The sequence below is a fragment of the Nicotiana tomentosiformis genome, chromosome 3 (assembly GCF_000390325.3).
Source record: "Nicotiana tomentosiformis chromosome 3, ASM39032v3, whole genome shotgun sequence".
Classification (NCBI taxonomy): domain Eukaryota; kingdom Viridiplantae; phylum Streptophyta; class Magnoliopsida; order Solanales; family Solanaceae; genus Nicotiana; species Nicotiana tomentosiformis.
In genome coordinates, this window is record NC_090814.1 from 21,996,398 (window position 1) to 22,068,486 (window position 72,089).

The 72,089-nt window shown below is 40.1% G+C and overlaps 1 pseudogene; it reads right to left on the reverse strand.

Annotated features, from left to right (window-relative positions):
* Nucleotides 1–1,631: 1,631 nt before the first annotated feature.
* LOC108948682 (uncharacterized) lies at nt 1,632–15,338 on the reverse strand (annotated as a pseudogene).
* Between the last annotated feature and the right edge of the window lie 56,751 nt (nt 15,339–72,089).

Sequence of the window (72,089 nt, forward strand, 5' to 3'; positions counted from 1 at the left end):
CTCCTAAATCCATATTAAGAAACATATCTATGTCGAATATTTCAGATCTATCTCATATATACCATGAAAGTTCCTAGGCTCTGATACCATTTTAACAGGATCAAGTGTAGGCGGGAGGTAATCCGCACGGGCTTCTCAATCTCGCTAAAATAGAGATCACCGATTTATCGGAAACTGGAATTGTTTCACACCTCTGCTGACCATTATATGTCCACCGAGGTTTCCACCAGTTAAAGATCTCTAATTTAACATGATTGAGAGTACCCAATCTAGCTAATTCAGTATCCTTATGTTTAAAGACTGGCGGTAATCCGCACAATCAGTAAGGATATAAGAATCGAAATATACAAGAATATTTTATATAGTTTAATGACTGTATGGAAGGTCTAACCTTTTACTCAAGCAAGGGGTATGTCATAATATAATACATACTCTTATTGAGCTCATGTATCTAGCAGTTCTAACCGTGAAAGAAGATACCCTTTTCAACTCATTTAACGGGCTAAGGTTGACCATTATATGTCCACCGAGGTTTCCACCAGTTAAAGATCTCTAATTTAACACGATTGAGAGTACCCAATCTAGCTAATTCAGTATCCTTATGTTTAAAGACTAGCGGTAATCCGCACAATCAGTAAGGATATAAGAATCGAAATATACAAGAATATTTTATATAGTTTAATGACAGTATGGAAGGTTTAACCTTTTACTCAAGCAAGGAGTCTGTCCTAATATAATACATACTCTTATTCAGCCCATGTATCTAGCAGTTCTAACCATGAAAGAAGATGTCATTTCAACTCATTTAATGGGCTAAGGTTCACGGCTGGCTAGACGGAGCCACTAAGGCAAAGCCAATAAGAGTAGTGCTATATTAGACTGTACCACCATCTCGAAACCAAGTCAAAATACTATATATAAAACTCATTTATATTTAGATAGAGGCCAGATCTTTTATGGTTTATATAGGAAAGTTAGATATTCAACATAGATATGAAGTCTCTTAGTCGGACATAGTCACGGCCAGAGAGGAGAGACTAGAAGAAATACTATAAGTAAGAAAATAAATACCTTATGAGGCCGGGATGCAAGGCCTGTATACGAAGAAATTGAGATTTTATTTACTTGATCTTCCATTACAGAGTAGTACTTACAATTGAGAGAAGAGAGATTTAAGAGGGAGAGAGTTTTTGGCTTCCACCCTTCCTCTCTGAAAGAATGAACGTATAAATAGAAAAATAAAAAGAATCTTTAAACAGTAAAAAGGGTCCCACATACTGGGTCCATGTACAGTGTTTCTACTGTACAAAACAGTGTTTCTACTGTTGATGAACAGTGTTTCTACTGTTGAAACAGTCTATCTACTGTTGAGTGGGGTCTATCGACTTCACTGTGCTGTGGGGTCCGGCGGATTCACTGTGCTGGTCGTTTCGCTAATTCTTTCATTTTGTGGAGGAATTCTTCCGCATCTTGTAAGGCTTCATCAAATAATATCTTCTCTGATTCAATAGGTTGAGAGTCATCTGCGATATCATCGTTGCTGGTCTCACTTTGCATTGAAGTGTCTGATTTCTCATATTGATTGATAGAACGAAGCAAATTTCTTTTTACTTCTTCCAAATAGTCATTAATCATTTCTTCTTTATCCCCTTCTTGAAAGGAGATCTTTCTGGCAATGTGCCGAACTGAGCTATGTCAATTTTCTCTTTCTGAGGGTTGCTGGAATATTCTTGGAATTTTGTTTTAATGGAATCCAAGAGTTCTTGACCGTATAACGTCTTTGTTTTGAGATCATTTTTCATCAGTTTATCCCAGAAATTATTAGAAAAAGTTCTGTATAAACAAGGAATCTGTTCCTCAGTGAATCCTACCTCTGGAGTCCATTTATGAATCCAAGGAATAGAGAATTCTAAAAAGAAATATATCTGGTCAATCTTTTCTAAGTAACAGATATGATCTGTGTGGTATAACTCGTTTATCATTGGTGAAACTTTTGTCTATTCTTTGTATAACATAAGAAATGGATCAGGTAATATCTTCACTGTCAGACCGTGGTATGACCACCAGTTTAGAAACCAATTAGGAATAAGTTCTGCAAATATCTTTGCACATACTTTTATAAACCAAGTGTGCTTATGTCTATCATTATTGTAGTAGAGCACTTTATCAAAGGCCTGGATATAATCCCAATAGGTAAAATTCATACGGGATTTATTAAGGCTTATCTGCCTTTCTTTCATTGTATATATACCCCAATCTTCAACAGATATAATCTGTTTGATAATGATTTTCGAGAAGTTAAAAACATTCTCGTCTGTGCTATAACCAGAAAAGTGCTGAAATTCAGCACTGCCTGTACTGGTGAGAATGTTCTCATAATAAGAACGGGTTTTGTATGACTCACCCGGATAATATAATCCATTTATCAAATACCTTTGGAATATCTTCCATGGTTCTTCTTTCCTCGGAATATCCGTATTTTCTAAAAGAAATATCAGTTCTTTTTTAAGCAATTTCTCATAGGACTTGATATCATCATTGTCCTCTTTTGTAATTGAAGCAAAAGTATCACTTTGCTTTTGAGCAGTCAAATATGCCTGCAAGTATGCGTATAATGGACTATCTTATGGAATATCTTCCAGGTGAACAGATGGTCCAATTGAGGATTCTCCTCTGAGATATATATTCTCATTAATCAAGCTCCTTCTTCCCATTTGTATAACTGGAGAGTTTGATGTGGATCCGTATGACGATCCTGAAGGGGATGTTTTCCCTTGGGAATGTGGGGATGATCTTCCCCTTCCCCTACCTCTACCTCTGCCCCATGGGGTTTCCATCCTACTGTCACGACCCAAACTAACCCTTGTCGTGATGGCGCCTATCGTGGAACTAGGCAAGCCGACTCATTTCCAAAACAAACCGATATTTTTTATTTTAAAGATAATTTCAAGGTTATTTAACATAAAACTTCCATTTAAAGAGTTCATATCAAAGAAAAAAAGAAGTGCGGAAAAGAAAAGCCCGACATCGGGGTGTCACTAGTCATGAGCATATACTACAATCTGTCTAACAATATCAAGGCTAACTCAGACCGGAAAATAGCTAAATGCAACTAGAGAAAGATAAGAGGGAGAAGAGCAGGGCTCCGATCGCCAAACAACTACCTTGCTATCTCTAAGAAAATCGGCAACCAGAACACTCAGTAACCGCTACCGTGTCCAGCTATACCTGAATCTGCACACAAGGTGCAGGGAGTAATGTGAGTACGCCAACTCAGTAAGTAACAACAATAAATAAAGACTGAGCAGTAGTGATGAGCAATAAAGCATATAACGTTCATCAGGAAATCTCAGTAAAATACTACATGCTTTTAAAATTAGGATTTGAATCAAACATCTCGTTTAAACCCACTTCCCTAAAAAAAATCATTTAAAGATATTTTTCCAACAGTTTTTCCAACAAAGGCTCAATGCAAAGGTGAGCAAAAATGATGAAATCATAAACAACCCCTCGGGCAAAACATCACTCATATACAGCCCCTCGGGCAAACCTCACAGTCACTCGTGCCACTCGGGCATACCTCACAATCACTCTTGCCACTCGGGCATACCTCACAATCACTCATGCCACTCGGGCATACCTCACAATCACTCATGCCTCTGAGTCACTTAGCACTCATCACTCGTCACTCGGTACTCGCACTTAGTAGGTACCTGCGCTCACTGGGGGTGTGTACTGACTCCGGAGGGGCTCCTTCAGCCCAAGCCCTATAATCTACACGGACAACTCACGTGCGATAATAATAAAGTATGCTGCAGGCGGGCAGCCCCGATCCACACTCATCCTCACAAATCAGGCCCTCAGCCTCATCAGTCATAAAGTATGCTGCAGGCTGGCAGCCCCGATCCACACTCATCCTCACAAATCAGGCCACTCGGGCATTTCAGTAAAACAGGGCATTCGGCCCAAAACATTTATATGCATCAAAATAGAGTCATAAAACTGAGTTATGCGGTAAACAAGTATAAACATGACTGAGTATAGATTTTCAATCAAAAACAGTGAAAGGATGGTAAGAAACATCCCCTAAGGGTCCAAACAGCATTGGCGCAAGGCCCAAACATGGCATTCAGCTCAATTTACAAAAAATCTTTCTAAAACATATAAGTATCAATGGTTTCAACAAAGTATGCAACTTTACAGTTACTACGGGACGAACCAAGTCACAAATCCCCAACAGTGCACACCCACACGCCCGTCACCTAGCATGTGCGTCACTTCAAAATACTAGAATGATACGAAATCCGGGGTTTCATACCCTCAGGACTAGATTTATAATCGTTACTTACCTCAAACCGGTCAAATCTCTATCCCGCAATGATCTTGCCTCTGGACTCGGCCTCCAAATGCTCCAAATCTATTCACAATCAGTATAATACCATCAATATACGCTAATGGAATGAATTGCACAAGAAAGCTTCAAAATTAGACCAAAACCCAAAATTGGCTCAAACCCGACCCCCGGGCCCACGTCTCAAAATTTGCCAAAATTTACAACACTAGAAAGCTCATTCACTCACGAGTCTAACCATACCAAATTCATCAAAATCCGACATCGTTTGGTCCTTCAAATCCTTAAATTACTCTCCAAAAATTCCAAGCCCTAACTCCTCATTTCCATAAATTACCATGATTAAAACAACGGGAAATCACCATATATACAAGTATTAGGTCTCAAGTAACTTACCTCAACGAAATTCCCTTGATTCCCTCTTCAAACCTCTCCCAAAAGCTCCAAAAACCGAGTTGAAATTGTGAAGAATGACCAAAATTCGCGAAGGGTTCTATTTATGGTTTCTGCCTAGGTTTTTCGCACCTGCGGCCATTTTCTCGTACCTGCGCTTCCGCATCTACGGACACCGGTGCGCACCTGCGCAAGTCACTTAATCACACAGATTCGGCATCTGCGGACCACTTCCACGCACCAGCTGAGTGGCATCTACGGTCCTAGGTGCGCATCTACGAAACCAGTCCAAATGCCTCATCTCCGCATCTGCGCTCAAGGCCTCGCACCTGCGGGCTCGCAGATGCGGCCAATTCTTCGCACCTATGTTGCCAATCTTGGCCCAGCGTCTCCCGTACCTGCGCACTCCCCACACGCACCAGCAGCCTCGCACCTGTGACCCTTTCTTCCGCAGGTGCGGAAATAGCAGAAGCAGCAGCAGCAGCTCCAACTGCAAATTTCCAACTTCAACAAATCCGTTAACCACCCGGAATTACCCCGAGGCCCTTGGGACCTCAACCAAAAATACCAACAAATCATATATCGACATACCAACTTAGTCGAACCATCGAATCACTCAAAACAACATCAAATCATTAAATTACCGTCGTATTCAAGCCTAAGAACTTCTAAATTTTCAAATTCGGCAACCGATGCCAAAACCAACCAAATCACGTCCGAATGACCTCAAATTTTGCACACATATCACAAATGACACTACGAACCTACTCCAACTTCCGGAATTCCATTCCGACCCCGATATCAAATTTTCCACTGCCGACTGAAATCGTCAAATTTCCAATTTCGCCAATTCCAGCCTAATTCTACCACGGACCTCCAAATCACATTCCGAATGCACTCCTAAGTCCAACATCACCTAATGGAGCTAATGGAACCATCAAAATTCAAATCCGAGATTGTTTACACATAGGTCAATATCCGGTTGACTTTTCCAACTTAAGTTTCTACTTAAGAGACTAAGTATCTCAATTCACTCTGAAACCACTCCAGTTCCGAACCAACTAACCCGATATAACATAATACAGCTGAATAACACAAAAGAAGTAGAAATGGGGAAAAGGGGCTATAACTCTCGAAAACAACCGATCGGGTCGTTACACCTGCAAATATTCACGAGATAAGAAATCTGGGAGAGAGTTATCAATTCCCTTTTTGTATTGAATTTTGAAATCAAAGGGGGCTAACTGAGCTTGCCATCTTGCAAATATCAATTTTGAGGCATCGTGTTTAAATTCTTTGTTAAACATATATTTAACAGATTGAGCGTCAGTTTTTATCAAAAACTTTTGATTATATAAATCATCTTGAAATTTTAAAACACATTTAACTATAGTTAACATTTCATGAGCCACAGTAGCGTATTTTCTCTAGGCTTCAGACCATTTACCAGAGTGAAATCTAATCAAGTATTCATGATTATTATTTGGATTTATTTGTTTCAAAATTTCTCCATAACCAATATTAGACGCATCTGTCTCGACAATCTTTGGCCATGCAGGATTAGCAAGGGTTAAACAAGGTAAATATTTAACACGTTGCTTAATATTTTTAACTAAAATAGTATGACTATCAGTCCAAGGGTTTTTATAATCCTTTTTAGCCTATCATATAAGGGAGCTAAATCACGAGACAAGTCTTTATAAAAAGGTGATATATAATTTAAACTTCCCAAAAACCTTTGTAACTGAGTTCTATCAGTAATAATATCAGGAAATTTTGAAGCAAAATCAATAGATCTTTGAATCGGAGTTATTTTTTCTTGACAAATATAATGTCATAAAAATCGAATATTAGTTTGGAATAACCTCATTTTTTGTTTTGAAATAACCAAACCATTTTGTTTAACAATTCTTTTAAAAATATCTAAATGCTTAATATGCATTTCAAATGTTTTGGAGAATATAAAAATGTCATCAATATAAACAATGATAAAATCCAGATATGGATTAAATATATCATTCATGATTTTTTGAAATTCAGAAGGGGCATTCTTTAAACCAAAAGGCATAACATTCCATTCATATTGCCCAAATAGAACATTAAAAGCAGTTCTATAATTATGCCCTTTAAATATTTAAATCTGCCAATATCCAGATTTTAAATCAAAATTTGAAAATATATTGGCATCATATAATCTTGACAATAAATCTTTTTTATTGGGAATTAGATATCTTATCCACTTTAAATACTTATTTAAAGGTTTATAATTAATAACCAATCTAGGAATACCACGTTCCTTTTCAGCAGCATTATTAACATAATAAGTTGTGCAAGACCAAGCAGATTTTGAGGGTTTTATCAAACCCTTTTGTAACAAATTATCAATCTCTTTTTTGCAGAATTCTACCAATTCAACGTTCATCTGACAAGGTCAAGATTTAATAGGAATATCATCCTTAGAGAAATTATCTTTATATGGCAGAGTGACAATATACTTTTTTCTATTCCAAAAAGTACTGGGATGCTCAGCACAAATATCAATAGCAATATTTTCGGAAATCAATTTAATCTTTTCCTGCACTTTAGTGAAATTTAAAGTATCAAATATATTCATACTAAACAATTTCAATTGTAACGAATCAATATGTCTTTGCTTCATATCAATTAAAGCATTTATATCTCTAGTTACGGGATATGTAACAAACATGTAAATTATCTTTTTATCCTTATAAGTAGCTGTAAAAGCTTTTGAGTCTATGCTAGTAAAAGGATAAATAGCGTTAATAAAAGGTGTTCCAAGTATAATTGGAGGGTATAACTGATTTTTAACCAAGAAAAAGAAGTGAGGAATGCAGACTTTATTCTGACAAATACCAGTATTAGGTAATTTATACTCTATGTCTAAAGCATGTCCTGAAGCAGACTTTACCATATGAGTAGTTTTCTGAAAATATTTAGTAGGTACTAAACTTTCTTGTATGCAGCTAACATCAGCTCCACTATCAATCATAGCAATATTTGTAATAGAAAAACTATTATCAATTAAAATAGTACATTTAATATACCATCTATGAGCAGTAACAATTTGCATCTTTCCCAAAAACATATCATGTTGAGAATCAATCTTAATAGGGTTTTCTTCAATATCATTTTTAGAAATACCTTTGTTTTTATTATCAGATTTCTCAACTGGAGAATTGATTTTCTCAATCTGGGTAATCATATGATCACAAATCATTTGATTTTGTTTAAGAGATTTGATCTCCCTTTTCAAGTTTTCAACTTCAACTTTTAAATCATCAAAAGAAGAATTTCTTGCTAGAGTTGTACTTTTATTTAAAAGACGGTTATTAACCTCAAACAAAGAATAAGGCGTAGAATATTCAAATTCCTTTTTTGAGTTTTCAAAAGGTTTTGAAGAACTTGAACTAGTATTTGCAGCCAAATTTATAATTTTTTTACGAAGTTTATCATCAGTAACTTCTTTTAAAAGTTCTATTACATTATCAGATGTAATAGTTTTCATGTTCAAATCTTGGTACTGAGATTGCAATTTATAAAATTCATCATCATCACAGGTACATGTATTATCTCTGCAAGCTGTACAAGTATTATCAATATTTTTATCACTATCAAATAAATCAAGTAAATCTACTTCAACCTCAGATTCTGACTTAGAATAATAATAATCAGATTTTGATCCAGAAGTGTATAACAAACCATAAACTTTATCACGTAACTCATCGTCTAGTCCTAAGATTTTTAGCTTTTGAAGCTTACAATTTGGAGCTATATGGCCAAATATTCCACATTTATAACACTTAATATCAGCAAGATCTCGCTTAGATCTATTCTTCGTAAATCTAGTAGACTTGCAATGGGCTTTCTTAGCATCACGCTCTTCTTTGGATCTATATCTTGATCTCTTTTTCTTATAAGGACTGTCTGGGTTAGGGTATCTATGATACTTGTGTTTCTTCTTCTTATGAGTAGAAGTATCGGGTAATCCGAACTGGGTGCAAAAGTTTCCTAATTGAGATTTCTCTTTAAGCTTATCCATCTTAAGCTGTCTGGACAATTTTAACTCATTGCACAGGTTTAACCCTTCCTCTGTGTATATTCCTATTAATTTACCATAGGTATAATCCTTGTACGGAATTTCACCGTAGCTACCTCTTAGAGTTTTCTAACTCTTTCAGCAAATAAGGAGGGAAGGCCATCTATAAACTTAGCTTTCCAATGGTCGAACTTATTCTCGGGTAATTCCATAACTCTACTCATAAAGGTATCTTTATACCAACTGAATTCACCTAAGGTCCTACATCTAAGACCATTAAGTAGAGTACGAATTGTCTCATGTTGATTGGTAAATCTACTATTGAAATGCTCTAAAATAGTAAGAACAAGGGTATAAACAGCATCCTCTCTATTTTTCACAAGAGCCATGCCTAAGTTATCAACTCCTTTGTTACTGGCTATTGCATTAATAACCATTCCCTTTTCTTCAACAGTCAAATAATTATCCCACCAGCCACGGAGTTGGCCAGTAAAACCTGCAATAATCATTTTGCAAATAGTTCTATTTGTATTTTTCACACTTTTACAGATAGTTGCATACATAAGCATTCTATGTACAAGAATAGTCAATTGTCTATCAGTCAAACTATCAAGATTCCATTCATAAATCTCGAAACTACTGTAAGACCTATTAGTCTGATTCCAATCTCGTTCTTCTATTAAGACATCTTGAGGAGTAGGACGATCGTAATAATAAGTTTGCATTCTGGGTTTATCAGCATGCTAACTATTCTTTTTGGGATAACCTCTGCGTTTATTAAACTCTGACCAGACTTCATTTTTATAATCAAAAGTAGTATCTATTTTATCAGCAAAATATTTTGATAAATCAATAGGTTTGATATTCAAACCGGATAACTTTTTATCAAGAAGTTCTTCTAAATCATTTAAAGATTTGAATTTAAAATCCTGAATCTCAGGGGGTCTTTGAACATGAGTAAGAACAATTTGGGGTTCTGATTTGCTTCCAGACGTAGAGGCAATATCAGTTATCTTATTGCTAGTACTCATTTCTTTTATCAAAACTGTCAATTCATCAAGTTTTTTATCAAGAAAACTGATGTGTTCACCCAAAACTTTAACATATAAACTCAAATAATTATTTTGAGAAATCAAATTATTAATTTCTGCGATGCTGACTGCAGCAACATTGTCACGACCCAAAACTAACCCCTGTCGTGATGGCGCCAATCGTGGAACTAGGTAAGCAGACTCATTTCCAAAACAACTGATATTTCATTTTTAAAGATAATTTCAAGGTTATTTGACATAAAACCTCTATTAAAATAGTTCAAATCAAAGAAAAATAGAAGTGCGGAAAAGAAAAGCCCGACATCGGGGTGTCACTAGTCATGAACATCTGCTACAATCTGTCTAACAATATCAACGCTAACTCAGCCTGAAAAATAGCTAAATACAACTAGAGGAAGATAAGAGGGAGAAGAGTAGGGGCTGCGATTGCCAAACAGCTACCTTGATATCTCCAAGAAAATCTGCAGCTAGAACACTCAATAACCGCTATCGTGTCCAACTATACCTGAATCTGCACACAAGGTGCAGGGAGTAACGTGAGTACGCCAACTCATTAAGTAACAAAAATAAATAAAGACTGAGCAGTAGTGATGAGCAATAAAGCATATAACGTTCATATCAAGAAATCTCAGTAAAATACCACATGCTTTTAAAATCAGTATTTGAATCAAACATCTCGTTTAAACCCTGTTCGAGTAAAAAAAAAATCATTTAAAGACATTTTTCCAACAATTTTTCAAACAAGGGCTCAATGCAAAGGTGAGCAAAAATGATGAAATCATAAACAGCCCCTCGGGCAAAACATCACTCATATACAGCCCCTCGGGCAAACCTCACAGTCACTCGTGCCACTCGGGCATACCTCACAATCACTCTTGACATTCGGGCATACCTCACAATCACTCTTGCCTCCCAGTCACTCAACACTCGGCACTCGCACTCAGTAGGTACCTGCGCTTACTGGGGGTGTGTACAGACTCCGGAGGGACTCCTTCAGCCCAAGCGCTATAATCTGCATGGACAACTCACGTGCGATAATAATAATAAAGTATGTTACAGGCGGGCAACCCCGATCCACACTCATCCTCACAAATCAGTCCCTAGACCTCACTCAGTCATAAAGTATGCTGTCGGCGAGCAGCCCCGATCCACACTCATCCTCACAAATCAAGCCACTCGGGCATTTCAGTAAAACGGCATTCGGCCCAAAACATTTATATCATCAAAATAGAGTCATAAAACTGAGTTATGCGGTAAACAAGTATAAACATGACTGAGTATAGAATTTTTAATCAAAAACAGTGAGAGGATGGTAAGAAACAGCCCCTAAGGGTCCAAACAGCATTGGCGCAAGGCCCAGACATATAAGTATCAAATGGTTTCAATAAATTATGCACTTTACAGTTGCTACGGGATGGACCAAGTCACAAATCCCCAACAGTGCACGCTCACAGGCCCGTCACCTAGCATGTGTGTCACTTCCAAATAGTAGAATGATACGAAATCCGGGGTTTCATACCCTTAGGACCAGATTTACAATCGTTACTTACCTCAAACTGATCAAATCTCTACCCCGCAATGCTCTTGCCTCTGGACTCGGCCTCCAAATGCTCCAAATCTATTTACAATCAGTATAATACCATCAATATACACTAATGGAATGAATTCCACAAGAAAACCTTCAAATTTAGACCAAAACCCGAAATTTGCACAAATTCGGTCCCCAGGCCCACGTCTCAAAATCCAACAAAATTGACAAAACTAGAAAGCTCATTCACTCACGAGTCTAACCATACCAAATTCATCAAAATCCGACACCGTTTGGTCCTTCAAATCCTTAAATTACTTTTCCATAATTTCCAAGCCCTAACCCCTCATTTTCACTAATTACCATGATTAAACAACGGAAAATCACCATATATACAAGTATTAGGGCTCAAGTAACTTACCTCAACGAAATCCCCTTGATTCCCTCTTCAAACCCCTCCAAAAGCTCCAAAAACCGAGTTGAAATTGTTAAGAATGACCAAAATTTGCGAAGGGTTCTATTTAAGGATTCTGCCCAGGTTTTTCGCACTTGCGGCCATTTTCTCGCACCTGCGCTTCCACATCTGCGGAAAACGGTGTGCACCTGCGCAACTCACTTAATCCCACAGATTCCGCATCTGCGGACCCCTTCCTCGCACCTGCGGACTCGCATCTACGGTCCCAGTTGCGCATCTGCGAAACCAACCCAAACTCTTCATCTCCGCATCTGCGCTCAAGGCCTCGCACCTGCAGGCTCGCAGATGCGGCCAATTCTTCACAACTGCGTTCCCAGCTTTGGCCCAGCGTCGCCCGCACCTGCGCACTTCCCACGCGCATGTGCGGCCTCGCATCTGCGACCCTTTCTTCCGCATGTGCGGAAATAGCAGAAGCAGCAGCTCCGGCTGCAAAGTCTAACTTCTACAAATCCGTTAACCACCCGGAATCACCCCGAGGCCCTCGGGACCTCAACCAAAAATACCAATAAATCATATATCAGCATAGAAACTTAGTCGAACCTTCGAATCACTCCAAAAACAACATCCAAACACCAAATTACCCTCGGATTCAAGCATAAGAACTTCTAAATTTCCAAATTCGGCAACCGATGCCGAAACCAACCAAACCACGTCCGAATAACCTCACATTTTGCACACACGTCACAAATGACACTATGAACCTACTCCAACTTCCGTAATTCCATTCCGACCCCGATATCAAATTTTCCACTGCCGACTGAAATCGTCAAATTTCCAATTCCGCCAATTCAAGCCTAACTCTATCACGGACCTCCAAATCACATTTCGGACGCACTCCTAAGTCCAAAATCACCTAACGGAGCTAACGGAACCATAAGAATTCAAATTCGAGATCGTTTACACATAGTTCAACATCCGGTTGACTTTTCCAACTTAAGTTTCTACTTAAGAGACTAAGTGTCTCAATTCACTCTGAAACCACTCCGATCCCGAACCAACTAACCCGATATAACATAATATAGCTGAATAACACAAAAGAAGTAGAAATAGGGAAAACGGGGCTATAACTCTCAAAATGACCGGCCGGGTCGTTACATCCTCCCCCTCTTAAATATCCGTTCGTCCTCGAACTGGTCTAGAAACATACCTGGAGTCTCGAATAGGAGTGGATATCTGCTCCGCATCTCCCGCTCGGTCTCCCAGGTGGCCTCCTCCACAAGGTGACCTCTCCATTGCACCTTCACTGAAGCTATATCCTTTGACCTCAACCTTCGAACCTGCCGATCCAAAATAGCCACCGGCTCCACCTCATAAGTCATATTACCCTCCAACTGAACCGTGCTGAAATCCAAAACATGGGACGGATCTCCAATATACTTCCGGTGCATGGAAACATGAAACACTGGATGCACACTCGACAAGTTGGGTGGCAAGGCAAGCTTATAAGCCAGCTCCCATATTCTCTGAAGCACCTCAAAAGGCCCAATGAACCGGGGGCTCAACTTGCCCCTCTTCCCAAACCTCATAACACCCATCACGGGTGATACCTTCAGCAAAACCTTCTCCCCAACCATAAAAGACACATCATGGACCTTCCTATCCGCGTAGCTCTTCTGCAGGACTGCGCCGTGCGAAGCCGCTCCTGAATCACTTTCACCTTATCTAATGCGTCCTGGACCAAGTCTGTACCTAAGATCCTAGCCTCACCCGGCTCAAACTATCCAACTGGAGATCTACACCTCCTCCCATATAAGGCCTTGTACAAAGCCATCTGAATACTCGACTGATACACTCCGGCTGAATTGAGACTAAGTGTCTCAATTCACTCTGAAACCACTCCGGTCCCGAACCAACTAACCCGATATAACATAATATAGCTGAATAACACAAAAGAAGTAGAAATAGGGAAAACGGGGCTATAACTCTCAAAATGACCGGCCGGGTCGTTACATCCTCCCCCTCTTAAATATCCGTTCGTCCTCGAACTGGTCTAGAAACATACCTGGAGTCTCGAATAGGAGTGGATATCTGCTCCGCATCTCCCGCTCGGTCTCCCAGGTGGCCTCCTCCACAGGCTGACCTCTCCATTGCACCTTCACTGAAGCTATATCCTTTGACCTCAACCTTCGAACCTGCCGATCCAAAATAGCCACCGGCTCCACCTCATAAGTCATATTACCCTCCAACTGAACCGTGCTGAAATCCAAAACATGGGACGGATCTCCAATATACTTCCGGTGCATGGAAACATGAAACACTGGATGCACACTCAACAAGTTGGGTGGCAAGGCAAGCTTATAAGCCAGCTCCCATATTCTCTGAAGCACCTCAAAAGGCCCAATGAACCGGGGGCTCAACTTGCCCCTCTTCCCAAACCTCATAACACCCATCACGGGTGATACCTTCAGCAAAACCTTCTCCCCAACCATAAAAGACACATCATGGACCTTCCTATCCGCGTAGCTCTTCTGCTGGACTGCGCCGTGCGAAGCCGCTCCTGAATCACTTTCACCTTATCTAATGCGTCCTGGACCAAGTCCGTACCTAAGATCCTAGCCTCACCCGGCTCAAACTATCCAACTGGAGATCTACACCTCCTCCCATATAAGGCCTTGTACAAAGCCATCTGAATACTCGACTGATACACTCCGGCTGAATTGAGACTAAGTGTCTCAATTCACTCTGAAACCACTCCGGTCCCGAACCAACTAACCCGATATAACATAATACAGTTGTATAACACAAAAGAAGTAGAAATGGGGAAAACGGGGCTATAACTTTCGAAATGACCGGTCGAGTCATTACATCCTCCCCTTCTTAAACATCCGTTCGTCCTCGAACGGGTCTAGAAACATACCTGGAGTCTCGAATAGGCGTGGATATCTACTCCGCATCTCCCACTCGGTCTCCCAGGTGGCCTCTTCCATAGGCTGACCTCTCCATTGCACCTTCACTGAAGCTATATCCTTTTACCTCAACCTTCGAACGTGCCGATCCAAAATAGCCACCAGCTCCACATCATAAGTCATATCACCCTCCAACTTAACCGTGCTGAAATCCAAAACATGGGACGGATCTCCAATATACTTCCGGAGCACGGAAACATGAAATACTGGATGCACAATCGACAAGCTGGGTGGTAAGGCAAGCTTATAAGCCAAATCTCCTATCCTCTGAAGCACCTCAAAAGGCCTAATGAACCGGGGGCTCAACTTGCCCCTCTTCCCAAACCTCATAACACCCTTCACGAGTGATACCTTAAGCAAAACCTTCTCCCCAACCATAAAAGACACATCACGAACCTTCCTATCTGCGTAGCTCTTCTGCCTGGACAGCGCCGTGCGAATCCGCTCCAGAATTAATTTCACCTTATCTAATGCGTCCTGAACCAAGTCTGTACCTAAGAGCCTAGCCTCACCCTGCTCAAACCATCCAATCAAAGATCTACACCTTCTCCCATACAAAGCCTCGTATGGAGCCATCTGAATACTCCACTGATAACTGTTGTTATATGCAAACTCCGCGAGTGGCAGAAACTGGTCCCATGAACCCCCAAAGTCAATGACACAAGCACGCAACATGTCCTCCAATATCTAAATAGTGCACTTGGACTGCCCGTCCATCTGAGGGTGAAAATTTATGCTTAACTCAACCTGAGTACCCAACTCTCGCTGCACAGTTCTCCAAAACTGCGATGTGAACTGAGTACCCCTATCTGAAATGATGGAAACTGGGACACCATGCAGGCGAACGACCTTTCGGATGTAAATCTCAGCCAACCGCTCTGAAGAGTAAGTAGTAACAACTGGAATGAAGTGCGCGGACTTGGTCAGCCGATCCACAATAACCCAAATAGCGTCAAACTTCCTCGAAGTCTGTGGAAGCCCAACTACAAAGTCCATAGTGATCCGCTCCCACTTCCACTCTGGGATCTCTATCCTCTGAAGCAAGCCACCCGATCTCTGATGCTCATACTTAACCTGCTGACAGTTTAGACACCGAGCCACAAACCCAACTATATCCTTCTTCATCCGCCTCCACCAATAGTGCTGCCTCAAATCCTGGTACATCTTCGCGGCACCCGGATGGATGGAATACTGCGAGTTATGGGCCTCTTCAAGAATCAGCTCTCGAAGCCTATCTATATTAGGCACACATATCCGGCCCTGCATTCTCAGCACACCATCATCACCAATAGTCACATCCCTAGCATCACCTCTCTGAACCCTCTCCTGAAGAACGAGCAAGTGGGGGTCATCATACTGACGCTCCCTGATACGGTCATAAAGAGAAGACCTGGAGACCACACAAGCCAATACCCGGCTAGGCTCCGAAATATCTAATCTGACAAGATGGCCCGCTAAGGTCTGAACATCCAATGCCAAAGGTCTCTCTGTTGCTGGTAGATATGCTAAACTCCCCAAACTCTCTGCCCGGCGACTCAAAGCATCGGCCACCACATTGGCCTTCCCCGGATGGTACAAAATAGTGATATCATAGTACTTAAGAAGCTCCAACCATCTCCACTGATGCAAATTAAGATCCTTCTGCTTTAACAGATACTGCAGACTTCGGTGATCAGTATAGATCTCACAATGAACCCCATACAAATAATGATGCCAAATCTTCAAGGCATGAACAATGGCAGCTAACTTAAGATCATTGATAGGATAGTTCTTCTCATGGGTCTTCAACTGGCGCGAGGCATAGGTAATCACCCTACCCTCCTGCATCAAAACACAACCAATGCCTATCCTTGGGGCATCACAATACACGGTGTAAGAACCTGAAGCTGATGGCATAACTAACACTGGAGTTGTGGTCAAAGCAGTCTTAAGCTTCTGAAAGCTCTCCTCACATTCATCCGACCACCTGAATAGAGCACCCTTTTGGGTCAATTTGGTAAAGGGCGATGCAATAGATGAAAATCCCTCCACAAAACGACGGTAATAACCCGCCAAACCAAGAAAACTCCTAATCTCCGTGGCTGAGGATGGTCTAGGCCAACTCTGCACCGCCTCTATCTTCTTTAGATCCACCTGAATACCTTCACTGGATACCACGTGCCCCAAGAATGCTACTGAACTGAGCCAAAACTCACATTTAGAGAACTTTGCATAAAGCTTCTCCTCCCTCAATCTCTGCAATACAACCCTCAAATGCAGAGCGTGCTCTTCCTGGCTACGGGAGTACACCAGGATGTTGTCAATGAATACAATGATGAATGGGTCCAAATAGGGCTGGAATACATTGTTCATCAAATGCATGAACGTTGTTGGGGCATTGGTCAGCCCAAAAGACATCACCAAGAACTCATAATGGCCATATCGGTGCTTGAAAGTGGTCTTGAGAATATCTGAATCCCGAATCTTCAGTTGATGATAGCCAGACCTCAAATCAATCTTGGAGAACACCCTCGTTCCCTGAAGCTGGTCGAATAAATCATCAATACGAGGCAAAGGATACTTGTTCTTGACTGTGACCTTGTTCAACTGCCTGTAATCAATACACATTCTCATGGAACCATCCTTCTTTTTCACAAATAGAATGGGTGCACCCCAAGGTGACACACTAGGCCGAATAAACCCCTTATCTAGGAGTTCCTGAAGTTGTTCTTTCAATTCCTTCAACTCCACCGGTGCCATACGATACGGTGGAATAGAAATGGGCTGAGTGCCTGGCACCAAATCAATACCAAAGTCAATATCCCTGTCAGGAGGCATGCCCGGTAGGTCTGCAGGAAACACATCCAAAAAATCCCGTACCACCGAAACATAATCAATGACGGGGGTCTCTGCACTAACATCCCTCACAAAAGCCAAATAAGATAGGCAACCCTTCTCAACCATGCGCTAAGCCTTCAAATATGAAATCACCCTACTTGGTACATAATCTATAGAACCGCTCCACTCAACCCTCGAAATTCCCGGCATAGCCAACGTCACCGTCTTAGCGTGAAAATCTAGAACAGCATGACATGGAGATAACCAATCCATACCCAATATCACATCAAAGTCAACCATACTGAGCAACAATAGATCTACTCGGGTCTCCAGACCCCCAATAGTCACCAGACATGACCGATATACGAGGTTCACAATAATAGTTTCGCCCACAGGAGTAGATACATGTACAGATGAAACTAAGGACTCACGGGGCATATCCAGAAAATGGGCGAAATACGTGGAACCAGGGTCAAATAATACTAAGGCATCTATGTGGCAAACTGAGACAATACCTGTAATCACAACATCTAAAGCAATAGCATCTGGTCTGGTAGGGAGAGCAAAGAAACGGGCCTAACCACCCCCTGATCTGCCTCCCCCTCTAGGGCGACCCCTAGCTGACTGACCTTCACCCCGAGCTGACTGGGTGGGTGGTGAGGTAGCTGGTGCTGTAGTCGGAGGCTGACTCCTCTGCTGAGATAGACCTCCATGATGACGAGGACACTATCTCCATATATGCCCAAGCTCCCCACACTCAAAACAACTCCCTGGTGCTAGCGGTGGAAACTAAAGGGAACCCCTAGCACCGGGATGACTGGTAGAAGAACCTGGCATGGAAGAGCCCTGAACAAGTGGAGCACGGGACGAACTCTGAACTGGAAGGGAACTAAGTAATGAGTGGCCCTGATGAGAACTGTGAGAACCATGGCCAGATGATGCACCCCAATGAAATGGCCGAGCTGACTGAGCATGTTTGACATGACGACCTCTACCGTGCTGGAACTGACCCCCAAAAGGAGCACCGCTAAATCCACCCTGACCACGAGGCCTTTTGGCCTCCCGCTCAACCCTCTCCTATCCACAAACCATCTCAATCTGCCGAGCAATGTCGACAACCTCATCAAAGGTAGCACTCGAATCCCGTTCCCTGGTCATGAGCAACTGTAGCTGATAAGTGAGGCCATCAATAAACCTCATGATCCTCTCTCTGTCTGTGGGAACCAACCAGATAGCATGACGGGCCAACTCGGAGAACCGCATCTCATACTGCATCACAGACATATCACCCTGGCGGAGCCACTCAAACTGTCTACGCAGCTCCTCTCTGCGGAATCGAGGCATGAACTTCTCCAAAAAGACCACGGAGAACTGCTGTCAAGTAAGGGGTGCTGCGCCAACAGGCCTACGCCTCTCGTAAGTCTCCCACCATCTGAGTGCAGCCCCAGAAAACTGAAAGGTAGTGAATGAGACCCCACAAGTCTCCAAAATACCAGCAGTACGGAGTATCCTCTGATGCTTGTCCAAAAAGTCCTGAGCATCCTCTCTCTCTCTGTGCCACTGAAAGGTGGTGGCTGAAGTCTCCCAAACCTGTCCAACCTGCACTGATCATCCTCAGGAATAGCAGGAACCACATAATCCTGAGCAACAGCAACCGGCTGAGCTGGTGGTGCCTCTGGTGTCTGAAGTCACTGAATAACCTGCTCGAGTGTGCAAGCGACGGGAGTCTGAGTGCCTCCCCTGGCCTGAGAAGTGGTTGCGGCCGTCGAAATAGAGACCGCCTGAGCAAGGCAGTATACGTTGTCAGAATCTGAGCTAGGGCCTCCTGAAGGCCTGGAATCACAATAGGCACATGTGGTGCCTGAGCTGGTGCATCAACAACTGGAACTTGGTCCTGATCTGGGACAACCGGTGGATCTGTAGGTACTACCCCAACTGTTGTATGGGCTACACCTTTGCCCCTACCACGGCCTCTACCGCGGCCTCGGCCTCTCGCGGCCTTGGCTGGTGGTACTTGTGGCTGGCCCTCCTGATCGGTAGTACGAGTCCTCACCATCTATGAGAGAATGAAACAACAGATGTTTAGTTACTAGAATCAACAGATTCGCACGATAAGAATTCAAGAATGCGGAGTTTCCTAAAGGTTTTGCAGCCTCCTGAAGATAAGTACAGACGTCTCCGTACCGATCCGCAAGACTCTACTAAACCCGCTCATGACTCATGAGACCTATGTAACCTAGGCTCTGATACCAATCTGTCACGACCCAAAACTAACCCCTGTCGTGATGGCGCCTGTTGTGGAACTAGGCAAGCCGACTCATTTCCAAAACAACCGATATTTCATTTTTAAATATAATTTCAAGGTTATTTGACATAAAACCTCTATTAAAATAGTTCAAATCGAAGAAAAATAGAAGTGCGGAAAAGAAAAGCCCGACATCGGGGTGTCACTAGTCATGAGCATCTGCTATAATCTGTCTAACAATATCAAGGCTAACTCAGCCTAGAAAATAGCTAAATACAACTAGAGGAAGATAAGAGGGAGAAGAGCAGGGGCTGCGATTGCCAAACAGCTACCTTGCTATCTCCAAGAAAATCTGCAACTAGAACACTCAATAACTGCTACCGTGTCCAGCTATACCTGAATCTACACACAAGGTGCAGGGAGTAACGTGAGTACGCCAACTCAGTAAGTAACAACAATAAATAAAGACTGAGCAGTAGTGACGAGCAATAAAGCATATAACGTTCATATCAAGAAATCTCAGTAAAATACCACATGCTTTTAAAATCAGTATTTGAATCAAACATCTCGTTTAAACCCTGTTCGAGTAAAAAAAATTCATTTAAAGACATTTTTCCAATAATTTTTCAAACAAGGGCTCAATGCAAAGGTGAGCAAAAATGATGAAATCATAAACAGCCCCTCGGGCAAAACATCACTCATATACAGCCCCTCGGGCAAACCTCACAGTCACTCGTGCCACTCGGGCATACCTCACAATCACTCTTGCCATTCGGGCATACCTCACAATCACTCTTGCCTCCCAGTCACTCAACACTCGGCACTCGCACTCAGTAGGTACCTGCACTTACTGGGGGTGTGTACAGACTCCGGAGGGACTCCTTCAGCCCAAGCGCTATAATCTGCACGGACAACTCACGTGCGATAATAATAAAGTATGCTGCAGGCGGGCAGCCCCGATCCACACTCATCCTCACAAATCAGGCCCTCGGCCTCACTCAGTCATAAAGTATGCTGCAGGCGGGCAGCCCCGATCCACACTCATCCTCACAAATCAAGCCACTCGGGCATTTCAGTAAAACAGGGCATTCGGCCCAAAACATTTATATGCTTCAAAATAGAGTCATAAAACTGAGTTATGTGGTAAACAAGTATAAACATGACTGAGTATAGAATTTTCAATCAAAAACAGTGAGAGGATGGTAAAAAACATCCCCTAAGGGTCCAAACAGCATTGGCGCAAGGCCCAAACATGGCATTCAGCCCAATTTACAGAAATTCTTTCTAAAACATATAAGTATCAAATGGTTTCAACAAAGTATGCACTTTACAGTTGCTACGGGATGGACCAAGTGAGAAATCCCCAACAGTGCACGCTCACACGCCCATCACCTAGCATGTGCGTCACTTTAAAATAGTAGAATGATACGAAATCCAGGATTTCATACCCTCAGGACTAGATTTACAATCGTTACTTACCTCAAACCGGTCAAATCTTTACCCCGCAATGCTTTTGCCTCTGGACTCGGCCTCCAAATTCTCCAAATCTATTCACAATCAGTATAATACCATCAATATACACTAATGGAATGAATTCCACAAGAAAACTTCAAATTTAGACCAAAACCCGAAATTGGCTCAAAACCAGCCCCCGGGCCCATGTCTCGAAATCTGACAAAATTCACAAAACTAGAAATCTCATTCACTCACGAGTGTAACCATACCAAATTTATCAAAATCCGACATCGTTTGGTCCTTCAAATCCTTAAATTACTTTTCCAAAATTTCCAAGCCCTAACCCCTCATTTTCACTAATTACCATGATTAACCAACGAAAAATCACCATATATACAAGTATTAGGCTCAAGTAACTTAACTCAATGAAATCCCCTTGATTCCCTCTTCAAACCCCTCCAAAAGCTCCAAAAACCGAGTTGAAATTGTGAAGAATGACCAAAATTCGCGAAGGGTTCTATTTGAGGATTCTGCCCAGGTTTTTCGCACATGCGGCCATTTTCTCGCACCGGCGCTTCCGCATCTGCGGACAACGGTGCGTACCTGCGCAACTCACTTAATCCCACAGATTCCGCATCTGCGGACCCCTTCCTCGCACCTGCGGACTCACATCTGTGGTCCCAGGTGCGCATCTGCGAAACCAGCCCAAACTCCTCATCTGCGCTCAAGGCCTCGCACCTGCGGGCTCGCAGATGCGGCCAATTCTTCGCACCTGCATTCCCAGCCTTGGCCCAGCGTCTCCCACACATGCGCACTCCCCACGCGCACCTGCGGCCTTGCATCTGTGACCCTTTCTTCCGCAGGTGCGGAAATAGCAGAAGCAGCAGTTCCAGCTGCAAAGTCCAACTTCGACAAATCCGTTAACCACCCGGAATCACCCCGAGGCCCTCTGGACCTCAACCAAAAATACCAACAAATCATATATCAGCATACAAACTTAGTCGAACCTTTGAATCACTCAAAACAACATCCAAACACAAAATTACCCTCGGATTCAAGCCTAAAAACTTCTAAATTTCCAAATTCGGCAACCGATGCCGAAACCAACCAAACCACGTTCGACTAACCTCAAATTTTGCACACACATCAAAAATGACACTACAAACCTACTCCAACTTCCGGAATTCCATTCCAACCCCGATATCAAATTTTCCACGGCCGACTGAAATCGTCAAATTTCCAATTCCGTCAATTCAAGCCTAATTCTATCAAGGACCTCCAAATCATATTCTGGACGCACTCCTAAGTCCAAAATCACCTAACGGAGCTAACGGAACCATCAGAATTCAAATCCGAGATAGTTTACATATAGGTCAACATCCGGTTGACTTTTCCAACTTAAGTTTCTACTTAAGAGACTAAGTGTCTCAATTCACTCTGAGTTCCTTCCGGGCCCGAACCAACTAACCCGATATAACATAATATAGATGAATAACACAAAAAAAGTAGAAATGGGGAAAACGGGGCTATAACTCTCGAAATGACCGGCCGGGTCGTTACAAACATCTTCATCAATAAATTTTTGAAATGCAGTAAACGTAATACCTGTATTATTAGGTAAAACAAAAGGTGCTTGAGGAGGGTATATGGCTTTAGTAATATTGCCACTCCCATATTTATAAGATCTTTCTAAAACTTTTATATAAAGTGGTAAATAGGTGGTTATAAACCAAGAAACAAAATACATAATTTGATTATGTAAAGCACAAGCTTCATAAAACTCTTGAGAAATATTATTTAAATCATCTTTACTATAATTATCAAAAAACCAAGTTTTAAACCGGTTCCATTTATTATTAAAAAATTCTTTTTGAATATAACTTCTTGCTTGTGACCTTGGACTAAAATCTATTTGGTGTGGGATCATTAAACATCACTGGGGTTGAAATCCATTTCGGATGCAGAAGAAATATCCTTATCAGAAATATTATCATTATCCTGAACAATATTTGTTTGGGGGTTAATTTTGACCCTTTCAACATGCTTATCACCTACGTTAGTAGAAATTGTATGTAAAGATGCAGCACGATTTCTAGCTAGTCCATAGACTGGTTCAACAGGAGAAATATGTTGAATATCAGGCAACAGTCTACGATTGGTGAAAGAATGTCTATTATAATTAATAGCAGGCAAAAGTCTATTATTAGAAAATGACTGTCTATTATAAGTGAAACTATTATCATCAAATTGAATGCAAATCCTATCATCCGGATTTTGAGTAATATGAGAATATTCAGTATTACTAATAGCATTAGTTATCTAACTAGGGGATATAACCGAATCCAAAGTCCAAGTAGTTGGGAAATTAATTTCTTCCCACTTAATAGGTCTCTCCTCGTGGTGACAATAGACTTTGCAAAATTGGTTTACACTAATATAGTCTGATCGGATGTATCATATAGTTTACATCTAGGGTTTAACGTAGATAGTAATTTAAAATAAATTCTATATGATAAACATATAAGTTCAGAACCAGGCGCATAATTATAACCATGCGTTTTCACATTTAATGTCAAGGCATCAAGTATATTAACATCAGATAGAGATAATTGAAGATTGGGTTGAGTATTAAAATATACTGGACCGTAGGCCATAGTAGATTCAATAGAAACCATCAGAGACTGTCTAAAATTCAGCTTTCTAGCATCTCTGAGAGAAGCCAAAAACGTCTCTGGTAACCCTTTAAGGGTTAATGGTTTAAAAGCAATTTGAACCATACCGACATGCAAATAATTATACTGATTTTTATATAAATCTACATCATGCTTGTTTAACAAACGAATAGTCTGTTCAGACGAATTTAAAGCTAGAGATTGCTCAGTAGTTTTAACAAGTTCTTTAGAAGAAAGTTTATCAAACCATCCATAATCATAGATTGTTCTAATAGGGACTTTAGGAATCGTCCATTTGTTCAACAAATCAAGGTTTTGAGGTATATCTACCTCTTCTAGTCTAGTATTTTTCATACTAGTTTCTCCTAAATCCATAATAAGAAATATATCTATGTCGAATATTTCAGATCTATCTCATATATACCATGAAAGTTCCTAGGCTCTAATACTAATTTAACAGGATCAAGTGTAGGCGGGAGGTAATCCGCACGAGCTTCTCAATCTCGCTAAAACAGAGATCACCGATTTATCGGGAACTGGAATTGTTTCACACCTCTGCTGACCATTATATGTCCACCGAGATTTTCACTAGTTAAAGATCTCTAATTTAACACGATTGAGAGTACCCAATCTAGCTAATTCAGTATCCTTATGTTTAAAGACTAGCGGTAATCTGCACAATCAGTAAGGATATAAGAATCAAAATATACAAGAATATTTTATATAGTTTAATGACTGTATGGAAGGTCTAACCTTTTACTCAAGCAAGGGGTTTGTCATAATATAATACATACTCTTATTGAGCCCATGTATCTAGCAGTTCTAACCGTGAAAGAAGATGCCCTTTTCAACTCATTTAACGGGCTAAGGTTGACCATTATATGTCCACCGAGGTTTCCACCAGTTAAAGATCTCTAATTTAACACGATTGAGAGTACCCAATCTAGCTAATTCAGTATCCTTATGTTTAAAGACTGGCGGTAATCCGCACAATCAGTAAGGATATAAGAATCGAAATATACAAGAATATTTTATATAGTTTAATGACTGTATGGAAGGTCTAACCTTTTACTCAAGCAAGGGGTCTATCCTAATATAATACATACTCTTATTGAGCCCATGTATCTAGCAGTTCTAACCGTGAAAGAAGATGCCCTTTTCAACTCATTTAACGGGCTAAGCTTCACGGCTGGCTAGACGGAGCCACTAAGGTAAAGCCAATAAGAGTAGTGCTATATTAGACTGTACCACCATCTTGAAACCAAGTCAAAATACTATATATAAAACTTATTTATATTTAGATAGAGGCCAAATCTTTCATGGTTTATATAGGAGAGAAGTTAGATATTCAACATAGATATGAAGTCTCTTAGCCGGACATAGTCACGGCCAGAGAGGAGAGACTAGAAGAAATACTATAAGTAAGAAAATAAATACCTTATAAGGCCGGGATGCAAGGCATGTATATGAAGAACTTGAGATTTTATTTACTTGATCTTCCATTACAGAGTAGTACTTACAATTGAGAGAAGAGAGATTTAAGAGAGAGAGAGTTTTTGGCTTCCGCCCTTCCTCTCTGAAAGAATGAACGTATAAATAGAAAAAGAAAAAGAATCTTTAAACAGTAAAAAGGGTCCCACATACTGGGTCCCTGTACAGTGTTTCTACTGTACAAAACAGTATTTCTACTGTTGAGTGAGGTCCAGCGGCTGGGTCCGGCAACTTCACTGTGCTGTGGGGTCCGGCGGCTTCACTGTGCTGGCCGTTTCTCTAATTCTTTCATATAGCGGAGGAATTCTTCCGCATCTTGTAAGGCTTCATCAGATAATATCTTCTCTGATTCAATAGGTTGAGAGTCATCTGTGATATCATCGTTACTGGTCTCACTTTGCATTGAAGTGTCTGATTTCTCATATTGATTGATAGAACGAAGCAAATTTCTTTTTACTTCTTCCAAATAGTCATTAATCATTTTTTCTTTATCCCCTTCTTGAAAGGAGATCTTTCTGGCAATGTGACGAACTGAGCTATCGTCAATTTTCTCTTTCTGAGGATTGCTGGAATATTCTTGGATTTTTGTTTTAATGGAATCCAAGAGTTCTTGATCGTATAACGTCTTTGTTTTGGGATACTTTTTCATCAGTTTATCCCAGAAATTATTATAAAAGGTTCTGTATAAACAAGGAATCTGTTCCTCAGTGAATCCTACCTCTGGAGTCCATTTATGAATCCAAGGAATAGAGAATTCTAAAAAGAAATATATCTGGTCAATCTTTTCTAAGTAACAGATATGATCTGTGTGGTATAACTCGTTTATCATTGGTGAAACTTTTGTCCATTCTTTGTATAACATAAGAAATGGATAAGGTAATATCTTGACTGTCGGACCGTGGTATGACCACAAGTTTAGAAACCAATTAGGAATGGGTTCTGCAAATATCTTTGTACATACTTTTATAAACTAAGTGTGCTTATGTCTATCATTATTTTAGTAGAGAACTTTATCAAAGGCCTGGATATAATCCCAATAGGTAAAATTCATATGGGATTTATTAAGGCTTATCTGCCTTTCTTTCATTGTAGATATACCCCAATCTTCAACAAATATAATATGTTTGATAATGGTTTTTGAGAAGTTATAAATATTCTCGTCTGTGCTATAACCAGAAAAGTGCTGAAATTTTGCACTGCCTGTACTGGTGAGAATGGTCTCATAATAAGAACGGGTTTTGTATGACTCACCCGGATAATATAATCCATTTATCAAATACCTTTGGAATATCCTCCATGGTTCTTCTTTCCTCAGAATATCCGTATTTTCTAAAAGAAATATCATTTCTTTTTTAAGCAATTTCTCATAGGACTTGATATCATCATTGTCCTCTTTTGTAATTGAAGCAAAAGTATCACTTTGCTTTTGAGCAGTCAAATATACCTGCAAGTGTGCGTATAACGGACTATCTTCTGGAATATCTTCCAAGTGAACAGATGCTCCAATTGAGGATTCTCCTCTGAGAGATATCTTCTCATTAGTCAAGCTCCTTCTTCCCATTTGTATAACTGGGGAGTTTGATGTGCATCCGTATGACGATCCTGAAGGGGATGTTCTCCATTGGGAATATGGGGATGATCTTCCCATTCCCCTACCTCTACCTCTGCCCCATGGGGTTTCCATCCTGCAAATATTCACGAGATAAGAAATCTGGCAGAGAGTTATTAATTCCCTTTTTGTATTGAATTTCGAAATCAAAGGGGGCTAATTGAGCCTGCCATCTTGCAAATATCAATTTTGAGGCATCGTGTTTAAAATCTTTGTTAAACATATATTTAACAGATTGAGCGTCAGTTTTTATCAAAAACTTTTGATTATATAAATCATCTTGGAATTTTAAAACACATTTAACTATAGTTAACATTTCATGAGCCACAATAGCGTATATTCTCTGGGCATCAGACCTTTTACCAGAGTGAAATCTAATCAAGTATTCATGATTATTATTTGGATTTATTTGTTTCAAAATTCCTCCACAACCAATATTAGACGCATCTGTCTCGACAATCTTTGGCCATGCAGGATTAGCAAGGGTTAAACAAGGTAAAGATTTAACATGTTATTAAATATTTTTAACTAAAATAGTATGACTATCAGTCCAAGGGTTTTTATAATCCTTTTTAGCCTATCATATAAGGGAGCTAAATCACGAGACAAGTCTTTATAAAAAGGTGATATATAATTTAAACTTCCCAAAAACCTTTGTAACTGAGTTATATCAGTAATAATATCAGAAAATTTTGAAGCAAAATCAATAGATCTTTGAATCGGAGTTATTTTTCCTTGACAAATATAATGTCATAAAAATCGAATATTAGTTTGGAATAAGCTCATTTTTTGTTTTGAAATAACCAAACCATTTTGTATAACAATTCTTTTTAAAATATCTAAATGCTTAATATGCATTTCAAATGTTTTGGAGAATATCAAAATGTCATCAATATAAACAATGATAAAATTCAGATATGGATTAAATATATCATTCATGATTTTTTGAAATTCAGAAGGGGCATTCTTTAAACCAAAAGGCATAACATTCCATTCATATTGCCCAAATGGAACATTAAAAGCAGTTCTATAAGTATGCTCTTTAAATATTTGAATCTGCCAATATCCAGATTTTAAATCAAATTTTAAAAATATATTGGCATCATATAATCTTGACAATAAATCCTTTTTATTGGGAATTGGATATATTATCCACTTTAAATACTTATTTAAAGGTTTATAATTAATAACCAATCTAGGAATACCACGTTCCTTTTCAGCAGCATTATTAACATAAAAAGTTGTGCAAGACCAAGCAGATTTTAAGGGTTTTATCAAACCCTTTTGTAACAAATTATCATTCTCTTTTTTGCAGAATTTTACCAATTCAGCGCTCATCTGACAAGGTCAAGATTTAGTAGGAATATCATCCTCAGAGAAATTATCTTCATATGGAAGAGTGACAATATGCTTTTTTCTATTCCAAAAAGCACTGGGATGCTCAGCACAAATATCAATAGCGATATTTTCGGAAATCAATTTAATCTTTTCCTGCACTTTAGTAGAATTTAAAGTATCAAATTTATTCATACTAAACAATTCCAATTGTAACGAATCAATATGTCTTTGCTTCATATCAATTAAAGCATTTATATCTCTAGTTACGAGATATGTAACAAACGTGTAACTTATTTTTTTATCCTTATAAGTAGCTGTAAAACCTTTTGAGTCTATGCTAGTAAAAGGATAAATAGCGTTAATAAAAGGTGTTCCAAGTATAATTGGAGGGTATAACTAATTTTTAACCAAGAAAAAGAAGTGAGGAATGCAGACTTTATTCTGACAAATACCAGTATTAGGTAATTTATACTCTATGTCTAAAGCATGTCCTGAAGCAGACTTGTCACGACCCCAAATTCCCTCCATAGGATGTCGTGATGGCACCTAGTCTCTAAGACTAGGTTAGCCTAACAATGCAGAATAATAATAATATCTGAAATAGATAAACTACAATTCAAATAATTTCAACTCCCAAAACCCGGTAGAAATAAATCACAAGCTTCTAAGAATTTATTCTCAATGTCTCTAGAAGTCAAGGTCTAAATAAAATATAAGGAAGCAACATAAAATGATAGAAGGGGACTCCGGAATCTACGGACGCTGGCAGATAAATCTCGAAGTCTCTGTGCGCAAGTAACTCACTGATGTCTAGGCTGGTAAAATGTACCTGGATCTGCACAAAAAGATGTGCAGAAGTATAGTATGAGTACACCACAGCGGTGCCCAGTAAGTGCCAAGCCTAACCTCAGTAGAGTAGTGACGAGGTCAGGTGAGGCCCTACTGGAATATAATAATGGCATGGTAAAATGTTTATCAACATAGTAAAATAAAATGACATTGGAAATGAATCAAATAGTATGTCACATTTAATGACACCAAATAATTGCAAATAATATCTCGTGGAATCAAAACAGAATTTTCTTCAACTTTATGAAAATCACAATAATTAATCGAAAGCAACTATGGCCATAAATCAATAACAACAAGGGCACTATCGAGGTACCGCCTTGTAGTTCCAAATTATAAATAATTTCACAATATCTCATTTCCTTATACCACCGCGGGAACCTTCACAATTTATTTAAAGAAAGTAATTTTTTTCCCGAAATAGCATCCCGCGTTTTAGCCACCCTTAGCAAACCGCATGACTTCTAGTAGTCACCCATACTAGCCACGCGTATCAAGCCACCCTTATCTCACCGCAAGCGTTTCAACACCCAGACCTTATACCACCGCATGCGTATCAATATCACAATATATCACAATTTGCACCTCAAGTGCCCAATATTTCAATTTTCCACAAAAAAAATCAACAACAATATTTTTCAATAATAAAGAGCTCACGGCTCATGCCAGAATAATCCAAAAAAAATCTTACAAAAATATTCAAGAATAAATAATTCAGGAAAATAATATTTCAAATTTTTAATACGTTGCTTCAATATCAAATTTAAAAAATGTCAAATACTTCATATTTATAATATTTAATTTAAATAAAATCAACCTTCAATAATGCACAGTATAAAAGAAACCAAGTTTCAATTAAACAGGTAAAATAATTAGCAGGAAAAGACAAACAAATTTAAAATATATATATATATATATCACAGATCAATGATGAAGAATATAACAAGATAAAATAATTTAATAAATGCGCAACAATGATCTACACAATTTAAAAATATATCCTTTCACATTTAGCCCGTGTACACACTCGTCACCTCGTGTACACGACTTTCAATACATTTTAATAATCACATTGATATCAATTCTAGGGGAAATTTCCCCCACACAAGGTTAGACAAGTCACTTACCTCGACTTGCTCCAATTTAATCAAGTATTATGCTTTTTCCTCGATTTTTCGACTTCGATCGAGTCGTATCTAGTCATAATTAATTCGATATAGTCAACAAAAATTATAGTAATCAATTTCATAAGAAAATATTACATTTTTCAATAAAATCCGAAATTAACTCAAAATTTGTCCGTGAGGCCCACATCTCGGAATCCGGCGAAAGTTACGAAATATGAACGCCCATTCAACCACGAGTCTAACCATACCAAAATGACTAAATTCTGATAAAAATTCGACCCTCAAATCCTCAAATCTATCCAAGAGGGTTTCCAAATGTTTCCCAACTTATCACCAATTAAATGTTAAAAACAGTGATGGATTCGGGTAATCTAACCAAGATTGAGTTAAGAACACTTACCCCAATATTTTTCCTTGAAGATATAACAAAAATCGCCTCCGATCAAAATCCAACTTGTTAAAAATGGCGAATGGGACGAAGCCCCCCTGATTTTATATCTTACAGATCTGTCGAGGGTGACCTCGATCATGGGAGTCCGATCATGGGGAGTCTGATTATGGGGAGTCCGATTAAGGGGAGTCCGATCATGGGGTCCGATCATGGTCCTCGATCATGGACCTCGGTCTTGGCCTTCGATCATAGCTTCGATCTTGGCCCTCGACCCTGGGGCTCGATCACAGCCATCAATCCTGGCTATCGATCACGGCTTCGATCTTTATGGCCTTCGATCACTGGCCTTGGTCATAGCTCTCGACCCTGGGCCTTCGATCAGTGGCCTTCAATCATGGCCCTCGAGCCTGCCATCGATCATGGTACTCGAGTCTGCCATCGATCATGGATCTCGAGCCTTCCTTCGATCCTAAGGAAGTTCGATTTTTGACAGCATTTCCAACAGAAATTTGCAGCAGCTGTTTAAGTCCCGTTTTTGATCCGTTAACCATCCGAAACTCACCCGAGGCCCTTGGGACCTCAACCCAATACACCAACAAGTCCTAAAATATCATACGAACTTATTGGAAATCTCAAATCACATCAAACAACGCTAAAACCACAAATCACACATAGATTCAAACCTAATGAACTTTGAAACTTTCAATTTCTACAAACAACACCGGAATCTATCAAATCAAGTCCGATTGACCTCAAATTTTGCACTCAAGTCATAAATGACATAACGGAACTATGAAAATTTTCAGAATCGGATTTTGCCCCGATATCAAAAAGTCAACCCCTCGGTCAAACTTCCCAAAAATTCAACTTTCGGCATTTCAAGCTTAATTCCACTACGAACTTCCAAATAAAATTCTGATCATGCTCCTAAGTCCAAAATCACCATACAGAGCTTTTGGAATCATCAAAATTCTATTCCGGGGTCATTTGCACATAATTCGATATCCGGTCACTATTTGAACTTAAACTTTAAATTTTTCGTCAAAATTCCATATCTCGGGCTAGGGACCTCGGAATTTGATTTCGGGCATACGCCCAAGTCCCAATTCACAATACGGACCTAACGGAACTGTCAAAATACCGATCCGAGTCCGTTTGCTCAAAATATTGACCAAAGTCAACTCAGTTGTGTTTTAAACATCTAATTCACATTTTAATCCATTTTTCACCTGAAAACTTTTCGGAAAAATTTTTACGGACTGCACACGCAAGTCGAGTAATGGTAAATAGTGCTTAGATCACATAATTAATCATTAAATTTAAAAATGACATTTTGGGTCATCACATTCTCTAGCTCTAAAACAAACGTTCGTCCTCGAACGGAGTTAGAAAAAGTACCTGAGCTAGTGAATAAGTGTGGATAACAGTTGCGTATATCATGCTCGGCCTCCCAAGTCGCCTCCTCGACCGAATGACCCCTCCATTGAACCTTCACGGAAGCAATGTTCTTTGACCTCAGCTTTCGGACCTGCCAATCTAAAATAGCCACTGGTTCCTCAACATAAGATAAATCCTTGTCCAACTGAACCGAACTGAAGTCTAACACATAAGACAGATTACCGTGATATTTCCGAAGCATAGAAACATGGAATACCGGATGAACCGCAGAAAGACTAGGTGGTAGTGCAAGTCTGTAAGCCACCTCTCCAACTCTCTCAAGAATCTCAAAAGGCCCAATATACCTAGGGCTCAACTTGCCCTTCTTCCCGAACCTCATCACACCCTTCATAAGCGAAACCCAGAGCAATACCCTCTCACCAACCATGAATGCAACATCGCAAACCTTCCGATCCGCATAACTCTTCTGTCTAGATTGGGCTGTACGAAGTCGATCCTGAATCATCTTAACCTTTTCCAGGGCATCCTGAACCAAGTCTGTACCCAATAGTCTAGCCTCGCCCAATTTGAACCAACCCACAGGAGACCGGCACCGCCTACCATACAAGGCCTCATACGGAGCCATCTGAATGCTTGACTGGTAACTGTTGTTGTAAGCAAACTCCGCAAGTGGTAAGAACTGATCTCAAGCACCCCCAAAATCTATCGCACATGCACGAAGCATATCCTCCAGTATCTGAATAGTGCGTTCGGACTGCCCATCCGTCTGAGGGTGAAATGTTGTACTCAACTCTACCCGAGTACCCAACTCACATTGTACTGCCCTCCAAAACCGTGAGGTAAACTGTGTACCCCAGTCAGAGATGATAGATACTGGTACACCGTGAAGTCTGACAATCTCACGAACATATACCTGAGCCAGCTACTCTGAAGAGTAAGTAGTAATCACAGGAATGAAATGAGCTGATTTGGTCAGCCTATCCACAATCACCCAAACTGCATCAAACTTCCGCTGAGTCCATGGGAGCCCAACAACAAAATCCATAGTGATCTGCTCCCATTTCCATTCTGGAATCTCTAACTTCTGAAGTAATCCACCCGGTCGCTGATGCTCATATTTTACCTGTTGACAATTTAGACACCGCGATACATACCCCCACTATGTCTTTCTTCATCCGCCTCCACCAATAGTGTTGTCTCAAGTCCTGATACATCTTTGCAGCACCCGGATGAATGGAGTACCACGAACTGTGAGCCTCCTACAGAATCAACTCACGCAAGCCATCCACATTAGGCACACATAGCCTGCCCCGTATCCGTAATACATCGTCATCTCCAATAGTGACTTCCTTGGCATCACCGTGCTGAACTGTATCCTTAAGGACAAGCAGATGGGGGTCATCATATTGGCGTTCCCTGATACGATCATAAAGAGAAGCCTGAGAAACCACGCAAACTAAAACTCGACTCGGCTCGGAAACATCCAATCTAACAAACTGGTTGGCCAAAGCCTGAACATCCAAGGCCAAAGGCCTTTCTGCTACCGGTAAATATGCTAAGCTGCCCAAACTCTCCGCCTTACGACTCAAGGCATCGGCCACCACATTGGCCTTCCCAGGATGATAGAGAATGGTGATATCATAATCCTTAAGCAACTCCAACCACCTCCGCTGCCGCAAGTTAAGATCCATTTATTTAAACATATGTTGTAGACTCCGGTGATCAGTGTAGATCTCACAATGGACACCGTACAAATAATGCCACCAAATTTTGAAGGCATGAACAATAGCTGCTAACTCCAGGTCATGTACAGGATAATTCTTCTCATACACCTTTAACTGTATGGACGCGTAGGCAATCACCCTACCATCTTGCATCAACACTGTACCGAGACCAATACGTGACGCGTCACAATACACAGTATAAGATCCTGTACCCGTAGGTAATACCAATACTGGGGCTGTAGTCAAAGCTGTCTTGAGCTTTTGGAAGCTCTCCTAACATTCCTCGGTCCACCTGAACGGAGCACCCTTCTGGGTCAATTTGGTCATAGATGCAGCAATAGAAAAGAAACCCTTTACAAATCGGCGATAATACCCAGCCAAACCAAGGAAACTCCGAATTTCCGTATCTGAGGACGGTCTGGACCAACTCTGCACTGCTTCAATATTCTTTGGATCTACCTTGTTCCCCTCGCACAAAACTATATAACCCAAAAATCCCACTGAATCAAGCCAGAATTCACACTTTGAAAATTTTGCATATAACTTCCTTTGTCTCAAAATCTGAAGCACAGTCCTCAGGTGTTGTTCATGATCTTCCCTACTCCGGGAATACACCAGAATGTCGTTAATAAATACAATGACGAATGAAATCAAGATAGGGTTGAAATACACTATTCATTAAGTGCATAAATGTTGCTGGGGCGTTGCTCAGCCCAAAAGACATCACAAGGAACTCGTAATGACCGTACCGAGTCCTGAAAGCAGTCTTCAGAATATCTGGCTCCCGAATCTTCAACTGATGATATCCTGAACGTAAGTCAATTTTTGAGAATACCCTGGCACCCTGAAGCTGATCAAATAAGTCATCAATACATGGCAACGGATACCTGTTCTTCACTGTAACCTTGTTCAACTAGCGATAATCAATACACATCCGCATAGAACCATCCTTCTTCTTTACAAATAAGACAGGAGCACCCCACGGCGATACACTAGGCCAAATGAAACCCTTATCAAGCAATTCCTGTAACTGTTCTTTTAATTCTTTCAACTCTGCTGGGGCCATATGGTATGGTGGAATAGAAATAGGCTGAGTACCCGGTAGTATATCAATACCAAAATCAATATCCCTATCGGGTGGCATACCCGGAAGATCTGCTGGAAATACATCAGAAAAATCCCTTACTACAGGAACTGACTCTACAGTAGGAGTATCAATACTAACATCTCTCACATAGGTCAGATACGCATCACACTCCTTCTCAACCATTCGTTGAGCTTTAAGAAATGAAATAACCCTGCTAGGAACATGATCCGAGGTACCTCTCCACTCTAGCTGCGGTAGACCCGGCATAGCCAATGTCACCATCTTGGCGTAACAATCAAGAATAGCATGATAGGGCCACAACCAGTCCATGCCCAAAATAATATCAAAATCCACCATACTAAGCAATAATAAATCAGCTCTGGTCTCAAAACCACTGATAATAATTAAATACGACCGATACATACGGTCCACAATAATGGATTCACCCACGGGTGTAGATACATAAATAGAAGAACTCAAGTAATCACATGATATGCCCAAATAGGGGGCAAAATAAGATGACACATAAAAATAAGCGGAGCCTGGATCAAATAAAACTGATGCATCTCTATGACAGATCGGAATAATACATGTGATAACAAAATCGGATGCAACGGTATCTGTCCTAGCAGGAAGGGCATAATATCTGGCCTGGCCTCCCCCTCTAGGGCGACCTCTACCTGCCCGACCTCCACCTCTAGCTGGTTGTGCAGGTGGAGTGGCAACTGGTGCAGTAATCATGGCCTGAGAAGTCTGAGATCCCTGTGGAATAGGTGGGGCCTGAGAAATTTGTGGAGGTGCACCCCTCCTAAATCTGGGGCAATCTCTCATAATATGACGAGTGTCACCACACTCAAAATAAGCCCTCGGAGGACGTGGCTGTTGGGACTGGCTCGGGCCTGATCTACTAGACTGTCTACTGAAAGCACCCCGTATAGGAGGTACAGAAGACACTGGTGGTGCGTAATATGGAACCTGAGGTCTGGGAGTAGTCGGAATACCACTGGAAGCTGGAAGTGCTGAATTAATAGGATGGCTCACATAACCTCTACCATGACGGGCTGCAACTGGGGCATGAGAATTATTATATGTTCCAGAATCTCGGGGTCTCTTAGCTTCCCTCTCTTCCCTCTCCCGAGTCCGCATACCTTCCAATATTCTAGCAATTGACACCACCTATTGGTATGTGATGTCTATCTCTAGCTATCGGGCCATACTGTATCTGATACTAGGGTGAAGACCCTCAATAAATCTACGAACCCGTTCTCGAACAGTAGCAACTAAGGCTGGTGCATGCCTAGCCAAATTACTGAATCGGACCGCATACTCTGACACAGTCATAGAACCCTAGCGCAACTGCTCAAACTCTGCACGCCATGCATCCCTAAGACTCTGAGGAACATACTCTCTTAAGAACATATCCGAAAATTGAGTCCAAGTGAGTGAAGATGCCTCAGCGGGACTATCCAACTCATATGCCCGCCACCACTGGTAGGCTGCTCCTCTAAACTGGAATGTCGTGAAAGAAACCCCACTGGAATCCACAATACCCATAGTACGAAGGATACGGTGACATTCCTCCAGAAAACCCTGAGCATCCTCTGAAGCTAAACCACTGAAAGTGGGAGGGTGGTACTTCTTATACCTCTCGAGCCTGAGTTGCTCCCCCTCTGAAACTGTTGTCCTAATATCATGCCGAACTGGGACAACTGGTTGTACTAGTATAACCTCTGGGGCATGGTCAACTTGGTTACGTGGCTCTGGAGTATGGGTGGCGGGATTCTACGCTCCTCCCCCAGCCTGAGATATGGCAGGAGCAAGTGGAATTAATCCTGCCTGAGCTAAAGTGCCAAACATGCTCAAAAACTTGGCAAGAGTCTCCTGAAGTGCGGGAGTAGTAACAGGCGTCTTAGGTGCCTGCTCTCCAACGGGAGTTACTGGTGGCTCTGGTGCAGCAGTTTGTGCAGGTGCTCTGGCTGCACCACGTGGTGTTCCTCGGCCTCTGCCCCGACCCCGGCCTCTTGCGGCTCCAATAGGGGGCGCGGGTGTTTGATCATCAGATCCAGTCGTGCGTGTCCTCACCATCTGTGAGAGAATAGAAAGACAATTGTTTAAAATTTTGAAGTCAACAAATACGCACGATAAGGAATCAAAGAAGTGAATATTTCCTAACAGTTCCATAGCCTCTCGAAGATAAGTGCAGACGTCTCCGTACCGATCCTCAAGACTCTACTAAACCTGCTTGTGACTCATAACACCTATGAACCTAGTGCTCTGATACCAACTTGTCACGATCCCAAATTTCCTCTGTAGGATGTCGTGATGACACCTAGTCTCTAAGACTAGGTAAGCCTATCAATGCGGAATAATAATAATATTTGAAATAGATAAACTACAATTCAAACAATTTCAACTCCCAAAACCCGATAGAAATAAATCACAAGCTTCTAAGAATTTATTCTCAATGTCTCTATAAGTCAAGGTCTAAATAAAATATAAGGAAGCAACATAAAATGATAGAAGGGGATTCCGGAGTCTGCGGACGCTGGCAGATATACCTCGAAAACTCTGTGCGCAGGTAACTCACTAACGTCTAGGCTGGTAAAATGTACCTGGATATGAACAAAAAGATGTGCAGAAGTATAGCATGAGTACACCACAGCGGTGCCCAGTAAGTGTCAAGCCTAACCTCGGTAGAGTAGTGACGAGGTCAGGTGAGGCCCTACTAGAATATAATAATGGCATGGTAAAATATTTATCAATATAGTAAAATAAAATGACATTAGAAATGAATCAAATAGTATGTCACATTTAATGACATCAAATAATTGTAAATAATATCTCGTGGAATCAAAACAGAATTTTCTTCAACTTTATGAAAATCACAACAATTAATCGAAAGCAACTATGGCCATAAATCAATAACAACAAGGGCACTACCGAGGTACCGCCCCGTAGTTCTAAATTATAAATAATTTCACAATATCTCATTTTCTTATACCACCGCGGGAACCTTCACAATTTATTTAAAGAAAGCAATTTTTTTTCCTAAATAGTATCCCGCGTTTTAGCCACCCTTAGCACACCGCATGACTTCTAGTAGTCACCCCTACTAGCCACGCGTATCAAGCCATCCTTATCTCACCGCATGCGTTTCAACACCCAGACCTTATATCACCGCATGCGTATCAATATCACAATATATCACAATTTGTACCTCAAGTGCCCAATATTTCAATTTTCCACAAATAATATCAACAACAATATTTTTCAATAATAAAGAGCTCACGGCTCATGCCAGAATAATCCAAAAAAAATCTTACGAAAATATTCAAGAATAAATAATTCAGGAAAATAATATTTTAAATTTTTAATACATTGCTTCAATATCAAATTTAAAAAATGTCAAATACTTCATATTAATAATATTTAATTTAAATAAAATTAACCTTCAATAATGCACAGTATAAAAGAAACCAAGTTTTAATTAAACAGGTAAAACAATTAGCAGAAAAAGGCAAACAAATTTAAAATATATATATATATCACAGATCAATGATGAAGAATATAACAAGATAAAATAATTTAATAAATGTGCAACAATGATCTACATAATTTTAAAATATAATCTTTCACATTTAGCCCGTGTACACACTCGTCACCTCGTGTACACAACTTTCAACACATTTCAATAATCACATTAATATCAATTCTAGGGGAAATTTCCCCCACAAGGTTAGACAAGTCACTTACCTCAATTTGCTCCAATTTAATCAAGTATTATGCTTTTTCCTTGATTTTTCGACTCCGATCGACTCGTATCTAGTCATAATTAATTCAATACAGTCAACAAAAATTATAGTAATCAATTTCATAAGAAAATATTATATTTTTTAATAAAATCTGAAATTAACTCAAAATTACATCTCGGAATCCGGTGAAAGTTACGAAATATGAACGCCCATTCAACCACGAGTCTAACCATACCAAAATGACTAAATTCCGATAACGATTCGACCCTCAAATCCTCAAATCTATCCAAGAGGGTTTTCAAATTTTTCCCAATTTAAATCACCAATTAAATGTTAAAAACAGTGATGGATTCGGGTAATCTAACCAAGATTGAGTTAAGAACACTTACCCCAATGTTTTTCCTTGAAGATATAACAAAAATCGCCTCTGCTCAAGCTCCAAGTTGTTAAAAATGGCGAATGGGATGAAGCCCCCCTGATTTTATATCTTACAGATCTGTCTAGGGTGACCTCGATCATGGGAGTCCCATTATGGGGAGTCCGATTAAGGGGAGTCCGATCATGGGGTTCGATCATGGTCCTCGATCATGGACCTCGGTCATGGACTTTGATCGTAGCTTCGATCTTGGACCTCGACCCTGGGGCTCGATCACAGCCATCAATCCTGGCTATCGATCATGGCTTCGATCTTTATGGCCTTCGATCACTGGCCTTGTTCATAACTCTCGACCCTGGGCCTTCGATCATGGCTCTCGAGCCTGCCATCGTTCATGGATCTCGAGCCTTCCATCGATCATTGATCTCGAGCCTGCCATCGATCATGGATCTCGAGCCTACCTTCGATCCTCAGGAAGTTCGATTTTTGACAGCATTTCCAACAGAAAATTGTAGCAGCTTTTGCAGCAGTTGTTTAAGTCCGGTTTTTGATCCGTTAACCATCCGAAACTCACCCGAGGCCCTTAGGACCTCAACACATGTTCAACACCAATACAGAAATTCCCAACATCGGGGTGTCACTGAGTACATGAGCGTCTAAACATCACAATTATGGGAGTACTGTCTATAATAGTCTGAAACTAAATACATAAAGCAGAAAGATAGGGAAGGAGAGACAAGGTCTGCGAAACGCCAGGCAGCTAGCTTGAAATCTCCACATGATCAACTATGCAAAGGAATCAGCACCCACTGTGTACGGAAGCACCTAGATCTGCACGCGAAGTGTAGGGTGTAGCGTAAGTACAACAAACTCAGTAAGTAACAAGACTAAATAAAGGACTGAAAGTAGTGACAAGCTTCATAGTTATAGTTTAATTATAGTAATTTCAACATAGGAAGGTAGGCATTCTTTCAAGTTTGGCAATTTAGGCCACAACAGTTAATCCATGTCAAGTTCAGGTGAAACAGAATATAATATCTCTCAGAAAAAACAAGAAGGTGATATATGATAGCTGAAGTGCAACAGAAATGAAAGTCATATGCATAATCTCAGAGCAACAGTCACTCAGTCCTCCCATTCACTCCAACCTCACCATCACTCATTCGCACAGTCACTCATTTCTCTCAATCACTCAGCACTCGACACTCGCACTAAGTAGGTACCTGTACTCACTGGGGTGTGTACAGACTCCGGAGGGGCTCCTTCAGCCCAAGCGCTATAACAAGCCAATCATGGCATAAATCAATGAAATATGTTGCGGCGTGCAGCCCGATACCATAAATATCCTCACAATCAGGCCCTCATCCTTACTCAGTCACCAACCTCTCTAGTCTCTCGGGCTCTCAGAAATCATGATAATCAGCTCAAACAATAATGATATAATGCATCAATAACGAATAATAGAGACTAATATGTAATATGCAAGTAAAGTTGTGACTGAGTACAAAATAACATTTTAGCAGATAATTCAACATATACACGACCTATGTGGGTCCCTATAGTCCCAACAAATAGTCTAAACATGATTTCTAACATGATTTGTAGTTCAATTTCTCTAATACATGGAGAATATACGGATAACAATAGATTATTCAACTACACAGTTCCATGAAATTGACCAAGTCACAATTCTTTCGGTGCACGGCCACACGCCCGTCAACTAGCATGTGTGTCACCTCAAAACCAAATACATGACACATAATAGGGGGTTTCATACCCTCAGAATCAAATTTAGAACTGTTACTTACCTCAATCTGAGAAAATCTCTACTCCAATACACCCTTGCCTCGCGAAACAGCCTTTGAATGCCTCGAATGTAGCCACAAATAATTCGATACAATCAACACGTTATAAAGAAATTAACTCCATAAGAAAATACTAAGTTATTAATCAAGAGTAAAAAATTGACCCAAAAACCCAAAAGCCCATTCATCCATGAGTCCAACCATACCAAATTTACCAAATCTTTAGCCTCAAATTCCCAAATTCCACCTTAAATATACACAAACTAGGTGGAAAATTCAATGGGGAAAAATGATTATTGATAAAAAATGAGTACAAGGGACTTCTACGACACCGCTTTTGTGGTTCATCATCCGCATCTACGTAGGCCACTAAGCTGACCAACCGCTTCTGCGGTTGAAACCTTCGCTTCTGCGCAAGCAATCTGCTTCTGCGGACCAGCCTCGCCACTCCCTTTTCTGCTTCTGCAACCCTCCAAGCGCAGGTGCGAGTCCGCACCTGCGGAATACCTTCCGTATCTGCGCTCCAGAGTCCCCCAGTCCAATCCTCCGCTTCTGCGCTTCCTAGCCCGCTTCTGCGCTTCCTAACCCACTTCTGCGAGCTCGCATCTACGACCAATGTTCTACAGGTGCGATTGCACCAGAAGGCTTCAGCTACAGCAGTCTCTCAAACTCAAACTTTGATCCAAAAAATATCTGAAATCAACCCGAGGCCCCCGAGACTTCAACCAAACATACCAACAAGTCCCAAAATACGATACGAACCTAGTCGAGCCCTCAAATACATCAAACATCAAAAACATGAATCATACCCCAATTCAAGCCTATTGAAACTAAGGAAATTTCAACTTCTACAACGATGCTGAAACCTATCCAATAACGTCCGATTGACCCCAAATCTTGTACACATGTCACAAATAACACCACAGACCTACTATAACTCCTGGAACTCCAATCCGAGCCTGGTAACCACAAAGTCCAATCCCGGTCAAACTTCTAAATTTTTGACTTTTGCCCTTTCAAGCCTAATTCAACTACGGACCTCCAAAACACAATTCGGACATGCTCCTAAGTCCAAAATCACCTAACAGAGCTAACAGAACCTTCAAAACTCTATTTCAAAGTCGTTTACTCAAAAGTCAATATCCGATCAACCCTTTTAACTTAAGCTTCCAACTTTGATACTAAGTGTCTCAATTTATTTTGAAATCTCTCCGGGCCCGAACCAACCACCCCAACAAGTCACATAATAGCTATAAGGCATAAAAAGAGCAGTAAATAGGGGAGCGGAGCTACAACTCTCAAAATGACCGGCTGGGTCGTTACACAAACTAGGAACTAAGTCTTCCAATTTAATCCAAAACCTTTTCGAAATAAAATCAACCATCTCCATAAGTCACATAAAAACAAATACACATACTTGGAGCATCAAATAGGGGAACATGACTTTAATTCATAAAATGACCAGCCAGATCATTACACTTTGTGGAGGAGATATTGTATGCCTTGAATTTCCCTTAGAGGTACATCAAATGAGTAAGACATGTATTACATCTACATAGTATACTATAGCTCTCAATGAGGGAGTGTATGTGAATATAAAAGGCCAGAGAGTTCTTAGACAGGAAGACACAATATCCCCACTACTCTTTGTAATATGTATGGAATATTTCTCTAGAATCATGCAACTGGTGGCTAAAAAGGGGTTTCCAATTCCATACCAAATGTAGAGTCTTAAAACTGAATCACTTATGCTTTCCATATGATGTACTATTATTTTTAAAGGGGGTTTTCTTCAGTGGTTAATGCTCAGGGGCCTTAAGACCTTCTCTGATACTTCTGGACTAAGCACAAATACAACTAAGTCAAATGTCTATAGTGCAAATAGAGATCCTCAATGCCTTGCTAATATATATGATCTTACTAGGTATCAAAATGAATGTTTACCTTTTAGATATATAGGGGTTCCCATCTCTGCTAAGAAGTTATCTAGTACAGATTGTGAGATATTCGTTGATAAGCTGGTTGCAAAAGTATGAAGCTAAGGTATAAGGCATCTCTGATATGTAGAGAGAGTCATGCAGTTGAACTTAGTTCTAATGCAAATTGACACTTGCTGGGCATCTATCTTTATTCTTCCTAAGAAAGTATTGAAGGATATTACCTCAATATGAAGGAACTTCATCTGCAATGGGAAATGGAGCACCAAGAAGGTGCCATTAGTGGATTGGGACATAGTGTGTAAAGCAAACAAGGAGGGGAATTGGGATTAATGATTGTATAATCTGGAATGAAGTAGCTTTGTCAAAGTATGTATGGAACATAGCTAGCAAGGATAATAATATTTGGGTGAAATGGGTAAACCACTTGTATATAAAATACAGGTCTTTGCGGAAATACTCTCCTTCTGCTGATAACTATTGGTACTAGAAACAAATATTCTCTACCAAAGGGCAAATATTTTAGGGGATATGTAAATATAGGCTAGATCACACTGAATGGTAAGTACTCTATTAGGAGTGGGTACCGATGGAGGAAGGGAGTTATGAACAAATGAACCTAGGCTAGGTGGATGTGGAATATAATCAACATTTCAAAGCACTCATTCATAAGCTGGCTGGTAATGCACAAAAGATTACTGACCAAGAATAGACTACTAAAGATGTGAGTTAGTTAGGTTAACTGGTGTATGATATGTGGAAACAAACCGAAAAATGTAGAGTACTTGTTCTTTGAATGTAAGTTTCTTGATACTTTCCTTAGGCTGGTGCTTAACTCGCTGAAGGTAGGGACTATTAACTCAAATGTGCAAGGGCTATGGTGCAAAGTTCTAAGGAAGATTAGAGGGAACACAAGTCGAGGCTTTATTACAAATCTGGAGGGCAAGAAATGATGCGTTATGGAATCACAAGGTTACTAACCCACAAGCGTTATTTAAGTAAGCACAGTAGGAATGCAAGATTATAGTGTCAGTATTTATTTTATTAGGAAACATAGTAATAGTGAGCGGGAATGGATTGATAAACTGTATAGAGCAAGCATAAAAAGATAGTAGGACTCGGGGAAGTATTAATCATAATGACATAGTGCCGGACGTGGTTTTTTCTTCTTTTGTTCTAGGTTGGGGCCTAAATGAGGCATGTTTTGACTCTTATACAACTCTTTATTATGCTTGGTGATAAATGAAAATTCTATTTTAACCCAAAAATAGAATATTGTAGTATGTTTGGTTTGAATACTTTATTCAAAATTAGAAAATTGTAGAATGTTTGGTTTGAAAATGTTATTCCAAATTAGAAATTTATGAAATATTTGGCTTGGATACTGTATTCCAAATTAAAATAATATAGTATGTTTTGTTTGAATACCATATTCCAAAATATTTCATATTAGAAACTGTGGAATGATAAGAAAACAGTATTTCAAATTAGAAAATTATGGAATATTTGATTTGGATACAGTATTCCAAATTAGAATATTATAGCATATTTGGTTTCAGTACTGTATTCCAAATTAGAATACTATAATATATTTTGGTTTCAATGGTGTATTCTAAATTAGAATATTATGATATATTTAGTTTGAACATTGTATTTTAAATTAGAATATTGTGGCATATTTTGATTTGAATAATGCATTCTAAATTAGAATATTATGGCATGTTCGGTTTGGATACTGTATTATAAATTAGAATATTGTGATATGTTTAGTTTGAATATTGTATTTTAAATTATAATAGTGTGGCATGTTTTGATTTTAATAATGCATTCTAAATTAGAATATTATGGCATGTTCGGTTTGGATATTGTATTATAAATTAGAATATTGTGATATGCTTAGTTTGAATATAGTTGTAGCGATCCGGTCGGTTGTTTTGTATATTTGAGCTCAGTTTTCCCTTTGGAAACTTTCCGTGTATGTATTTGTGGTTATGTGACTTTCGGAGGATGGTTAGTTTGGTTCCGGGGAGGTTTTGGATTGATTTGGAATGCTTGATTCTTAGTTTGGAAGCTTAAGTTGTAAATGTTAACCAAGGTTTGACTTTTGTGAGAACGGCCTTGGAATGGTATTTTGATTGTTCCAATAGGTTCGTACGGTGATTCTGGACTTAGGCGTGGCTGTGTTTGCCGAAAGTTGGCAATTTAAAGTTAAGAAATTTTCTCAGTTTGACCAAGGGTTGACTTGGTGGCTATTGGGTACAGATGTTAGTTTGGGTACTTGGAATAGGTCCATTTTATCATTTCTGACTTGTGTGTAAACTTTTGTGTTATTACGAGATGTTTTGGTAGGAATCAGACACTTGGTTGTGATTTTAGCGATTCTTGAATTTCATTGTGGATTCTATGTGTTTTGGTATTCGATTCGTGGTTTCAGATATTATTTTGGTATTTTGAACTTGAGAGAGAGTTTGTATGATATTCTTAGACTTGTGTGGATGTTTGGTGTAGAGCCCCAGGGGCTCGAATGAGTTTTAGACGCGTTTCTGATTGATTTGATCATGTTTCATAGTTGTTGATGTTGGGCTGATGTTGCAGGTCTTGCAAATGTGAGACTCTATTCACATTTGTGAAGAGGAAACGCATTGGCAAGGTGGGCTGGGGGGTTGCAAGGTTTTCTTGCGCGAACAATGAATCACATTTGCGATTAGGCACTTGTGCTGGGGCAACTGCATTTGCGATAGAATGATCGCTTTTGCGGAGGGGGTATACTTCGCATATGCAAAGTTAGTGTTACATTTGTGGCTTCCCTTGGGTTCAGCAGTCATTGCATATGCAATGCAATTGTCGCATTTGCGAACCCCAGATCGCATTTGCGAACCCCAGATCGCATTTGCGACATTTGCAGTTGAACAAAAGGTTGGAATATTGGGACTTAGTCTCATTTATCACATTTTTGAGCTCTAGACTTGGTGGCAGGCGATTTTAGGAGGATATTTTCATACAAAGATGTTGGGTAATTGATTTTAACTAACATTTGATTATGTTAGATGATTATTTATGAGTTTTAACATCAAAATCATGGAATTTGAAAGACAATTTTGGGATTTTTTTCTATGTTTTCAAAAATAAAAATTTGGGATTTGAGAGTTGAATTGGACTCGGATTTGAAAGCCAATACATATTTGGACTCGTGAGGGTATAGGTAGTCTAGATCTACTCTTTGACTCAGGTTTTGACCGGGCGAGCCCGGTGTTGACGTTTATTGACTTTTTGAGAAATGTGTAAAGATCTTAACTTTATTAATTGAAATTGAATTATCTTGCATTGTTTGACATTATTAAGTCAGTTTTGGCTAGATTTGAGCCGAGCGAAGGTAAATTTTTGGGGAAAAGCATTTTTAGAGTATAGATTGGGGGCTTTTGAGGTAAGTATCTTGCCTAACCTTGTGTGGGGGAATTACCCCTTCAGATTTAGCTTAATTGCTTATTGTGTTATGTGTACACGAGGTGACGAGTGCGTACATGGTCGAATGTGTGATTTATGACCGTATTTGACTCATGGTTGCTCTTATTTCCTTTTTTTGATATTGATATCTCTACACTACGTGTTTCCTCTTTGAACGATTACTTGAGGTCATGTTCCATGCTAGAGATCATGTCATAGGGATTGAATTTTCTTAATTGGACAAGTTGGACGCTTGTGAGATTGTTGCTAAATTGAGTTAGCTGAATTCATGCTTATATGTTGAACACACATCCACATTTCCTTTATTGGTTTGTCCTTATGCACTGTATTGATAGATTGTGAGGTTTTATATTGATGAAAATTGTTGTGGTTATGATTATGGCACATGTGGATTAGTTGGGCAGATTGTTCAGGTGTTTGAATGAGGTTTCTATCATGTTGTTTATATTGTTGATATTGGACATGTGGCGAGACAAGGCAGTCTATGTATATCGGGTTTGCACATATGGTGAGACAAGGTAGGATATTGTTAATATGTGTGTGGCGAGACAAGGCGAGCATTTGCTTTATTGTTGCGAACGCGGTGAGATAAGGGTAGCTATATGGGGATGATATGTGATGGATGGGGGCGTTGATAAAAAAAAAGTGTTCTTGCCTGTGCTTATGACTTTCTTGTGTGTGTCATGCATATTACATGATTTGTTGTGTTGTTCCCAATGTGCTATTTTGTGTCTCTATTATTACTTGATGATTTGGTTGCCAAAATGGATTTACCTATGTGGAATTATTATTTCATATTCTGTTGACTTATTGGTAACATAACAAATTGAAATAAAGGGAAGTTTCTTTCATGCATTACTTTATTTGATTCTTAATAAATTTCTCTTGAACATGTTATTGGTAACTGACACGGGTACAATATACGTGGTGGCATGAGGTCTTTGCCGTGTAGTTGTGGTATTTGTTATGGAACGAGGTATTTGCTATGCGAGTGAGACTTATATTGTGGTACGGAGTCTTTGCCGTGTGAGTGAGACATATATTGTGGCACGAGGTCTTTGTCATTCGAGGTATGGCCTATGTTGTAGCATGAGGTCTTTGCCATGCGAGTGAGACTTATATTGTGGCATGAGGTCTTTGCCGTACGGGTTATGGCCTATGCCGTGGCACGAGATTTTTGTCGTGCGAGGATGATTGATAAGGTGGGCACGAAGCGGTGTGTGAGTGATTTTATTTGATGACTTATTGTCAGAACGGAACCTTCATTTGTTCAAAATGGTTATTTCTTAATTTTATGAGATTACAATTATTACTTTATATTATTATTCCTTTTTTACATGTTATTTGATTAGTGAATGTCTTGACTTAAAACCACATTACTACTCCACCGAGGTTAGTTTTGATACTTACTGGGTACCAATCGTGGTGTATTCATACTATACTTTTGTACATTTTTATGCAAATCCATGTGTTGGAGATAGCAGATCCAGGCAGTGAAGTTTTCTTTGATCGTGAGGACTCAAGGTAGAGTTACTTTGATCATTGGAGTCCCTTAGAGTCCTTTTCTTACATTTGTATTGTCAATTCTCTATCCGGACAATATTGTATTTGAGTTATTTCTATGTAGTTAGTTAGAGTTCGTGACTCTATACTACCTAGTCTTGGAGATTTGTTGTGATTATCGTCGTGTTGGCTTGTGTCACCTTTATTTCCCGCATTAATATTAAACTTTGCTTCATAATATCATGTACTTATTTGTTTTACTATTGTAAGTGATCGATTTACCTCGTTTTAGAAACTAGGTGTCATCATGATCCTTAAGGTAGGATTTTGGGTCATAAAAAGTTGGTATCAGAGCTCTAGGTTCATAGGTTCTATGAGTCATGAGAAAGTTTAATAGAGTCTCGTGGATCGGTACGGAGACGTATGCACTTATCTTCGAGAGGTTATAGAACTATTAGCAAACTTTAGTTCTTTCATTCTTTATCATGCATATTTATTGATTTCGGAGTTTGAACCTTTGTCCTTCTATTCTCTCACAGATGGTGAGGACGCGAGCCATAGTCACTAATGATGCTTCTCCCATGTTCGGTGTTGCTAGGGAACGGGGTAGAGGCAGAGGCCAAGGAAGAGCATGTGCTACAGCTAGACCACATTACAGAGCAGTAGTTGGGGATCCACCAATAGCTTTGATTGGGGAGCAGGCATCCGAGGCGCCTGTTGCTACCAATAGACTTAAGGAGACTTTGCCATATTTACTGAGCATGTTTGGTACCTTGGCTCAAGCGGGATAGATTTCGGTTGCACTAGCTACTTTACATACTGGGGGGGGGGGGAATCAGACTCCCTCCGCCTATACTATAGAGCAGCAGACTTATGTTGATCAGACTCCGGGTGTTATGACGGTATAACCCGTGATTGCGCTTCAGCCTGCGGTCAGGCCAACAACGTCAAAGGAGGAGAAGAAGAGGTTAGAGAGGTTCAAGAAGTATTATCCTCCTAATTTTAGTGGTGCATCTTTTGAGGATGCATAGGGTTTTTTAGACTAGTGTCACTGTATCTTGCGCACCATGGGCATAGTGGAGTAGAGCGGGGTCGCCCTTACTACTTTTCAGCTGATGGAACCGGCGTATACATGGTGGCAGACTTATGAGGAAAGTAGGCCAGATGGCACAACGTCACTTACTTGGGCTCAGTTCACTGATCTGTTTTTGAGGGAGTTTATTCCACAGACCTCAGAGATGCGTTACGCACCGAGTTCAAGCAGTTACGCCAGGGGACTATGACTGTGTCCGAGTATGCTATGAGGTTTGCTGAGTTATCTCATCATGCACCTGCTTTGCTTTCCACTATTAGAGAGAGAGTCCACAGATTTATTGAGGGGCTCAGTTATGGTCTCAAATTTGGGATGGCATGGGAGTTGGAGATTGATACCCCATTTTGGCAGGTTGTGGCGATCGCTAGGAGGTTAGAGCGTAACCGCGTTCTAGAGAGGGAAGATAGGGAGGCTAAGAATCCTCGTAGACCTGGAGGATCTACTGATCCCTATTTCGGGGGTAGGGCGCGTCATGGTAGAGGTTTTGTTAGTCGGCCAATTCAGTCTGCACTTCATGCTTCATGTGGTTCTCTAGTTATCCATGGGTCCCAGAGCACTCATTCTGGACAGCTCCCACAGCCACGTCAGTAGAGAGGTTGCTTTGAGTATGGGGATTTTAGGCACATGGTGAGAGATTATCCCTAACTTCTGGCGGGTGTGTGTCAGCGGAGTACTCAAGCTATGGTTCCCGCTCCAGTTGCTACTACACCTGCATATCCAGCTAAAGATGGCGGACATGTGGGTTGAGGGCGTCCTAGAGAGGGAGGCTAGGTCAGTTGTTATAATTTCCCTGGTAGGATTGAGGTCGTTGCACCAGGTGATGTCATTATATATATTGTTTCGGTTTGTTATAGATATGCATCAGTTTTACTTGATATGGGTCCTACGTATTTGTATGCATCTTCCTATTCTACTTTATGTCCTCGCGATTCATGATTACCTCAGGTTATGTGCCTACACCCGTTGGGGGATACTATTATGGTAGACCGTGTCTATCGTTCTTGTTTGGTCACTATTTGGAGATTATGAGACTAGGGTGGACTTCTTGTTACTTAATATGGTGGGGTTTGACGTGATTTTTGGGATGGTTTGGCCACGACTTGTGATTGAGGTGCTCTACAGGCATGGGAAGTCCATTACATGTTGTGATTTTGTTCCACGAGATTGAGTTAGTGGAATGTTTTTAGTCAATGGGATGTTTATCCGACTTGTGATTCCGAGTTGAGGATGTGATCCTCGTGTTCCATATGGATCAGTATGTTTGGACCGAACTACGTGTCGTGGTGGAGTTATGTTAGGATGAGATTCTTTGTGGTTATTTCATGTGTTTGCTTCTCCTTTATAGGATGGACTCGTAGTATGGTATTGATGGGGAGTTGTGCATGTCGGTCTGGTTGGATAGTTCTCGCATGTGTTTTTCTTTCCATCTTTAGTTACATTCAAGTTATTTCTTGTTGGGTGCAAATTGTGATGTATGTTCCTAGGTGGTGTTTGGTGTGGCTTTTTGGTTGTATAGATTGTACTGGATGGGATGAGGTTATTGGACCTGGAATTAGTGTGATCAGACCTGGATGAGGTATGTCCGGATATGAATGTCGTTGATTATCTTAGATCTTGGCGTTGGTTCTAATCGGGTGAGAGAACTCCGTGACTTGTTGGTTGAGTGAGTGTTATGAGTTTTCACATGTTTCTTACATCATTTGCAGTGTGGTGAAGGTTTTGAGCAAGGTTGTATTTGATATGAGGTTATTTACTGATACCGAGTTTGACTATGGGCATCTATAGTAAGCGAAGATGTTATTGTGTGCATATGAGCGATGAGTTACGTCGTGTATTTATACCTTGAGGATATATTTATGATTTTCCACATCTGGTTGAGATTTATATAGTGTGTAAATGTGAAAATTGGGTCTTTGGGGAGGTTTGGATGTGAAATTTGGTTCTAAGGATTATAGGTTGAAGTTGAAGGAATAATCTCCAGTCGAGGTAGTGTTGACGAGCCTATGTGGGTTGAGGTGACGTGGGATCACCTGTGTGTATGTGTATGGTAAATTTTAATAGTGATTTGATGGCTTTGGAGTGCCTTTTGACACGTTCGAGGACGAACGTTTGTTTAAGAGGGGTAGAATGTTATGACCCGACCAACCGTTTTTTGTGTTTGAGCTCCATTTTTCCTTTGGAAACTTTCCGTGTGTGTATTTGTGTTTATATGAATTGCGAAGGATGGTTGGTTTGGTTCCGGGAATTTTTTGAATTTATTTGGAGCGCTTGGTTCTTAGTTTGGAAGCTTAAGTTGGACATATTGACCAAGGTTTGACTTTTATGAGAACGACCCCGCAATGGTATTTTGATGGTTTCAATAAGTTTATATGGTTATTTTGGACTTAGATGTGTGCTCGAAATTGTATTCGGAGGTTCCTAGGTTGATTTGGCGTTGTTTGCCGAAAGTTTGCAATTTGAAGGTTTAGAAATTTTCTAAGTTTGATCAAGGGTTGACTTGGTAGCTATCGGGTTTGGATTTTGGTTTCGAGACTTACAATAGGTCCGTTTTGTTATTTGTAACTTGTGTGCAAAATTTGATGTCATTCCGAGGTGTCTTGGTAGGAATCAGATGCTTGGTTGTGATTTTAGTGATTCTTGAATTTCATTATGGATTTTATGTAATTTGGTATTCGATTCGAGGTTTACGATAATTTTTATGTTTTGAGCTCACGAGTGAGTTCGTATGATGTTTTTAGATTTTTGTGGATATTTGGTATGGAGCCCTGGGGGATCGGGTGAGTTTCGGACGCGTTTCAGATTGGTTTGGTCATGTTTCATAGTTGCTGGTGCTGGGATGATGTTGCAGGTCTCGCAAATGCGAGATCTTGTTCTTATTTGCGAGAAGGGAACCACATTTACGAGGTAGGCTGGGGGCTATAAGGTTTGCTTTTGCGAACAATGGATCGCATTTGCGATTAGGCACTTGGGCGACCACATTTGCGATAAAATGATCGATTTTGCAGAGGGGGAAGACTTCGTAAATGCGAAGTCAGTGTTGCATTTGCGACTTCCCCTGGGTTCAGCAGGCATCTCATTTGCGATGCAATTGTCGCATTTGCGACATCTGCAGTTGAACAACAAGCGGGAATTTTGGGACTTAGTCTTATTTATCATATTTTTTAGTTGTCGACTCGGTGGGAGGCGATTTTAGGAGGAGATTTTCTTACAAAGTTGTTGGGTAAGTGATTTTATGAGTAATAACAACAAAATCATGGGATTTAAAATAAACCTTTGGGGATATAAAAATTTGAGATTTGTGAGTCGAATTGGACTCGGATTTTAAAAACCACACACATATTTGGACTCATGGAACTATGGGTAGTAGAGATCTATCCTTTGACTCGGATTTTGACTGCCGATCTCAAAGTTGACTTTTATTGACTTTTGGAAAATGTGAAAAGATTTTAAGTTTATTAATTAAAATTGAATTCTCTTACATTGTTTGGTGTTATTAAGTCAGTTTTGGCAAGATTTAAGCCGAGCGGAGGTGAATTTTATAGGAAAAGCATTTTTAGAGTATTGATTGAGAGTTTTGAGGTAAGTATCTTGCCTAACCTTGTGCGGAGGAATTACCCCTTAGGATTTAGTTTAGTTGCTTGTTAGTTTATATGTAAACGACATGTACACGAGGTGATGAGTGCGTACACGGTTGAATGTGTGATTTATGAACGGATTTGATCCCAGGTTGCTCTTATTTCCCTATTTTGATTGTGATACCTCTATACTACATGTTTTCTCTTTGAATGATTACTTGAGTTCATGTTCCATGCTAGAGATCATGTCTTAGGGTTTGAATTTCCTAAATTGGCCAAGCTGAGCATTTGTGAGATTGTTGCTAAATTGAGTTAATTAAATTCATGCTTATATGTTGAACACCCATCCACATTTTCTTTATTGGTTTGTCCTTGTGCACTGCATTGGCAAATTGTGAGTTTATGTCTTGATTATGGCATGTTGTGTGGTTATGATTATGGCACATGTGAACTTGTTGGCGGATTGTTCCGGTGTTTGCACGAGGTTTCTCCCATGTTATTACTATTGTTGATATTTCACATGCGCCGAGACAAGGGAGGTTATATATATCAGGTTTGTGGATGTGGCTAGAAAAGGTGGGATATTATTAATACACGTGTGACTAGACAAAGCGGGCATTTACTTTATTATTGCATACATGATGAGATAAGGGTGGCTGTATGGGGATGATATATAATTGCATGGGGGCGTGTTGATGATGAAAATAGGGTATTCTTGCTTGTGCTTATGACTTCCTTGTGTGTGTCATGCATATTATGTGATTTCTTGTGTTCCCAATATGCTACTATGTGTCTCTGTTATTACTTGATGATTTGGCTGCCAAGATGGATTAACCTATGTGGAATTGTTATATCAAATTCTGTTGAGTTATTGGTGACATAATGTATTGAAATAAAAGGAAGTTTCTATCATGCATTACTTAATTTGATTCTTGATAAATATTTCTAGAACTTGTTATTGGTAACTGACATGGGCACGATATACGTGGTGGCACAAGGTTTTTGTCATGCAGTTGTGGTATATGTTGTGGCACGAGGTCTTTGTCGTGCGAGTGAGACTTATGTTGTAGCACGAAGTCTTTTCCATGAGATTGAGACTTATATTGTGGCACGAGGTCTTTGCCGTGCGAGTGAGACTTATATTGTGGCATGAGGTCTTTGCCGTGCGGGGTATGGCCAATGCTATAGCACGAGGTTTTTGCCGTGCAAGGATGATTGATAATGTGGGCACGAGATGCCGTGTGTGTGTGATTCTATTTGTTGATTTATTTCCAGAACGTGACCTTTATTTGTTCTAAATGGTTATCGCTTAATTTGATGAGATTACAATTATTGCTTTCTATTATTATTCCTTTTTGTTGGTTTTTGATACTTTGTAGAGGTTATTTGATTAGTGAGTGTCTTGACTTGAATCTCTTTACTACTTCACCGAGGTTAGTCTTGATACTTACTAGGTACCGACCATGGTGTACTCATACTACACTTCTGCATATTTTTGTGTAGATCCATGTGTTGCAGATAGCAGATCCAGCCAGTGAGAGTTTTCTTTGATCATGAGGATTCAAGGTAGAGCAGCTTTGATCGTCGCAGTCCCTTAGAGTCCTTTCCTTACATTTGTACTTTCAATTCTCTATCCGAACAATATTGTATTTGAGTTATTTCTATGTATTCAGTTAAAGTTCTGTCACGACCCTAATTTTCCTGTATAGAATATTATGACGGCACCTAGTCTATAAGATTAGGTAAGCCTAACAACTAAGCAGAAATCACTGAAAATAATAATTAAGTCTCAAACTGAGCAACTATATAAAACAAACTTTACAACTCAGCATATTCAACTCACGAGACCCGGTAAAATACAAGTCATAAGCTCTAAGTAGAAATATTGGATAAATCCTATACATCAAGGTCTACATACGAAAGATAATGAATAAAGAGATCTAGAGAGAGGGGGACTCCGAGGCCTACGGATGCCAGTAGGTATACCTTGAAGTCTCCGCAGCAGAATCCTAGCTAATGCTTGGGATGATAGCAAGTACCTGGATCTACACAAAAGATGTGCAGAAGAGTAGCATGGGTACACTATAACGGTACACAATAAGTGCCAAGCCTAACCTCGGTAGAGAAGTGACGAGGTCGGGTCAGGGTCATACTGAAAATAAATAAGAAACATTGTACAAATAATTTAACGGTGCAACAATAATAATGAGGAAGTGAAACAAGTAAGGGATATGCCAAAATTTAACTACACAAAATCAAGGCAGATAATGCATCACGGAAGAAAGTAAGGAAATGTTAAGGTAAGAAAACAACAACCAAACACAAATGAAGTGACAAAGAAATAACATGAGTCCCTATAAAGGTACCGCCTCATAGTCTCAAATCACAAAACGTAATCCAAAATCTTTCCTTATATCACCACGGAAGACTTGCAATTAATTTTGAAAATTATTTTCCCAAAATAGCATCCCGCGTTTTAGCTCACCTTATCACACCACATGACTTCTAGTAGTCCCCCTACTAGCCACGTGTATCAAGACCACCTTATCTCACCGCATGCGTTTCAACCCCAAAATATTATACCACCGCATGCGTATCAATATCACAATGTACCACAAATCGCACCTCAAGTGTCCAATATCACAACTTGCCAACATAAATCAACAATAACAATATTTTCACAATAAGGAGCCCACGACTCAACCACAATGTACACAAAGTCTCAACAATAACAATCGGAAGTGAATAACTCAACAGAATGATATTGCACAACTTAACACTTTTCCTCAATAGGAATCACGACCTTTGTAACTCAATTCCAATTTCAACAACAAGATATTTCAAGAATGACAACTTCAAGTAAAGAGTTCAATAGTTAAATAATGAATATGGAATAAGGGAAACAAGAACTTTAACTAAACACGTAGAGCATTTAGCAAGTAAGAGGTAAGACAAGTATAACATGTGAAAATAGACTAATGATGAGGAATATAACATGATAGGATAACTCAATTAAGGCATGAAGGGAATGTACATAGCTAAAACTGGTAATTTCCACATTTAACCCCTGTACACACTCGTCACCTTGCTTACACGGCCTTCACACTTCATAATTATCACAATAACACCAATTATAAGGGGCAATTCCCCCACACAAAATTAGGCAAGCCACTTACCTCGAAACACGCTAAACTCAATCCATTAGAAGGCCTTTCCCCGATTATCCAACTCCGAACAGCTCGAATCTAGCCAAAACAACTTCATACTATAAATATAAACTATAGGAAACTAATTTGAACAATAAAATTATGATCTTTACAAAGAAATAAAAAGTCAACTCAAAAGTTAACTTGGGACCGCATCTCGGAACCCGTCAAAAATTAAACATTTCGAACACTCATTCGATAACGAGTCCAACCATACGAGAATTACTCAAATCCGACCTCAAATCGCCTTTCAAAACTCAAAAATTTAGCCTAGGAAGTTTCTACCATTTCCCCCCCAGTTTTCCAACTCAAACCACTAATGAAATGATGAAAGCAACAATAGATTCGTGTAATTTAACCAAAATCGAGTTAGGAATTTTTTCCGCAATGATCTCTCTGAAAAACCCTCGAAATATCGCCTCCCACCAAGATCTCAAAGTCTAAAAATGGATTATGAAGATTAACCCTCGAACAAGACCTTTCTACCCAGTGATCCTTGCTTCTGCAAGCTTCGTGTCGCTTATGCGATGCTGCACCTACGGCAAAACCATCATAGGTGTGGATTTCACTTAAGTCAAGAAATTTTGCTTCTTCGGACTATGGGTCGCACCTGCGAGCCCTCTTCTGCGGAGAACCCTCTGCTTCTGCGACCATAGCCGAGGCTAGCCTCGTCCGCATCTGCGATCACACCTGCAGACTCGCAGATGCGGATTACTCCTCGCATCTGTAATCCCATCTTGTCAAATCCAGCTTCGCTTCGGAGACCAATTGCTCGCTTTTATGAGTTCGCACCTACGACCAATCCCTCCGCATATGCGATGACACCAGAAGGCTGGGACTTCAGTAAATTGCACAAGTCCAAATTTGATCCGGATTCAATCCGTTTCACACCCAGGGCCCCCGGGACCCCATCCGAATATGCCAACAAGTTCCAAAACACAAAATGGACCTACTTGATGCAAAAAATCAATAAAACAACATCATTCAACGAATCGCAACCTAAATGCAAGCCTATGGACTATGAACTTCCGAATTCCGAAACCAATGCCGATTCATACCAAAATAACTCCGATTGACCTCAAATTTTGCACACAAGTCATAAATGACATTACAGACCTATTCCAACTTCCGGAATCAGGATACAACTCTAACATCAATAAAATCAACTCTCAATCAAACTATCCAAATCTTCCAAACCTTAATTCTTCTAACTTTCACCAATTCACGCTGAAACGACTTACGAACCTCCAAATCTATATCTGGACACGATATTAAGTCTAAAATCACCATACGTAGCAGTTGGAACCATCAAAACTCTATTCCGGAATCGGCTACACAAAAGTCAAACTACGGTCAACTCTTACAACTTAAACCTCCAATTTAGGGACAATGTGTCCCATTCCATTCTGAAACTTACCTGAAGCCAAAACCAAACATCTCGGCAAGTCACGTAACCTCAATATAACATAGAAGAGGCAATAAATAGGGGATCAGGGCTAAAATACTCAAAATAATCAACCGAGTCTTTACATCCTCTCCCTCTTAAAACAAACGTTCATCCTCGAACGAGTATAGAGACATACCTGAAGTGGTGAAAAGATGAGGATAACGGCTATGCATATTATGCTCGGTCTCCCAAGTCGCCTCCTCGAGTAGTTGACCCCTCCAATGATCCTTCACTGAAGCAATATTCTTCGACCTCAACTTTCGAATCTGCCTGTCCAAAATGTCCACCGTCTCCTCAATATAAAACAAATCCTTGTCCAGCTGGACTGAACTAAAATCCAACACATGAGACAGATCGCCGTGATACTTCCGGAGCATAGAAACATGGAATATTGGATGAACTGCAACTAGACTAGGTGGTAGTGCAAGCCTGTAAGCCACCTCTCCAATCTTATCAAGTATCTCAAAAGGTCCTAATTACCTAGGGCTCAACTTGCCCTTCTTCCCGAACCTCATAACACCTTTCATGGGCGAAACCCGGAGCAAGACCCCCTCCTCAACCATGAATGCAACATCGCGAACCTTCCGATTCACATAACACTTCTATCTAGATTGGGCTGTACAAAGTCGATCTTGAATCAATTTAACCTTTTCCAAAGCATCCTGAACCAAGTCTGTACCCAATAGCCTAGCCTAGCCTCACCCGGCTCAAACCAACCCACCGGAGACCGACATCATCTCCTATACAAGGCCTCATACGGAGCCATATGAATGCTTTACTGGTAGCTGTTATTGTAGGCAAACTCCGCAAGCAGAAAGAACTGATCCCAAGAACCCCCAAACTCCATCACACACGCACGTAACATATCCTCCAGTATTTGAATAGTGCACTCGAACTATCCGTCCGTCTGAGGGTGAAATGATGTTCTCAACTCAACCTGCGTGCCTAACTCACGCTGTACGACCCTCTAGAACCGCGATGTAAACTGCATACCCCAGTCAGAGATGATGGATACTGGAACGCCATGAAGTCTGACAATCTAGTGAATATAGACCTGAGCCAACTACTCTGAAGAGTAAGTAGTCACCACTAGAATGAAATGAGCCAACTTGGTCAACCTATCCACAATCACCCATACTGCATCGAACTTTCTCTGAGTCTGTGGGAGCCCAACAACAAAATCCATAGTACCCGCTCCTATTTCCACTACTGAATCTCTAGCCTCTGAAACTATCCACCTGGTCGTTGATGCTTATACTTCACCTGCTGACAGTTTAGGCATCGAGATACATACTCCACTATGTCCTTCTTCATTCTCCTCTAACAATAGTTCTTCCTTAAGTCCTGATACATCTTGGCGGCACCCGGATGAATGGAACACCACGAATTGTGGGCCTCCTGAAGAATCAACTCACACAAACCATCTACATTGGGCACACATAGCCTGACCTGCATCCTTAATACATCGTCATCCCTAATAGTGACCTCCTTGGCATCATCGTGCTGAACTGTGTCCTTAAGGACAAGCAGATGGGGGTCATCATACTAACGCTCTCTGATACGATCATAAAGAGAAGACCGAGAAACCACATATGCCAAAACTCGACTCAGCTCTGAAATATCCAATCTAACAAACTGGTTGGCCAAGGCTTGAACATCCAATGCTAATGGCCTCTCCGCCGCCAATAGATATGCTAAACTGCCCAAGCTCTATGCCTTACGACTCAAGGCATCGGCCACCTCATTGGCCTTCCTAGGATGATACAAAATGGTGATATCATAGTCCTTAAGCAACTCTAACCACTTCCGCTGACACAAGTTAAGATCCTTCTGTTTGAACAAATGATGTAGACTCTGATGGTCGATATATACCTCACAAGGGACACCGTACAAATAGTGCGCCAAATCTTCGAGGCATGAACAATAGCTGTTAACTCAAGGTCATGGACATGATAGTTCTTCTTATGCATCTTCAGCTGTCTATATGCATAGGCAATCACCCTACCGTCTTGCATCAACACCGCATCGAGACCAACACGCGACGCATTACAGTACACAGTATAGGACCCCGAACCCGTAGGCAACACCAACACTGGGGTTGTAGTTAAAGCAGTCTTGAGCTTTTGAAAGCCCTCCTCACACTCCTCGTTCTACCTGAACGGAGCACCCTTCTAGGTCAATCTGGTCATAGGTGCAGCAATAGAAGAGAAACCCTCTATGAATTGACGGTAGAACCCCGCCAAACCAAGAAAACTCCAGATCTCTGTAGTTGAAGACGGTCTGGTCCAACTCTGCACTGCTTGAAATCTTCTTTGGATCTACCTCGATCCCCTCACTTGACACTACATGGCCCAAAAATGCCACTAAATCAAGCTAGAATTCACACTTTATAAATTTTGCATACAACTTCTTTTCTCTCAAGATCTGAAGCACGGTCCTCGGGTACTGCTCATGATCCTCCCGACTCTAAGAGTACACCAAGATGTCGTCAATAAACACAATGATGAACGAGTTAAGATAGGGCTAGAATACACTATTCATCAAGAGCATGAATATTGTTGGGGCATTGGTCAGCCCAAATGACATCACAAGGAAGTCGTAATGACCATACCGAGTCTTGAAGGCAGTCTTCGGGATATCTGGCTATCGAATCTTCAACTGATGATAGACCGAATGCAATTCAATCTTGGAGAACACCCTAGCACCATGTAGCTAATCAAATAGATTATCAATGCGTGGCAATGGATACATGTTCTTCATTGTCACCTTGTTCAACTGGTGATAATCAATACACATTCGCATAGAACCATCCTTCTTATTTACAAACAAGACCGGAGCACCCCAAGGTGACACATTGGGCCGAATGAAACCCTTATCAAGCAACTCTTACAACCGCTCCTTTAACTCTACTGGGGCTATACGATATGGTGGAATAGAAATGAGCTAAGTACCCGGTAACAGATCAATACCAAAGTCGATATATCTATTGGGCGGCATGCCTGGAAGATCCGCTGGAAATACATTTGGATAATCCCTCACTACCAGAACTGACTCAATGGTAGGAGTACCAACACTGACATCCCTCACGAAGGCTAGATATGCATTACACCCCTTCTCAACCATCCGTTGAGCCTTTAGAAATGAGATAACTCTGCTAGGAACGTAATCTAAGTAACTCTCCATTCTAACCGCGGTAAGCCTGGAATAGCCAACGTCACCATCTTGGCGTGACAACTAAGAATAGCATGATAGTGCGACAACCAGTCTTTGCCCAAAATAATATCAAAATCTACCATACTGAGCAACAATAGATCAGCTCTGGTCTCAAAACCACCAAGAATAACTAAGCATCACCGATACACACGGCCAACAATAATGGAATTTCCCACAAGCGTGGACATAAAAATAGGAGAACTCAAAGAATAACGGGATATACCCAAATATGGAGCAAAGTAAGATGATACATAGTAATAAGTGGAGCCTCGATCAAATAAGACTGGTGCATCTCTATGACAAACCAGAATAATACCTATGATAACTGAGTTGGATGCAATTACCTCCGTCATAACAGGGAGAGTATAATATCTGGCTTGGCCTCCCCCTCTAGGGTGACCTCTACCCGTCCGACCTCCACCTCGAGCTGGCTGTGCAGGAAGAGTGGCAACATGTGTGGTAACCATAGCCTGAGAAGCCTGAGGGTCTGGTTGAATACGTAGGACCTGAATAGCCTGTCGAGGTACACCCCTCCTGAGTTTAGGGCAATCCCTCACCATATGACGAGTGTTACCACACTTAAAACAAGCTCTCGGAGGATGTGGCTCTTGGGATTGGCTCAGGCCTGGTCGGCTGGACTGACAGCTGAAAGCACCCCGTACAGGAGGTGCACTAGATAATGGTGATGCATAATGGGGAATCTGAAGCTTGGGAGTGGCCGAAATACCGCTGGAAGCTGGAAGTGCTAAATGAATAGGGCAGCTCACATAGCCCCTACCATGACGGGCTGCAATTAGGTCACGGGCACGACTGTATATGCCAGAATCTCAAGGACTCTTGGCCTCCCTCTTCTTTTTCTCTCTCTCTCTCCCGGGCCCACATACCCTCAAATCTTCTAGCGATCTCCACTACCTGCTGGTACGGGATGTCCATATCTAACTCGTAGGCCATGCTGAATCTGATACCACGGTTGAGCCCCTCAATAAATTAACGAACTCGCTCTCTTACAGTAGCAACCAAGGCTGATGCATGCCTGGACGAATCACAGAACCAGACTGCATATTTCGATACGGTAATAGCACCCTGGCGCAACTGATCAAACTTTGTGTGCCATGCATCCCTAAGACTACGGGGGATAAACTCCTTCAAGAACATGTCTGAGAATTGAGCCTAAGTGAGTGAAGCTTCCTCGGCCGGACTACCCAACTCATATGCTCGCCACTACTGATAAGTCGTTCCCTTAAGCGAGAACGTAGTGAAAGCAACACCACTCGACTCCACAATACTCATAGTGCAAAGGATATGGTGGCACTCCTTAAGAAAATCCTAGGCATCCTCTGATGCCAAACCGCTGAAAGTAGGAGGGTGGTACTTCTTGTACCTCTCGAGCCTGAGCTGCTCCCCCTCAGAAGTTGTTGTCCTAACCTCGGGCTAAACTGGGGTGATCGGCTGTACTGGTATACCTCTAGAACCTGGTCAACCTGGACCCGCTGCTCTGGGGTACAGGCGGGGGAGTCTATGCTCCTCCCCCGGCCTAAGATGTAGCTGGAGAAAGTAGGATCAACCCTGCCTTAGCTAGAGTGCCAAACATGCTCCGAAACTGGGCGAGGGTCTCCGGAAGTGCTGGGCAGTAACATGTTCGTCGCATGTTTGTCCTCCAACTAGAGCTACTAGTGTCTCCTCTGTAACAGCTCGGGCCGGTGCTCTGGATGCACCACGTGCTCGTCCTCCGCATCTACCCCGGCCCCAGCCTCTCGCGACTATAGCAGGGGGCAGGTGTCTGGCTATTCGATCCAGCTGTGCATGTCCTCACCATCTATGAGAGAATAAAAAGACAGAAATTTAGAATCCCAAAGTCAACAAATTCGCACGATAAGGAATCAAAAAGTGAAACTTTTCCTAATATTTCTATAGCCTCTCAAAGATAAGTACATACGTCTCTGTAGCGATCCGCGAGACTCTACTAAACCTGCTTGTGACTCATAACACCTATGAACCTATAACTCTAATACCAACTTGTCACGATCCTAATTTCCCTACGTAGGATGTCGTGACGGCACCTAGTCTCTAAGATTAGGTAAGCCTAACAACCAAGCAAAAATAACTGAAAATAATAATTAAGTCTCAAGCTCAGTAACTATATAAAACAAACTTTGCAACTAATCATATTCAACTCCTGAGACCAGGCGAAATACAAGTCACAAGCTCTAAGTAGAAATACTGGATAAATCATATACATCAAGGTCTACATATGAAAGATAATGAATAAAGAGATCTAGTGAGAGGGGGACTCCGACGCCTGCGGACGCCGGCAGGTATACCTTGAAGTCTCCACAGCAGAATCCAGCTAATGCTTGGGCTGATAGGAAGTACCTGAATATGCACAAAAGATGTGCAGAAGATTAGCATGAGTACCCTACAACGGTACCTAGTAAGTGCCAAGCCTAACCTCGGTAGAGTAGTGACGAGGTCAGGTCAGGGCCCTACTGGAAATAAATAAGAAAAACTGTACAAATAATTTAACGGAGCAATAATAATAATGACGAAAGTGAAATAAGGGATATGCCAAAATTTAACTCCACAAAATCAAGGTAGATGTTGCATCAGGGAAGAAAGGAAGGAAATGTTAAGGTAAGAAAACAACTACCAAACACAAATGAAGTAACAGAGAAATAACAAGAGTCACTACCGAGGTACTGCCTCGTAGACTCAAATCAAAAAAAGTAATCCACAATCTTTCCTTATATCACCGCGGGAGCTTTGCAATTAGTTTTGAGAATAATTTTTCCGAAATAGCATCCCGCATTTTATCCCACCTTATGACACCACATGACTTCTAGTAGTTTCCCTACTAGCCACACGTATCAGGCCCACCTTATCTCACGACATGTGTTTTAACCCTAAAACCTTATACCACCGCATGCATATTAATATCACAATGTACCACAAATCGCACCTCAAGTGCCCAATATCACAACTCGCCAACAAAAATCAACAATAACAGTATTTTCATAATAAGGAGCCTACGGCTCAACCACAATGCACACAAAGTCTCAACAATAACAACCGAAAATGAATATCTCAATAGAATAATATTGCACAACTTAACAATTTACCTCAATAGGAATCATGGCCTTTGTAACTCAATTCCAATTTCAACAACAAAATATTTCAAGAATGACAACTTCAAGTAAAGAGTTCAGCGGTTAAATAATGAATACGGAATAAGGGAAACAAGAACTTTAATTTAGCAAGTAAGAGGTAAGACAAGTAGAACATGTGAAAATAGACTAATGATGATTAATATAACATGATAGGATAACTCAATTAAGGCATGAAAGGAATGTACATAGCTAAAATTGGAAATTTCCACATTTAACCCGTGTACACACTCGTCACCTTGCGTACACGGCCTTCACACATCACAATTATCACAATAACACCAATCCTAAGGGGCAATTCCCCCACATAAAGTTAGGCAAGCCACTTAGCTCGAAACATGCTAAACTCAATCCCCTAGAAGGTCTTTCCTCGATTATACAACTCTGAACGGCTCGAATCTTGCCAAAATAACTTCGTACTATACATATAAACTATAGGGAACTAATTCGAACAATAAAATTATGATCTTTACAAAGAAATAAAAAGTCAACTCAAAACGTCAATTGAGGCCCACATCTTGGAACTCGACCAAAATTATAAAATATGAACACCTATTGGATAACGAGTCCAACCAAACAAGAATTACTCAAATCCGACCTCAAATCGCCTTTCAAAACTCAAAAAATTAGCCTTGGAAGTTTCTACCATTTTTCCCTAATTTTCCAACTCAAACCACTAATGAAATGCTGAAAGCAACAATAGATTCGGGTAGTTTAAACAAAATCGAGTTAGGAATTCTTACCCCAATGATCTCTATGAAAAACCCTCGAAACATCGCCTCCGGCCAAGCTCTCTGAGTCCAAAAATGGATTATGAAGATTAACCCTCGAACAAGACCTTTCTGCCCAACGATCCTCGCTTCTGCGAGCTTTGTGTCGCTTCTGCGACACCGCACCTACGAAAAAACCATCGCAGGTGTGGATTTCACTTAAGTCCAGAAATTTCACTTCTGCAGACTATAGCTCGCACCTGCGAGCCCACTTTTATGGAGAACCCTCTGCTTCTACGACCATAGCCCAGGTCAGCCTCGTCCGCATCTGCGATCACACTTCCGCACCTGCAGACTCGCATATGTAGATTACTCCTTGCATCTACGATCCCGGCTGGGCGAAGACACTTCGCTTTTGCGAGTCCGCACCTGCGGCCAATCCCTCTGCAGGTGTGATGACACTAGAAGGTTGGGACTTCAGCAAATTGCACAAGTCCAAATTTGATCTGTATTCAATCCGTTTCTCACCCAGAGCCCCCGGGACCCCGTCCGAATATGCTAACAAGTTCCAAAACACATAACGGACCTACTTGAGTCCAAAAATCACATCAAACAACATCGATTCAATGAATCACAACCCAAATTCATCAAGCTTATGGACTATAAACTTTCGAATTCTGAAACCAATGTCGATTCATACCAAAACAACTTCGATTGACCTCAAATATTGCACACAAGTCATAAATTATATTACATACCTATTTCAACTTTCGGAATCGGGATCCGACCCCGACATTAATAAATTCAACTCCCAGTCAAACTTTTCAAATCTTCCAAACCTTATTTATTTCAACTTTCGCCAATTCACGTCGAAACGACTTACAGACTTTTAAATCCACATTCGGACACTCTCCTAAGTCTAAAATCACCATACAGAGCTATTTGAACCGTCAAAACTTTATTCCGGAGTTGTCTACACAAAAGTCAAATTACGGTCAACTCTTACAGCTTAAACCTCCAATCTAGGGACTATGTGTCCCATTCCACTCTGAAACTCACCCGAAGTCAAAACCAAATACCCTAGAAAGTCACGTGACCAAAATATAATATAGAGGAGGCAATAAATAGGGGATGGGGGATAAAATACTCAAAATAACTAGCCGGGTCGTTACAAGTTCGTGACTCTGTACTACCTAGTCTTGGGGATTTATTGTGATTAGCGTTGTGTTGGCTAGTATCACCTTTATTTCTGTATTTATATTAAACGTTGCTTCATAATATCATGTTGTTATTAGTTCTACTGTTGTAAGTGATCGGCTTACCTAATTTTAGAGACTAGATACCATCACGATCCTTAAGGTGGAATTTTGGGTCGTGACAATTGTATTCCAAATTAGAATATTATTGTAGTTTGGTTTGAATATTGTATTATTCATTAGAATAATTTGTTATATTTGGTTTTGATATTGTACTCTTCATTATAATATTGTGGTAAGTTCGATTTGGATTGTATTCCAAATTATAATATTTTGGTATGTTTCAGAATATGTTAGAAAATTTGGAGGTATAGTGTGTAAAGACTTTGAGATATTTGATGTAATTTTAAAATTTAGATATATCATGATATTGAGCCTTATAAATAAGTATATTTTTAAAGTTTTCCTTTTCGAAAAATGTTTTTTTCCCCTGAAATTTGCAGCCTAAGTAAAGGTTGCTTTGTCTTAAATACATTAAAAATAATTTGTTCTCTCTCTTTAATAATATATGTTTTGTATGTATCCAATCGTACTGGCCAGGGAACATAATGAGGATGATACGTAGTTTCACGTGACTCCAACTAGGGATGTACAAATGAAACCGACAAATCGCACCAACCCGATAATCCGAGTTAAACCGAGAAAAAACGACTATGGTTTGGTTTGATTTGGTTTGGTATTGGAAAACAAAACCTGAACATATTTGGTTTGGTTTGGTTATTAACTAAAAAAAGTCAAACCGAAACCAAACCAACCGTACAATATATGTATAGAAGTTTTAAATATATTTAATTCATAAAAATATTTATGGTTGTGTAGTTTATAAATATTTCTTAAACTTTTTCATAGTTTTATTTTTTAACGTATTATTTCAAGCCTGGGCTTATAATTTTTGGATGCTCCAATAAGTTTTATGGTCCATAAATGTTAGTAACTCAAATAAATCCTAAACCAAAATCAAATCAATACTAATGCTAATAAAAAACATTCAATTCAATTGTACTATGAATGAAAATAGTGTTGGATATCTATTTTTTAGTTTTTCCATGGTTTAGATAAAATATATAACTTATTTTTCTTTTAGTGGTTAGTCATGTAAATAATAGTACTTATTAGTCATAATTTTAAATTATATTTTTTTTGGTAATTAAGGAATTTTTATTAATCACCAAGTGAGTCATTACAAAATCATATCCGACTTTAAACTCAGTCAGATGTATCTATACAGTATCTCTCCCTATACATCAGTTAACCTCTCATCTCACCTTGTAACTATTAAATCAACTAACACTAACAACTTTTCAAATTTTTAACTATTGCAGTAGTCTCCTAATTCCAACAGCAGCTCTAACATTGCATACACATGCTATAGTTCTTGCTATATCATCTACATCTCTTCTGGTCTTCTCAAACACTCTATTGTTTCTTTAGCACCATATCAAGTGGATCATCTCAGCATATACCATCTTAAATGCAGCAGCTGCCTGAGATTTGCCCTTAGCATTTTACATTGCCCATCTCCAATGCTGGTCCCATGATTTCTGACCATGTGGTTGCATCTGAAGCCACATTAGGACCATATTCCATATCCTTTGAGCAAAGACACATTCCACAAAAAAGTAATTTTTGCTATCATTATGTATTTGACACAAGCTACATACTGTGTTCACTGACATACCCCATTGCACGAGTCTATCACTTGTAAGTAATTTATTTTGGAGGAACATCCACATAGTAAATTTAGCTTTGGTTGTTACTTCATTTCTGAACATAAATGCCTTTCATTCCTCTCTAGGTAATTGCCCAAGTATCTGGTGGTATAGTTGTCTGATCATGCTGCATTTTCCTTGAGCCATTGTCTGCCTGAGGTCCCATATCTCCTTTGCCCCAATCAGCTTCCTGACGAGCCAAAAGGCATGTTGAGGAATTGGCATGTTATCTATCTGTTAATTTTTATATAGTATGAGTGAATCCACCTAATCCATATCTTATCCACCTTATGTACAAGATCCCAGTGAATTTTAACAGCTACAACCTCATTCCATAATTTCAGGTTGATGAGATTTAGCCCCCTGCACTCTTAGGTGTACACATTTTCTCCCAAGCCACCAGTGATCTTGTTGTGATAACATTAGATCCAGACCATACATAACTCCTACATTAAGCCTCTATTGTTTTGAGAACTTTGCTTGGGATTAAGAACAGTTGTGACCAGTAAGCTTGTATACCAAACAGGACTGATTGCACTAGTTGGATCCTTCTTGCATACGATAATTTTTTTGTTGTCCATGAGGAGATTCTAGCTACCATTTTCTCTATTAAAGGTTGCTATTGAGCTAGGGACATCTTCTTAGTTGATAAAGGCACTCCTAAGTATTTAACTGAAAGTTCTCCTCTGGTGTAACCAAATCTTAGTTGCATTTCATCTTGCACTGCTTGTGTAACACCTCTATAGTATATAGAACTCTTAGTCTTATTAGCTTGTAGACCTGGGACTCTATAAAATTGGTTTAGGCATTGTTGAAGCCGGGTAATATAAGTTATATCACCTCTTGCAAATAAGAGCAAATCATCAGCAAAACTGAGGTGTGTAATACCTAGCTTTGAACATCTAGAGTGATATTTATACTCCTTCTCCTTTTGAAATCCTTTAAGGCTTCTACTCAAATACTCCACTACAATTGCAAATAGGAAAGGTGAAATGGGATCATCTTTCCTCAGTCTTTTAGCTCCTGGGAAAGGCATTGTAGGCTCTCCATTCACCACAATTGAGTAGCTCACAGTCTTAACACAGGTTATGACCCAATCTTGAAATCTTCTAGGGAATACTAGCTCAATCATGACCTACTCTAGAAAGATCCACTCCACAAAATCATAGGCCTTGGTGAGGTATACTTTGATCATGCATCTAGGGGAAGTGTTCTTCCTTGTGTAAGCTTTGACAAGCTCATGAGCCAAGATGATGTTGTCTGCAATCTTTTTCCTAGGAATGAAACCAACTTGTGCCTCACTAATGATGTTAGGTATAACTTTCTGTAGTCTATTTGCGAGCACCTTTGAGATGATCTTATATAATACTGAGCAGCATACAATAGGTCTGAAATATCTTATTGTTGTAGGATTGGTTACGCTAGGGGAAGAGGTCGAGCTCGTGGGTGACCTAGGTTTCAACCTTCAACTACTATAGGTAAAGCAGTTGAAGCTCACATGTATCTGGAAAAATCAAAAGAGACACAATCGGTGACTACTCCTATTTCAGTGCCAAATTTGAAGCAGAAATAAGTGGAATTAAGTGTGCAGCACACAGCTAAGAGGATGGATCTGAGCACTAGTCCATTTCTAAGCGTGCAAAAGGAGATTACACCAGTGAAGACAACAGATCAGGCGAGTACAAGTAAGGGCATCCCATATCTGGAACCAACAAGTGAGAATAAGAAAAAGCCAATTGCGTGGACATCCCTCTTTGCAGGTAATCATAGCTCTGAAAACGGTTTAAAATTAGATTACATTCCTCCTACAATTGTTGAGGGGAAAGTTGTAGTTCAACTGGAAAGGATGATGTTGATAGAGAAATCCAAAAATGGAAGAGTGCATTGATTGTGTATGTAATTAGAGAGAGGTTGGGGTATAACTATATGTATAGGTTTGTGAAACAGAGTTGGAATCGAGTGGCTGAACCAGAGGTGTTTTACCATGAGGAAGGATATTATGTTATCAAATTTTAGTCTACAAGTGATATGTAGGAAATCTTATATTCTGGTCCTTATACAATCAATAACAAACCAATGATATTGAAGTCGTGGACTGTTAATTTTGATTTCACAAAAGGAGTTCCTACAGAAAATACCCTTGTGGGTGGTATTGCCAAATCTATCCATGAGTTATTGGGGAGGTAAATCACTGAGTAGGATTGCTAGTGCAATAGAAAAACCAATGTATGCTGATGAGTGTACCTCAAAACAGACAAGGATTTCCTATGCTCATATGCTCATTGAAATAAATGTTACAAGGCCTCTTCCTACTAGTGTCTTAGTATGGGAACCAGATGGAAGACAATTTGAACAATCGATTGAATATGATTGAAAACCAAAATTCTGTGAGGTTTGCCTAAAAATAGGACATTGCTGCAAGCAAAAAGAACTTGAGAACCAGGCCTATATGCAGCCAAGGAGAAGGAGAGGACCAAGAGAAAATACTCAGCCAACACATACAAATGGTGGACATTAAAAGTAGGAGTGGAGAACAAAAGCAGCTGGTGACAAGACTGATAAGGCAGCTGAGGTTATGGTGACTACCAAACCTTCAGCTGATGAGCACTATCAACAAGAAACTAGTCAAAGGCAGATGACATTTATTATCAGGGAGGACCATATGAGAATTAAGGAACCTGCTAAGGAAAACATCAGAGTGGAGGAGCAAGAGCATAAAAGCCCTGAGCTTAGTTGTCCCAGAGAATTTTCAGCTCTGGCAGCTAGCATACAGAGGAACACTAGAACTTCAGAGGTAACAGGTGGATTAAGGAGTAATAATAACCTGCCTACAACAGAAAGTAGGCCCCCCTCTCTCTATCTCAATGACTTGGTTGGTGTGGAATGTTAGGGGTGTAAATAAGAGATACAAGCAGAAAGAGCTAATAACATACCTGAAGAGTAAACATATTAAACTAGCTAGATTGCTTGAGACAAGAGTCAAAGAACCAAATGTGAAGAGAGTTTATAAAAACATATTACCAGAATGGGCTCTGCAGTGTAACTATCAGAAAGCTATGAATGGCAGAATATGGTTCACATGGGATCCAAATGTGTATAATGTTGATGTTGAAAGAGTAGAGGCTCAGATTATACACTACCTAGTTAAAGGCAGATTGGATGAATTTGAATCATATCTAACTTTGGTATATGGCTTTAATACAATTGATCAAAAAAAGAAACTATGGACAAGTTTGGCTGATATCTCTGCACAAACAAACAAACCATGGATGATAGAGGGTGATTTTAATACCATGTTATATACACAAGACAGGATGTCTGGCAACCATGTGACACTGAATGAAATAACTGACTTTTCTGATTACATATACAATCTGCTACTGAATGAGCTACCATGGAAAGGAGACTACTATACCTGGACCAATAATCAACAAGAGGCAGAAAGGAATGTGAGCAGAATTGATAGGATCTTTGACAATGATAGTTGGATAATGAACTGGGGACATGTGCACACAGAATATGATACACCTTTAATCTCTGACCACTCACCAATGCTTGTCAATATAGAAACTGTGAACCTTAACATTAAAACTCCCTTTAGGTTTTTTAATGTATGGGCTTCTCATGATGAGTTTGATACAATTGTTGGCACTCTGTGGAGAAGAAAGGAAGTTGATGACCAAATGGAGAACATATGGAAGAAACTGAAAGCTCTAAAACTCCTTTTCAAAAGCCTTAATACTACTGAGTATAAATGCATTGCTGAGAGAATTGACAATGCTAGGGCTGACCTTATTCAAGTTCAGGAGGAAATGAGGCTACGATATTCGGACTCCCTGTTGTTACAAGAGAAGACTATCCTACAGAACTTGGAGAAATAGTCACTTATTGAGGAAAGTATCCTCAAAAAGAAGGCTAGAGTGAAATGGATCAAGCTAGGAGATGCTAATACTAAGTACTTCTCTGCTGTCATGAAAGAGAGAAGTCAAAGAAAGCAGATACTAGAGATCTACACTGAGGATGGAGTAAAACTGGCTACTCCCACTAGTGTTAAGGAAGAGATAGTTAATTTCTATAAGAGCTTGATGGGAACTGCTGATGCATCTTTGCCTGCTATCAACAAAGAAACCATGAAGAATGGACCTAAGCTCACTCATGAACAACATTTGAGCTTATGTGTGGAAGTGACATGGGAAGAAATATTTGCAGCACTGTGTGCAATCCATGAAGATAAAGCCCCACGAGTGGATGTATATAATTCTTGTTTCTTCAAAAGAGCATGGTCAATGATCGAAAGGGATGTAGCAAGGGCAATTGAGGATTTCTTCACTACTGGAAAGCTATATAAAGCCATAAACTGCACTGCCATTACATTGGTACCTAATTATGGCTTATTAATTATGCAATTTTATTATCTTTATTGTTGAATATTTTAGTACAATGCCATGACACATCTCATATTTATGTTATTTTATTGAAAAACACATTATATAGTTCTGTCTTACTAGGATTAAAGAAATATTTGGAGCACAAATTTTACGTTTTGTGCTATGAAGACTTTATGAACCCGAAAAAACCCGAAAATTCGAAAAATTCAAGATTTAAAAGCCCGACTTTTATTGGTTTGGTTTGGTATTTAGATTTAATAACCCGATACAATTGGTTTGGTTTGATAATTAGAAAATCCGAACCAACCAGTACGGTTTCAAGTGATGTTCTTTCCATTGAGCTAACAGTTTTGTTTAATTTGAATAAGTTAGTGCAGGATTGAATCTTTTGTTATTTACTTTTCAGATAACAAAACGTATCTGAATTTTTCGACGTACACACATTAAAAATTTCTAAGATATTTGGCAACTTTTCATTGACAAATTGTTTCTTAGAAATTTGTTTTGATGATGGCCGACGAGAATAGC